General features: G+C 43.4%; 3 protein-coding genes across 3 annotated transcripts; all 3 read left to right on the top strand.

Annotated features, from left to right (window-relative positions):
* The first annotated feature begins 13,741 nt into the window (after positions 1-13,741).
* On the top strand, positions 13,742-65,991 carry FGL1 (fibrinogen like 1). The gene is made up of 8 exons (XM_068113387.2): positions 13,742-13,827; positions 14,013-14,094; positions 41,726-41,888; positions 48,396-48,555; positions 53,784-53,881; positions 61,084-61,172; positions 61,292-61,482; positions 64,460-65,991. Coding segments are annotated over exons 1-8 (951 nt in total). The 5' UTR covers positions 13,742-13,825; the 3' UTR covers positions 64,626-65,991.
* On the top strand, positions 64,632-68,099 carry LOC144891646 (uncharacterized). Its single transcript, XM_078775304.1, has 3 exons — positions 64,632-64,709; positions 64,832-64,909; positions 67,878-68,099. Exons 1-3 carry the CDS (start codon positions 64,632-64,634, stop codon positions 68,097-68,099), a joined length of 378 nt encoding a protein of 125 aa, XP_078631430.1.
* An 82-nt stretch (positions 68,100-68,181) lies between these two features.
* Positions 68,182-69,854, top strand: LOC144891805 (uncharacterized). Its single transcript, XM_078776403.1, has 2 exons — positions 68,182-68,492; positions 68,703-69,854. The coding sequence occupies exons 1-2, from the start codon at positions 68,485-68,487 to the stop codon at positions 69,340-69,342; spliced, it is 648 nt and encodes a 215-aa protein (XP_078632529.1). The 5' UTR covers positions 68,182-68,484; the 3' UTR covers positions 69,343-69,854.
* The last annotated feature ends 2,235 nt before the right edge of the window (positions 69,855-72,089 follow it).

Below are 72,089 nucleotides of genomic sequence, written 5' to 3'. Positions count from 1 at the left end.
CCAGCATAGTTACGTGTCATGCGTGTCACTCGGGTGCTCGTATGCACATGTTTCAGCTCATCCAATGCCCTACGGTCTTTACTTCTCAAATTCTCCTTTGGCTTAACAAGTTTTTTTTTTAAACGAACCTCGGTTTACTCCTGTAATGATCTGAGTCCCACTTCAGTCCTGTTGTTTTATACATAACTAGCAGGAGGACCCAGCGTTGCCCGGTGATGTTCTAATCCTGTTGGCATTTTGAAGAAATCAATATTTTTTCCTGTTTTTTTTTTTGGTGCCTAAAACACTTCCCTACACCCACTCAGGAATATATATTGTTGGGGTTTTGAGAAACCTGCACTTGTAAGTTGTTGTAAATATACCCTTTGTAAATAATTATCTTTGGAAATACCTCCATTTCTTGTTAAGGTCAAAGGTCGTCCCCTAGTTAGTCCATGAACAACACGTAGCGAACCATAGGCCCTCTTCATAGTTATTTCATTATTATGTGTTTCAGGTAAGGCTGTGTTTCCAATAGTTGAATCTGCGTTGCATTAATCAAATAAGATAGGCCCCATTCCGTCCATTTACTCTCCCTCTCCAAATTGTGGTACGTCGTTGCCAGCAGCAACAGGATTGCAAAGCAGTATTCAGGATTGCAAAGCAGATAGCGAAAGAGAGGTGTGATGTGATGGGGGTGAGTTGCTTGAAGGATGAAGTGGGACAAATCGTTGTCGACCCAGATGGAATTAAAGGAAGATGGAAAAGATATATGGAAATGCTGTTGAATACAGAGAATGAATGGGATGGCAACATAGAGAGTAACCCAGTTTTTGGACCGGCAGAGAAGATAACTGAGAAGGAAGTTGAGGAAGCGATAAAAGCAATGAAGGGTAGAAAAGCGGGAGGGCCGACGGGAGTTGTGGGAGATATGTTGAAGGCAGCAGGAAGTTGGGGTGTGAAGAGAATGACAGAGATCTGTAACCTGGTGGTGAAAGAAGGCCGCATTCCAGTGGATTGGAAACTGAGTACCCTTGTCCCTCTATACAAGGGGAAAGGTGACCCTCTGGACTGTGGCTCGTATAGAGCGATACAGTTATTGGAGCATGGAATGAAGGTATTGGAAAGGGTGTTGGAGAGGAGGATAAGGAAGAAAGTGAAGATTGACGAAATGCAGTTTGGATTTATGCCAGGAAGAGGAACGACAGATGCGCTTTTTATTGTGAGGCAGTTGCAGGAGAAGTACATGGAGAAGAGGAAGAAGTTGTTTCTTGGGTTTGTTGATCTGGAGAAAGCATTCGATAGGGTTCCACGTGAAGTAGTGACATGGGCATTGAGGAAGTTAGGAGTGGAGGAATGGTTGATCAGAGCAGTGATGGCAATGTACAAAAGTGCGCGCACAGCTGTAAGGACGAAGGACGGGAACAGTGGTGAGTTTGAGATGAAGGTGGGAGTGCATCAGGGGTCGGTACTAAGTCCACTTCTATTTGTAGCTGTGATGGAGGTGCTGGCTCAGAACGTAAAGGAGGGTTTACCATGGGAGTTGTTGTATGCAGATGATCTGGTGTTGATTGCGGAAAGTATGGATGGACTGAAGGAAAAGATGAACAAGTGGAAGGAATGTATGGAGACAAAAGGTCTGAACGTGAATATCGGAAAGAGGAAGGTGATGGCAAGTGGTAAAGCATGTGCTGAGGTGGAAAGAACTGGGAAGCCCCTGTGCTGTGTGTAGGAAGGGTGTCGGAGTGAACTCCATTCAATGTACAATGTGCGCTAAGTGGGTTCATCAAAAATGTAGTGGTCTGAGAGGGTCATTAACCAGTGTGGCAGCTACATTCAAATGTAAGGTGTGCACAGAGGGAGCTGCAGATGGGAGGAAATGTTGAGTTGGATCTTGGAGAGAGGCACGAAGCTGGAAGGTGTGAAAACATTTTGCTACCTCGGAGACATGCTGAATGGAGAAGGTGGATCAGACTCGGCAACGGTTGCTAGAGTGAGATGTGCATGGAAGAAGTTTCGGGAACTGAGTGGCGTACTGATGATGAGGGGAGTGTCATTGAAGCTGAAGGGAAAGGTGTATGCTGCATGTGTGAGAAGTGTTGTGATTTATGGGAGCGAGACATGGGTAATGAACGTAGAGCAGCAACGAAGGTTGGAAAGGGTGGAAATGCGAATGGTTCGACGGATGTGCGGAGTATCGTTGAGAGAGAGGAAGACAAATGATGAATTGCGAAAGATGATGGGAATAGAGCCTGTGATTGATGCTGTGAAGAGGAACAGGTTGAGATGGTTTGGTCATGTGTTGAGGAAGGATGAAAGTGACTGGTTGAGAAGAGTGATGGAAATGAATGTAGAAGGAAGTAGAGGACGGGGAAGACCGAGAAAGACTTGGCTAAAGATGGTGGAAGAAGAAATGCGGGCAAGGGGGTTAACAAGGAGAGATGCAGAAAATAGGGCAAAATGGAGAAGATTGTCATGGGGACCGCAAGGCCAACCCCCGCTCTAGTAGGGGAAATGGCCTTTAAAATGCATGTTGTTGTTGTGTTGTTGTTGCCAGTAGCCGGAACTCCATTACGCACGAGGCCAAGGACGGGAAAAGGGGGCGGAACGCAAGGAAGAGGCGTGGTCCTGTCATCAACCCACCAGGGGCGTGGTCGGTAAGCCCTAACCACCAACCAGGACCGCGGTGAGCGACCCGGTAGGCATGCCATCGGAGCCCGTGGCTTGATACGGCCTCGAGTAATAAAAGCAACTGCGAGGGACTGTTTACGCAGATGAGTGAGGGAGCACGAAGAGCAGATGAGAGAGAAGAGATTCGGCGGGAACAGATACGAGAGAGCAGATACGGCAGAGCAAAACGAGGACAAAGAGAGGAGTGATCCAGCCGAACCGAGAGTGAGAGACGTGAGGGGGTGCTCGCATTGCGGCAATAGGCCGAGACCCTCTAGGCCCTATTGCCGGTCGGTGAGACGCGAAGCTGTTTGCCGGGTTTCGCCTCGAGCCCGGAGCGTGAACCGTGAGCGTGGACCTCAACACCTGAACCATCTGCCCCGGACCTTCCTCCCGAACCATCTGCCTGGACTCTTCTCCTCCTGCCATCTTTATCATTGCCATTTCTCCCATTCGTGTGAGTGTGTTCATTCTGTCTGTATTGTCCTGGGGATAAGTTAAGCCTGTATAGTTAAGAATTGCCCTGTGTATCTGCTTCTTCCGCTTCACTGTAAATTGCTTTCGTTTCTTCTTCGGTTTCTTTGGTTGTGTAAATAATTAATAAATACCTGTTATTTCTTACCCCTTTTGGTTTCATTCTTCCCCGATCGCTTTAGTCTTTTCTTTCAATTGAGTACCTGTGGCGCGATTTTGGCCAAACGCTTTATAATCGGGTTAGTCTTTTGTTAACGGCCTGAGTCGTGGCTCGCTTCGCTCGGCGTGTCCAATACAGTCGCGGCTCGGGCGGGGCTCATTTCCTCGCTTACCGGAAGGCGCTGGTACTTAGGTCATAGGAATAATTGGCCTACTACCCTATTCAGCGCTGACCGGAAGTGGCGAGATAGTTCCAGGACTCGGACGGCCAGCTTAAAAGACGAGGGGATTAAACCCCCCTCGGTAAGGGGAGTGCCGAAACCAAGATCCACAACAATATATTTAACATTATAATATTACACACACACACACACACACACACACACACACACACACACACACACACACACACACACACACACACAAATCGGGAACATTTTAAAATTCCATTTCACATAGCTACAAAGGATCAGACACTATAAAGCAAAAAAAATAAAAATAAAAATAATCCTAAAAAATAGAACTTTTTTTTTTCAAAAATTTAAAAAATATATTTTGCCTGAAACACCCTCAGGCACTTACCGATAAACCTCTGAAAGTTTGACGAAGATCCATTCAGCCATCTCTGAGAAAGATGGTGACACACACACACACACACAGATGGCTCTCTGATACTATAGATAAATGTCTTAGCGGTTAGGGTGCCGGCTTGGGATCCCAGGATCCTGGGTTTGAATCCCGGTCGATCGCTGAATTAACACCAGGGGGGTTGACTCAGCCTGTCATCCTTCCGAGGTCAGCAAATTGAGTACCAGTTCACTGGTAATTCCCTGTGCATCGCAAGAGGTGACTAACAGGGTTGGTGGCAGGAAGGGCACCCGGCCATAAAACATTGCTCCAAAAAGGGGACCATGGTGCCCGAAAAAGGCCAACCTCTGCTCTGCGGGGAAAAATGGCCTCTAAAGGTGGTTCTTTCTATACTATAGATAAATGCCCTTTGCTTACCCTTAATAACACTCCTTACCTCCCTGCTCAAAGCACCCTGGCCTTTAGGTTTACACTTCACTGGACTGTATGTATCCTGCACACTGCACATTTACTCCATGAAGGTTGCTCATTTCCCTGATGCTGATTGCTCTACTGTTCAGTTTGTCCCAATCTAGAGCTCCTAACTCTCATCATATCCTCAAAGTTTCACCTTTCTAAAATCTAAGAACCTTACTCTACTATCCTGAACTCTAACTCCTAACATAATCCTTGCACACACTACCTTATGTCCAATTGATCCTAAATGCTCTCCTGTTTCCAGATCCTCCACCATATTGGGATCATTATTTTAAAATAAAACGAACACTGCACTCCCCCTCGTGGGCCTATCTACAAACTGGGTTAACAAAGAAATCTTGGACTAGATCGAGGAAATCATCATGTGCTCTACCCTTTCCCTGTTCCTGGACCCAATCCATCCCTGGCAAATTAAAATCCCTCATTATCAATACTCTTCCCATACCACATGCTGAATGATTCTTGAACCATTATTTTATGCTTTTCCCCCCTACAGGTGTAATCTCTATCCACGCAGAATCATCTACAATCTACATTAATTCCCTCTTGAATCTCATCTCTTTCTCTTGATACAATACTGTTATACGCAGATGCCATCCCTCGCGTGGATGTTAAACTGGTTGTCCCATCTGCTGGCATTAGTTGGTGGACGTCACAGATCCCATGGTGTCCATCGCATAGAGTAGGCTGGCTATTACCGGCACCCTGGGCAAATTCCGAATCCTGCCCTAACCGACAAGCAGCCATGCATCAGCTGATCCCCGGCACACCTGGCCATGCACCTACGACTTACCTTGGATCATAAAACGACTATATTTTGGATTGAGAGCTCAGCTGTGTTTGTGAAGCCTCTGCATTTAGCTGGGGCACAATAATCCCCATGTCCTGGAGAGCAATCTACGCGAAGGAATGACAGGTCATCTTGGAGTTCTCTGTGGTTCTCCTTATCTCATATTTTCTTGCTACTTTATCGAAATCTGAAACCTGAACCTTGCTGAAACTTGGGAAAAGTGTCAGGGGCATAGTAAAGGGCCCTTTATATAAGAGTATGTGCCATGTGGCAAAGTATAGAAAAGGAGGGACATTCAAAAAATCTCGTGTTCATGCTGGACTACCCTTGTGTTCTTAGGAGGAACCAGGTAATGGTCTAGAAATGTTCATATAAAGGGGCGCCCTACGTCTGGCAAATAAAATACACTTACGTCTTCATGCAGATGTATGAATCAAATTGGCGCCCCTTTATAGGAACTTTTCTGTGCTGCCCTGGCCTCTTCTGTTTCAACTGCTTGTACCATTCTATTGCCATATACCTTCCATCGTATTTGGAGCCCCTTGTTCAATACCTCTATGTTTTTCTCCCTCACTTCAATCCTCAGTTGTTGTTGTTGCTCGTCCCTTTTTAAAGGGATAATATCCCTCTTGACAATGAATTTTTTTGCCACTGGGTCTTCTGATGCCTTGAATTTGAAAAAGCAGTGCGTTATTGCTGACTGCTAGATTGAGCTCATCAGCCTAAGAAGAATATGTATTGATCTAGCTGCGGGGTTAGTGTCTGGTGAACTTGACTTCTTCCCAAGTCTCGCACTGATCTGCTCACCTGGTAAGTGCAGGCCCTGGCACAATTACAAGTTGTATTTCACGAATTTTCTTAAATCTCCCAGAATCCTCCTTCTCGCTTTCTTTGCAGTAGGTGATTGTATTCTCGGGGAAGTTCAATACAACAAGATTGGAAACCCTGGACTGTTGGTAATTAATCTTTCGTCTAAGTTTCTTTGAAAATGTCTGAGTCATTTCAATCTTTGTGATCTCCGGTTTATGCTGAAATTCTGTCGTTGTTTTATCAAAATCTTAGGTTCTTTCTGTTCCAAATAACTAAGATTATTGGTCTCACTCTCCAATATCTTAATGTCTGTCAGATTTGCTCTGAGGGCCTTGGACAGTTTTGTCGTCTCTGTTTTAGGCTCAGTACTTCCTGCTTGTCCACCTTCTTCTCTCTCACCATTCTTATGTTGTTTAATTTATATCCCAAATGTACCAAAATAAAACTTACATTGCTCTTTGATAGTTGTCTCAGTTATGATGGTCTCAGTAACCTGTTGCAGTACCAGTGGATGTCAGGACTGCCACGTAAAAAGTCAGACTTCTCATCAGAAAAGTCAAGGCATGTAGTGCGCCACCTGTCATCACAACGATCACGCTGTATGAGCTTGTCATCAGGATCTTCAAACATCGTCTGACATGTCATACAGAGTATTTGGCTGGTTCACGATGAGCCTTTGTTGGTCACTTTGTTGGGGGGAACAGCCATTGATTGCTTCACTTTGGCCTTGTTTGGTACCTCCATAAAGTATGTACAAAGAGAATGTGAGTACGTCTATAGAATACGTACTATAACACCAGACAAAACAAGTCCGGGGGAGGGTATCGAATCTTTGATTTCTCCTTCTAGTTTTTTGCTTTGGGTATCACCTTAAAAGTCTTTGTATTTGAGGTATTGGTTTTAGCACTTGATATAGTCGGTCAAGGACAGTCACAGGCAACAGCAAATAGACGTAGAGGCAGAAGTAGTCTCTCAGGAAGTAAGTGATGATGCGAATAGTCACTTCCTTCCTCAACTCAGAGGCAGACCAGTGCACCTGAGGTAAATCCAATAGCGTGGGAACAACTGCCGACATTTGTGGAGAAAGCTCTTCACACAGGTTGTATGGCCACAACTTAACCCATCAGAACACGTCTGAGCTCTGAACATGTCCGAGGCCTATTATCTGCAGGCTTCCGTATTCCGAAGCTTGCTCCATCTATGGGTCTGTCTGTCTATCGGCTGTTCAGTTGGAAAGCTATGGTCAATTAAAATTGGTTCCTATCTCACAAAAACGATGCTCCATGTTGTGGTTACCTTGCGCTCGCGAAGCGTGTGCATGTGCCGTGCGTGTCTGCATTTAAAAAATTCATTTTCTCGGCAACCGTTGGTCCGATTGACTTGAAATTTTCACCATCGGAGGGCCTCCTCCTATATAATATTTTAATGATTATTATGACGTCATAGGTCACGTGGTACAGGCGCCATCTTAGAAAAACTTCGCACCTCTATCTCTGAAAGCACTCCATGGAAAAAATTGAGACCTGCCTCATTGTCAACTACTCCCTATAGGGAATAAGATATGTTAATGATGATGTCATCGGTGCCTTCATCATGACATCATAATTCTACAAGTACAACACGTATATCCATCCGATCATTATTTTAAAAATTTCAGCAACTGTTGGTCTGATGGGCTCGAAATTTTCACCATAGGAGCCCCTCCTCCTTTCGAATATTTTAATGATAATCATGACGTCATAGGTCATGTTTTACAAGCGCCATCTTGGAAAACCGAAAAATGTTGCACCTCTATGTCTCCAAAACCGCTGCATGGAAAAAATTGAAACATGGCTCATTGTAAAGAACTCCATATGCGGAATAGGTGTTGTTAACGATGACGTCATTGGTGCCATAATTATGATGTCATAATTCGACAGAGACAACACTTAGTCTGATCAGTTTGAAATGTATTGAGCGTGATCTATGCAACAATTATATTGGAGAATATGAATTTATGATGTCATCGCTCACGTGGTATGGCAGCCATATTGGATCAAAGAAAAAAAATGTTCAAAAACAGAAGAGTTGGCTCACAACAAGTTGACTGCGCAGGGTAAGGATTCTATGAATACCATCTAATTTGACACTGTAGTGGCACACCAAAAACCTCTTAAACTGGTGCAGTGAGCTTGTAGAAATTAGGTTTTAAAATGGCGTGTGGTTATAACTATAAGGTGGCAAGACCAATGCAGGCAGTCCCATGGTCCCAGATATGCTCATTGAACATAACGTTACACTCCACGAATGTAGCAAAACAGAAGAACAATTCCCCGAGATTCAGCAGCAGCAAATTGTAGCTGAAGAACCCTCGCGAGAGCCCTCTTGCTTCTTCTTCTTTAAACTTCTGTGAGGTACATGGAAAAGTACTGGGAGTCGATTGGTTGTTCCTGGTTTTAAACCACGCCCAGTTATCTGAATGAATGTAGAAATGGTGCACGTAAAAATAACAGCCAGCCACAACAAGCTTCACCTTTCGTTGTCACCTGAGGTGTGACATGACCTGAAGACTCAGTTGACTTTGGCTCCAAGGGTTTTGGTTCTAATTCAGACATTCACACAAAACGAATTTTGATTTCTGACCAATCTTACTATAATTCACCAAATGTCTGTCCGTCTGTTCCCAGGTACCGCAAAAACGGCTGAACCGATCGCAACGATATTTTGGGTGGGTAATCCTGGGACCCCTTGGAGTAAAATAGGCCATATTGTTTTTCCTATTTCAGCTTTGGTCTTCAGCATTTTCAGGTTTGGTTTGGATTTAAATATTTGTTTATGTCACGAATGTTGTTAGAAGTTTATTTTTTATATTAATGTTATTTAATTTGTGATTGGAGTTATGCTGTTTGGAATGAAAAAAAAGATATCGAGTTCAAGTGAATGACGAAATACCGTGACGGTTTCTACTTTCTAAACGTGAATTCGCGGATCGCCATATGCAGATTCGCCATTGACTGGGTATGGAACAAACGTACTCGTTTGTTTGCGAACGGGTACGTTTTTCATGGAAGTCCTTCACGAACTTGCTGTCCATGTCTGACGTGCGACTGAAGGTGCTACAGGAATGTGGAATTTATTGGTTTCATGCCTCCGCATTCGCCGTTTCTGCATTGCCTGTTTGCTTCTGGCCTCCCACCCGTGCATAGCACGGGTACCTCACTAGTTAATTAAAATTGCTAATTCACTCGTATTTAGGAGGCTGTATATAAAAAGGTCGAATTCAACGTGTTCTTTAGTCTGCCTGACATTTCAAAACCCTGAAATAGTTATGGCATTCGGTGTGATTGTGAGTGCAGGTAAAAATGCTCAATTTGGCAGAAGCATTACAGTGCAAAGTGGTCCATTGCTACCCAATGGTTGTGCTGGGCCGGCAGACGCAAGCTTTAAATTGCTAGAGCATTAGCTCTGCCAGAAGCTATAAAAGCGAAGGCTTGGGCTTGACAGGCGGTCGAGCCCAGGCAGAGCCTGCAGCGGCTTTAAGAAGCCAGAAAAATTCCATACATACATCTGTCTGCCTATACACCGCCCACTGATGGCACTGCTTAATGACTTGGCCATTATTATCCTTGGAGGTCCGGGTAACTGCTTGTCTCCATCGCATTCTTCCATTATGTTTGGAATGACTAACGACTTACCTAGCTCTCTGTGTTCTAATTTTAATTCTTCCTTGATTATACAGTACTACTAACAGAGGGCATGGAACGGGCTTTGAAGGCTTTGGTGTATCTGAGATTGACTTAGAAGTCAGAAAGTTGGCACAAAAGTTAGTACTACATGTTTACATCCGCCATATTGACACGGTGGAAACGACTGGTGTGTTCCTCCTCTCTCTCATATGTTACTGCATATTTCTCTGCATATTCCTCTGCCTATTCTCTGCCTATGTTCCTCCTCCTATTCTCTGCATATTCCTCTGCATGTTCCTCTGCATATTTACTGCATATTCTCTGCGCAAGGATGACACGCAAATTCTCATATGTTACTTCTCTTCGGTGTGTTCCTTCTCCCTGGTGTTCCTTCTGCCTGGTTTGTTATTTCTCCCCAGTGTGTTCCCCTCTACCTGGTGTGTTCCTTCTCCCTGGTGTTCCTTCTGCCTGGTTTGTTATTTCTCCCCAGTGTGTTCCCCTCTACCTGGTGTGTTCCTTCTCCCTGGTGTTCCTTCTGCCTGGTTTGTTATTTCTCCCCAGTGTGTTCCCCTCTACCTGGTGTGTTCCGCCACCTACTGGTATCTTTGTAAGAAACTCCACCACTGTGATTCGACGTAAAGTTTCTTTCAGTTGAATGTAACGACGTAATTTAAGTCCAGGCTCAGGATGAGTGCAGGAAGGTTGCTTCAAGAAGAGGTTCATCAGACTGACAGAAGAGCATCGTCAGGTTACAGAATGACAGAAGGATCTTTCTGATCCTTTGGAAAACCCTCATCTTTTCGCTGATGACAATATCTTCTGCTGTGGCATCCTTCATTCTTCAGTTAGGCAGGTAGCAGCCTCTTCCCTCTCTGTAGACAATCATATAATGAGGAGCTGGACTAACACTTGAATACATATTTCAACCCTGACAAATCTCATCCTCTCACTCTGTCTCTGTGAAAGGACCATCTGGTAAACCATCCCATCTACATCCTTAACAAATCTCTTGAAGTTTAGTCACTCAAACTTTTGGGCCTCACCTTCAGCTATGATCTCTCTTGGGCAAACCACGATGTATCCAAAGCCAGCCTCTGTCATGCAAAGTCTTTCCTTAGCAAATCCAAACTATATAAATTTCCAGGACCGTCATCCACAGCTCAATGGAGTATTTCTTGGCCCTATGGACTGGCATCTCTGCCTCACACCTTGCACTGCTTGATGATGTGGAAACCAACGTCTTCAAAATCATTGCTCTCTATCATGATGAAGTCGAGTCTCTAGGGCTGTTACACTGTTACAGTGTTACTCTCACATCACAGACAGGTCGGTGGCCTCTCTGCCTTCTACCGTTACCTCTGCTTTTTCATTACTCTGCCTCCTTCCTTGTACCCCCTCCAGTTTCTGCAGGACACACATGGTCTGCTAGTCTGCACAAGTAACCAACTTCTCATGAAATTACCAAAATCCAGGCTCGCTGCTCACCTCCACTAATTATTCCTCTTTTCTCTCACCTGTTGAACCAACTTCCCCAGTCTGTTCAGTCCCATTCTTCCCTTCAGGGCTTCATGACAGCTGCTCACGTTACTACCTCAGGTCATCCCCCATCCATACTCATGATGTCTTCTACCCCAAAATGCCCCAATTCCTAATCACTCCCCTTTTCCATCTTATTGATTTTTCCCCTCCATCCTTCCTTTTCGTTTTTTGTTCCATTTTTGTAACATCTCAAGTTTTTCCATTCCTCCTCTTCCTTTGTTTGAGGTTGTATCCAGCTTGTTCACCACATGTGTCCAACTCCCGCCCCCATCTTCTCCTTGCTCTCGTTCTCCATGCCCATTCTTTCTCCAAGGACCCCTTTGTTGTGTCCCTCTACCCTGCTGTTGGTGTTTCCTCATTTTTCACTGTTCTTTATGCTCTGGTCCGTTTCTGTGTTCTAGCTCGTCCACGAGTCTTGACTTTGTAGATGTAAAATAGTACATTATATCTGTAGATTACGAAAACAAGACCGATAGTCTTCTATAACAACGGCGTAGCCGGACTTGTTGAAATACTTTAGATGAAGAGGACAGTATGAACTGTGTGGGGATACCAGTTAGCAGTTAGCGAATAATGTAAGTATTAAAGTTTTTTCAATAAATTCCACATTCCTGTGTCACCTTCAATCAAACGTCAGGCATTGACAGCAGATTCGTGAAGGACTTGTCCAAAATAACGCAAAAAAATCGTACCCAGTGTTTTCTATGATCGGTATGATCCATCCAGTATGTGGGTTCTGTATTTGGCTCCCTCTATGACTCCGGCGAAGGGGTAACATCCAAAACGTCAGTGTCTTGCTTCCCATGGTGGCTAGCGTACTTCATTCAACCTCCTGTTTATTTTTAACCATTTGTCTGCTGTCTAACAACGCAGATTGACACTAGCTTAAAACTTTTTACTTGTTTTTTGTATACATAGGCGAGGCTCGTGGAAGAGCTAGCGCAGAATGGAATGGAGCAAAATGGAAGGGGGAAACACCAACATCAGAGTAGAAGTAAGAGTGAGATCAAGGGGACAGAGAAGACACATGGGGGGTGAACAAGCTCCACACAAGCTGAAACGCATCAATAAGGGGAAGGGGAAGCTGGGGATGAAACAGAAAAGGAACAAAGCGACCAACAACAAAAAAAACAAGAAGACATCATGCAGAGCACGATATTTGGAAAATCCACCCCTCCCCAAAATAAAAAGTTGCCATGGATACATGGATACATCAAATTGTCCATTTCATTAAGATTAAAATTGATGATCTTCATCAAAGCTCGGGTCAATCGGATTAAAATTGATGATTTTAAAGATGAACATTAATGATTTTGGATGTTTGACCTCGAGTTGACCTTTAACCTTTTGCCCTTAAAATAGTTGCTTTCCCAATTTAGTGATACACTATGCAATTGCTGTTTAATTTTCTTTCAAGTTGATAGGATGAAAAGGGACAATTTTTCAGATGAAAATAGATTTTAGAAGTTTGACCTTGAGTTGACCTTTGACCTTCAAATAGTTGGTTTCCCAATGCAGTGAGGTACTATGCAATTGCCGTTTAATTTTCAAGTAATTCGGATGAAAATTTATGATTTTGGAAGTTTGACCTTGAGTTGACCGTTGACCTTTTAACCTCAAAAATAGTTGGTTTCCCAATTTAGTGACTGAATATGCAAATGCAGTTCAATTTTCAAGTCAATCGGATGGAAAATGACAATTTCAGAAATTTGACCTTAAGATGACCTTTGACCTATGACCTCAAATCAATTGGCTTCTTCCTTATGACCAACTCTACCATCTGGTGAAGTTTCGTGAAGATCTGTTTAAAATTGTGACCTGGAGGTGATTGACAGGCAAACAGACCGAATGATTTTGCAAGAAACAAAAGAAAAGAGGTGATGGAGTTGAGGAAATCACAATAACCTGGAAAAGGGGAAACTGCTTGGGAATGGGGTCATTTTGAGTTACACGAGAATACTAGATGATGAGTAAGGATGGGGGACATCGCCCCCTCTCGGCCACAAACCATCGGTACGTGGGTATTTGTCTTAATCCGTACGTATTTATATCTTATCTGTGATATTAAAATCAAGCTCATCCAATATGGACTTGGATTTGGTTGTGAGATGTCGTTTAAACGCAACGCCGGAGTTGGGGGGGTTGGGGGGGGGGGGCAATGCCCCACCTTAATTTTTTTTTGGGGGGGGGGGGGGGCAACCTTAATTTTTTTCAGTCGTTTACAATTAAGATAAAAACATCCCATATTTAAACGTGAGTAACAATAATGAACGTAAACTGAAGCCTATTTGTGATTTCACGAACACGGTAACCACTAACAAACGGTAATTTTGGAAGTCAGATCTAGCAACCCATTATTAATATTAACCCCTTGCCCCCCAAATAGACAATTCAAACTACGCCTATGCTTAAACGTCTCTAAATCGTGATATTCTTGAGATTTTCAGCCGTTTTGCTTCATTGAGGCTTCACCGAAGGGTTAAAATGAGATGGAAATGACACAATCAGCGTTGGTTAGTGACAGCCAATCGGCGAGCACCGTAATAATGATATGCGCGAACCAACCAATGAGTGACCGCTATGGTAATGACGTCACTACACGTGGGGTTAAAATATGCAGGCATCGTGAAGCGGAGTTTATTTGTTCATTTTTTGCGCAGTTTTTCGGTTTGATATGTAATTACGATATTATATTTGTATTACATCGAGTTGTAATCTATTTTTATTGAGTATTTCGTATCGTGAAATTGGAATCGTATTTTTCATTTCGTCACACTAAATTGCCTGGTATTCATTAAATTAATCCTTTTAAAAACTTCAACCGATCGATCGTTCAATGTTGGCGGCGCTGTCTCCCACAGGTCACGTGTGGTCATGTGGAGTCTGGTGCTGCATCTACTGCTCGGGTCTTCGGTCATCGCTGGGATCGCAGTCCGAGGAGATGTGAGATGTTCGACCGATTTGTTTTTTCTCCTTTACCGGATTTTTAAAACCCATTGAGTTGTCGTAAAATTATATCGTTCACTTATTTATTCCACTGCAGGAATAAGACATTTAACCCGAGACAATTTATTCTAAAGTTTGGAACAAAATATCTTGCGCAAGCTGAAAAAGTTTACATCTGACCCCCAAAAATCAGGTTTCCCGAGTCGATGATGAAAATGTGAGAGGAGGGTGAAACGAGGATAAGGGTGGGGGCATTAAATACATAAAATACAACACCAAAGTAAAACAGCACTCAGTAGGGAGCACACCTTCACCAGGCTGAAGAGTTTACGTTTTGTATCCCACTGATAGGCCGGATCTGGATTCAGACGTGAACAAAAATCGAATCTGCTTGCTCTTGTCGCCTGGCCATCTCATCCACCAAGTTTTGTCTGAATCCGTCCACAACCTATTCAGATATACTGTTCACAGACAGACAAACAGACAGACAGGTGTGAAAACACAACCTCCACCCACGTTTGGTGGTGGGGGTGACAAGACAGAGCATTTAACAATGCAAAGCCTCACTGAGGTATATAGGTTACAGTAGATCTGAGACAATGAGCTATATTGAAGTAGATCACTTCCTTTCAATCACTCACCGCAGGCAGGTTGATGGTCTTTCCGTCTTCTACCGACTCCTCTCTGGCCTTGCCCCCCCAGCTCTCTCTGGGCTCTGTCCCCCAAATATTCCTACAGGTCGCACAAGCTCTGCCTGCAACCCTCTTATGGTTAAACTGCCAAAATCAAGACTCTCTGCTCACCTTCACTCCTTCATTCCTCTTTTCTCCCGCCTCTGGAACAAACTCCCTCACTCTCTTCAATCCCACTCCACCCTCCAGGTCTTTAAAACAGCTGTTCACCACCATCTCTTATCCTCCCCCATCCAAAACCTTGATCTTTTCTACCCCCACTAATTTCGGTCCCCTTGTGTTTTATACCTCTCCCCCCCCCCCCCCCCCCCCTTCCCATGCCTACTCCCCCCAAGCCCTCTCCCTCCCACACTTCTCCTTGCTCTCAAATGTTGTGGTTGTGTGCTTCCCCTTCTCTCCCCATCTTGTCTTCCGCTCCCTCTTTTTGTATATTTTGTTTGTCTGGTTGATTTGTTTGTGAAATAAATGTTAGCTCTTTCACGAGCCTCGATTCAGTGTACAAAACAAAAAAAAAAAATCTGCTTGGAGGCATTCAAAGAACACCCATATAGAGTACAATTTGAGTCCTGATATACTAGGAGTAGCGACAACTTGTAATCAATAGTAATTTGAAGCCATTTTGTATCCATCAAACACGGTGCACCGAACCTGCGCCCATTGTGCATGAAGCGTAATGTGTCCATTTTCTCATCAAGCTGTCGTTCTCTGAGCCCCAAAGGAAGATTGTCACTCCAACGCGTCACAATAAGCATACAATCAGACAAGATTTATTTAAACTTAAAACGTATCACAGAAACAGCGGCAAAATGAAGCGTAATGAGCAAGTGAAGGTTCACGCTGATTGCCTGATTCGAGGTGTCCGGAGCGAGTGAGTAGAAGAAACACATTCGTAGTGACAGAATGGAGAAATGTGAAAGGAGTGGAAGAAGGAGAGTGAAAAAGAGAAATGAAGGCAAACCATCCATAGCAGATGCGCGCACCATCAAGAGAGTAGAGAATTGGAAAAGATAACAATTGTGAATGAAAAAAAAGAAAAAGAGAAAGAGCTTAAGAAGGTTAATTGAATGAGTGATTGTATTTTGGGGTGTGTTTCATTACCATTCGGTTTTTGTAGAGTGCTCGCCAAGTAACTTAAGCACTCAAGCAAGCACTCTATTGAAACGGTTGATAAGGAACGGTTGGCTTGGCAAACGATAGCAATTTCATTGGTGATGGAACACACCACTAGTTTGCTCCAAATTTATTTCAGGAGCAAGTGTTTAAAAATGTTATCGTACATTAGAAATAATTGACAGAATAGTTTGTGGTTATAATAATTTTTATTTCCTTACGAAACGCCACCGACAGTGCCTTCAAACAGTGATCTACAGTCACCTACAGTGACTTTTTCACATTTTTTTTTGTGTTATAGGCTGAATTTAAAATTGATTAAATTCACATTTTTGTTACTGATCTACACATAATACCCCATAATGTCGAAGTTGAATTATTTTAAAGAAACTTTAACAAAATAATAAAAAAATTAAAAGCTAAAATGTCTCGAGTCAATAAGTATTCGACCCCTTTGCTATGACACTCCAAATTGAGCTCAGATGCATCCAATTTACTTTGATCATCCCCAATATGTCTCTACAGAATGATTGGAGTCCATCTGTGGCCAATTCAATTGATTGGACATGATGTAGAAAGAAGCACACCTTTCTGTATAAGGTCCCACAGTTGACAGTGCATGTCAGAGCAGAAACTCTACCATGAAGTCCAAGGAAATATCCGTAGAACTCCGCGATAGAATTGTGAGGCGGCATACATCTGGGGAAGGGTATAAAACAATTTCTCGATTGTTGAAAATTCCCAAGAGCACAGTGAGCTCCATCATTCGGAAATGGAAAGAATATGGAACAACAAGACTTTTCTAGAGCTGGCCGTCTGATCAAACTGAGCAACTGAGCAAGAAGGACCTTGATCAGGGAGGTGATGAAGAACCCAATGACCACTCTGACAGAACTACAGAGTTCCTGAGCTGAAATGGGAGAACCTGCCGGAAGGAAAACAGTCTCTGCGGCACTTTAAAAATCTACGCTTTATGGGAGAGTGGCCAGATGGAAGCCACTCCTGAGAAAAAGGCACATGAGAGCTTGCTGGAGTTTGCAAAAGGGCACGTGAAAGGTTCAGAGAATGAGGCAAAATATTATGTGGTCTGATGAGACGAAAATTTAACTCTTTGGCCTGAAAGAAAAGCGCTACGCCTGCCGGAAACTGAACACAGCTCATCACCCATCTAACCATCCCTACCGTGAAGCATGGGAATGCTTTTGGGAAACTTTGCAAGGAAATGAGCATGAAACTTTGAAGACAAACGAGGAGCATTCCAGATGACATCAAGTGCAAGGCAGTAACCTCGGAAAGACCTCCTAGAATACCAAAGTCACAGGCAAAATGAGGACATGAGGAGACATCCGAGTACTTCTGTGTATTCCAGAAATGCATCTCAGACGTGAGGTAAATTCCTCTTTGACAATGGATAAGTTGAATCAACATGGAGAATGCAATATCACAAGCCATTGGTTCAAATGATAATCTAATCTACAATGGGCCAACCCAAACTCTTCTTCTTTCTGCCCTTAATCGCAACGGTTAGGGGTCAGCTACTCGGATCAGCCTTCTCCATTCTCCCATGTCTCCTGTATTTTCTCTCAATTCCTTGTTCTTCAAATACCTTTGCACTCCACCCCTCCACCGTAATATCTGTCTTAATTTTGATTTAATCCCTCTAATCGGCTCACTCCATACTTTATTGATTGGTTCCTCATCCTTTCTTCACACCACATGCCCAAACCAGCACATCCTTGCCTCCCTAATCGTTTTTTGTAATGCATGCAACTCCAGCTCTCTTGCACATCTCCTCATTCCTCAATTGCAGTCTTTGTGATACCCAGATAATCCATCTCATTCTTCTCATTCCTGCCCCCTCAGAAACTCCTCAAATTTTGCTTAAAGTCCATGTTTCTGCACCATGCAGTATGATTGGCCTGATCACTGTCTTGTACATTCTTACCTTCAACTTTCTTGGTATCTTTCTATCACAGATGACACCATTGACCTCCTTCCACCTTATCCATGTTGCCTTCACACTGTTCCGGACGTCTGCTTCACAACTGCCCTCTTCTCTTGGTGCTGAGCCAAGCCATTTGAATTTGTATACTTGTTTCGGCTCTTCACCTCTTTCACCTACAATCTTGACCTTCTCTGCTCTTGTCTTATGACATACCATACTAACATCTGTCAGTGTGTTTCTAGCATTAATCCTCAATCCCTGCCTCTTTCTAAGCTCTCTTTCCATTTCCACACTCTTCTCTAACAACTATCGGGGACGGATCTTGGTGGTGGTCGTAACCCCCAATGCAATTCGGGGTTCAAATCTTCCCCATTCTTCCCTGCTGCCCAGATTCGTCAGGGCAACGCAGTCATGATCAGAGTGCCGATCGGTCCCCATGGACCGGCCCTTTCCCTCTTGTCTCTCTCTCGCTCTAACTCTGTCGTGTCCCAGATTTTGTGAAGCTGTGTTAAGAAGATACGGGTTTAATATTAGTCCCCCAGTATGTGATTGCCCCCCTGTGGCTTTTTACATCCGCCACCAAAGGTGAATGGACGTTATGTTTTCACCCCTGTCTGTCAGTCTGTCTGTCTGTCTGTTTGCTTGTTTGTGAACAAGATATCTCAAAAAGTTGTGGACGGATTCGGACGAAATTTGGCAAAGAGGTAGCATATGTGACAAGGACGAAATGATTCGATTTTGGTGAAGATCTGGATTCGGATCCGGCTACGAGAATTTTTTAAGTGATTCTTCACCATTGAGAGATAGGGCCAAACACGATACATAGCAGGATATCTCAAAAGGTTGTGGACGGATTTGGACGAATCTTGGTGGAGAGGTTGTGTGTGTGACAAGGACTAATCGATTCGATTTTGGTGAAGTTCTGAATATGGATTCGGATATGAGAATTATTAAAATTTTAAAGTGATTCTTCACCATTGGGAGATAAGGCTAAAACCAACATATAGCAGGATATCTCAAACAGTTATGGATGGATTTGGACGGAACTTGGTGGACAGGTTGTGTGTGTGTGTGACAAGGACGAATCGATTCAATTTTGGTGAAGATCCAGATCCCGATCCGGCTAGTATAATTTTTTGTGATTCTTCACCATTGGGCGATAGGGCCAAAAACGATACAACAACAAACAACAACAACAGGCATTTTAAGGCTATTTTCCCTGCAAGAGCGGGGGTTAGCCTTGCGGTCCCCATGACAATCTTCTCCATTTTGCCCTATTTTCTGCATCTCCCCTTGTTAACCCCCTTGCCCGCATTTCTTCTTCGACCATCTTTAGCCAAGTCTTTCTCGGTCTTCCCCGTCCTCTACTTCCTTCTACATTCATTTCCATCACTCTTCTCAACCAGTCACTTTCATCCTTCCTCAACACATGACCAAACCATCTCAACCTGTTTCTCTTCACAGCATCCATCACAGGCTCTATTCCCATCATCTTTCGTAATTCATCATTTGTCTTCCTCTCTCTCAACGATACTCCACCCATCCACCGAACCATTCGCAATTCCACCCTTTGCAGCCTTCGTTGCTGCTCTATGTTCATTACCCATGTCTCGCCCCCATAAATCATAACACTTCTCACACATGCAGCATACACCTTTCCCTTCAGCTTCAACGACGCTCCCCTCCTCGTCAGCACGCCACTCAGTTCCCAAAACTTCTTCCATGCACATCTCACTCCAGCAACCGTTTCCGAGTCTGATCCACCTTCACCATTCAGCATGTCTCCTAGGTAACACAATGTTTTCACACCTTCCAGCTTCACACCGTCTCCAAGATCCAACTCAACATTTCCTCCATCTGCAGCTCCCTCTGTGCACACCTTACATTTGAATGTAGCTGCCACACTGGTTAATGACCCTCTCAAACCACTACATTTTTGATGAACCCACTCAGCGCACATTGTACATTGAATGGAATTCACTCCAACACCCTTCCTGCACACAGCACACGGCCACTTCCCAGTTCTTTCCACCTCACTACATGCTTTACCACTTGCCATCACCTTCGTTTTTCCGATATTCACCTTCAGACCTTTTGTCTCCATACATTCCTTCCACTTGTTCATCTTCTCCTTCAGTCCATCCATACTTTCTGCAATCAACACCAGATCATCTGCATACAACAACTCCCACGGTAAACCCTCCTTTACGTTCTGAGCCAGCACCTCCATCACAGCTACAAATAGTAGTGGACTTATGTTACGGATTCATCACTTCCGTTGTTGTGGTTTTCATCCACTTGAAACATTTCTGGTTCCATGTATTATTATGATGGTGGTTTGAGGGAAATGACGGTTATTGTTGTCAAAAGGTAAAAAGGTTAAAGTTTTAAATGAAACCGGAACCGGACGACGAGGAAGCGGAAGGGGAAGAAAAGAGGGCGGAGTGAAGGAGTCAGAAAAGAAGCTGGTTGCTTTGCGGTCTGGATGGAACGTTGTCGAGCAAGAGTCACGTACTTTGGATTTCCTGGGGAAAAAGGATTCCTGCGATACAGTGGTTACCGCTGTGACTGATCATCCGTTTGGCGTTAGATTCCGAAGAATCATCGCCGGGTCGTTGCGACTCGAGAACGAGCCGTCGGCCATTTTGACTCGCGAGCTCCGCGCGTCGAGCAAACTTTCCTTGCTTCGTCAACCGTTTCCACCGCTTTCAGACGTATCTGTGGTGTGTGTGTGCACCGAGGCTTTTGACGATTACTTTGCGGCTCGCCGACTGTGAACAGTGAAAGTTCATACCTGGAGGGCGCCTTTGGATTTCCCAGTCACCGTGAGTGCGCCTTTGTGCCGCTGTAACCACGTGACCCTTTTCTCCGCTTTGGCCGCGTGCGCCTTTGTGCCGTTTTGGGCGGCGTGACTGTGCCTGTCATCTGAACGAGATTCTGGTTTCGATTCAACATCGTTCCGTTGATCACTGGAGGGGATCAACTCTGAGCTCGAAGACGGGAATATAGAGACATTGGGGAATGTTCTTTTCCACTCACTTGGAGCACAGTGAGTTACCTTATGCATGCTAGCTGATGGTACAATCATAGGAGATATATTGATTGTACTCTTGATTCCTCTTATTGTTGTACTGTTATTCTTGTGTGATTTCTAATACAATATTTGTTTTTATTATTGGTGTTTGTATTATTTGCAATTGGTGTGGTTTCACCATTGTTTTTGACACAGGATGACATATTTTTCTGCCGTGGCTCCTTTCGGGGCTCGGAGGTACACCGTGACCAGGGGGTCGGGGAGGAGCACAGAACACTTAGTACCGACCCCTCATGCACTCCCACCTTCATCTCAAACTCACCACTGTTCCCGTCCTTCGTCCTTACAGCTGTGCGCGCACTTTTGTACATTGCCATCACTGCTCTGATCAACCATTCCTCCACTCCTAACTTCCTCAATGCCCATGTCACTACTTCACGTGGAACCCTATCGAATGCTTTCTCCAGATCAACAAACCCAAGAAACAACTTCTTCCTCTTCTCCATGTACTTCTCCTGCAACTGCCTCACAATAAAAAGCGCATCTGTCATTCCTCTTCCTGGCATAAATCCAAACTGCATTTCGTCAATCTTCACTTTCTTCCTTATCCTCCTATCCTTCCTTCCTTTAGCCTTCCTTCCTTTTCCTTATCCTTTTCCTTATCCTTTCCTTACCCTTTTCCTTATCCTTTTCCTTATCCTTCCTTTTCCTTATCCTCCTCACCCTTTCCAATACCTTCATTCCTTGCTCCAATAACTTTATCGCTCGATACGAGCCACAGTCCAGAGGGTCACCTTTCCCCTTGTATAGAGGGACGAGGGTACTCAGTTCCCAATCCACTGGAATGCGGCCTTCTTTCACCACCAGATTACAGATCTCTGTCATTCTCTTCACACCCCAATTTCCCGCTGCCTTCAACATATCTCCCACAACTCCCGTCGGCCCTCCCGCTTTTCTACTCTTCATTGCTTCTGTAGGGGAAGTAGTGGGGGAGACTCAAGACTCCAATGACCGGACACAGGTTTTACAAAAGGTCTGGTTTATTAACTGGTTATTCACTTCATTCCAATTACCAAATAATACCGCTTAATTCAATGGACCAGGTTAACTCTTTTCGCATGGTCCTTCTCGTTCGGCCGATGTTCCTCCGCCACTCCCGTCGGGCAGAGGGTCTGATGATGAGTCCTCGTCCGTTCCGTCGGTCAGAGCTTCTTCTCACAAGTTCCCTTGACTCAACGTTTGCTCTCGTTTATATGGACAAACTGGACTTAATCCCCTGTCCGCTGAACGTTAATCCTTTCTCCGCTAATGCCCCGAGGTCATGCATGCACCAAGTCCTGGCATCAGCTCGCTCCCCTCCTGCTGTGAGTTCCATTTACCAAACGATAGGGGGGTGCTCCAGCCAGGGGCTGTGACCAGGTGGACAAGAGATTATCATGTTCGGGCACATTCCTGACACTCATTTACGAACTCGGCTTTCACAGAGTTTGCAGGTAAAATGTATCTGCTTCGTTACCAGTGTTAATTAATAAGTTACCAGTGCCAATTAATAAGTTACACTGAGTTACACTTCCACAATTCCCTCATCTTTTTGTTTTTGTTTATATTAACCATTAATCTAAACATCAATATAAGTAAACAATCAATCACTACAAGTAAACATCATTACAAGTATAAGTAAATAATCAATCACTTTGGTAATCAAATTCCCTTGGGCATACACCGTCATCCTGCAAGAATCACAAAACATTTCGTTGGTCATTGACTCCTTCCATATCGTTCAATCTATTGCATTTGCATCACAAATATATTTTCAAAACAACACTTCACCATCACCAAGATACAACAATTTCACTTCATTTTCAAGTTTTGTAAAGCATCTGCACCATCTGGCAAAAACGTTTGCCTCCACACAAATGTTGACTTTGTTTGAAAGGAAGGGCTGATCACTTGTGTTTGAATCCTGGTATGAAACATTTTCTCCTAATGTCTTCATAGCTCCTGCACTACTTCGTGTAGGATTTCGCTGTTGTGGTAACATTGCGGAGTCATAGACTGACCCTGCTCTCCTTGTAGCATTCTTGCCACTTTTTGCTGTAAACCATAGTAATTCCTGAACAAGGCCTTCACCCAGTTGTAGTCGACTTGCCTCCTCCCTCATTGTGAGTGGGCAGCAAGTATTGGTGTGACGTTGATTGGCCAGCAAGATGTGGAACAGGGATGCCGGATGCATCCACAATGATGTTGGGACCATGGTGTTCAGGTCATTCATGGTCCTTACCAGGAGCAACCAGCAGAATCGTGCACAGCTGTTGTGACAAGGGCACAGCCGTTTTTTGCAGCTCCATGCTGGTTCCCCGGACGTTGGTGAAGTAATAACATATGTCCCCGCATTTCACAGAGGTTGCAGGTAAAATGTTGTTGTCCTGCAACTTCTGATGTGGTGAATGTTCGAAGCCTTCGAACAAGAGTAAGTGATCGCCTTTCTTTCATATGTTGCAGTGTGATCCAGGCAAATGGTCACATAAATTTCCTTGGTGAAGGTAAGCATTCATCTCCAAATTACACGGGAGAATGTCTTCATCATTCTTTGAGAAAGAGGGTGTATGCCACGATTAACTTCATTTTTTAGCCACAAATTTTCTTTCTCGAACTTCTTCCCAATTCCGTTAGCAATCCCTCCAAAATGTGATCTCGTCTTATCCTTATGCTCAGTCACATCTGAATCTGCTTTCCGCACACACTGAATCAGATAGGGTACATCTTACCATGAAATCAGCATAATCATGTATATCTTCCGACAGTTTCACATTCAACAATTTGTTGTTTTTCCTTAACACAAAAGTTATATTCATTTATATGCGTCACACAAATAATATTCAATCAGGTATGTATTTTATTACTAAACTAAGAATAGCATCCACAATTGCTTTCAGGTTAATATAGTTCAAAAATTAACTCATGCAGGTATTTTAGCACTACTCTAAGAAAATAAATTGTATATGATTACAATCACAAACGGGAATACCTAATTCCCAACAACAATTTTCCCAAACCAACAAATTAAACATAATGTATTATTACCATAATTCCTCTCCACTTTTTCTTTTCCCTCTTTTTTTTTTCCTAACAGTGTGTCACTCGTGGTGATATGAGTTCACTGATATTGTAATTGACACAACTCATAACATTGTCGTTATGCCATTATCTTAATTCTACTGTATTCACTATTCATTTGCAACATCACTTGATTCATTCTTTTAATCTCGGTATTATTTATATCATCATAACAATCTTTCTATTTTAGGTCCATATTTGTTTCTATTCTTATCAACCTCCTACGGTTTATCAATTTGTTCCAAAACACTGCAACCAAAGGTTTTAACCAAAGCTCTACCAAACTATTTCCAATTTGAACTCAAAATGCTAATTAAACAACAATTCAAAGAATTAACTTCAATGGGTCAACAAACTCATTTTATAAACAGATCTAATTTTCCCATCCAATAATTTTCCTTGCCAAATGTCATATTGCAACACTTTAATAAACCTTCGAAAAATGTCTCCCAAATCAATAAATTCCCTTTTTACTTCCCAAATACTCATCTGTAAATTACATATTCAATTACAGTTTTTCCCTATTTGTTCGGCCTAAATGGCCACCGAAGTGGCTGCCAACATGCAGTACCGTTTTTATCTACCAAGCAAGTATTCGTCCACATAAGATCTCTACCAAAATGTTGTTTGTAAAAAACAAATCTGGGATTTCTGATTACATGGATGCACACTCTCAGGACATTTCAGGCTGCTTGTTAACAATCCACTACGATAAATTAATTCCTTTACCCACAATCAAATAATTAGTACAAATTGAGGATATTATCCCTATCACATTCATTTATAGATTCATTATGTTGGATCTAAATTTTCTCCCACTGCTGCAAGGAAGAACAATAGCTCTAATAAGTCTTTGTAATATCTCACTTCATTTACCCAGCATCGAAGAATTTATTTACTATCCATTCCCATCTGTTAACCAGTGACTTTGTTTGAACTCCAAAACTTAATTTGATGAATCCCATGTGTACAGCTACCACTTATTGAAACCCATACTTTTGTAGAAAATATCCAAGTAAGTGTTTTTATTTTAAACCCCCTTAACTGTTGCTCATCCATTTCTATGCACCCAGTGAGTACTACTGACACCAGTATGCCAATATAGGTGTGCGAGTTTAACAAATATGTTGCAGGTACACGTGACATCGCGTTCTGAGTATAAATAACATAACAGCGCGTTCATGGCTGCCCCTTGGTTTAAGATTCACAATGCATTCCGTTTTAAAACTCACAATAGTTCAAATCAGCAATATTTTCTTTACTATTTTCCCATATCATCTATGCCTAATACACATCCATACATGCAGCACAATTTATATGCTGATAAAATTCAAGTTTATATATATATATATAAATCCATGAGCAGAGTATTCTGGGAAGTCAGTGTAAGACCTCTCCCAAATTTGGATAATTTTGTACTCCCTCATTTCCTTTTATGAAGCTCATATCCATAAATAGATGTTATTCTCATATAAATTCTATCAAAAATGGAATCCCAAAATTACTCACAATTTTACTATTAATTAATGGCTGCTCATAACCCAGCACATCAAATCTTTATATTCCATTTCCCTTGACAAAAGAGATAATGTTCATAATCAAATTATATTTCTATTTTATTTTACGGATTCTCTGGATATTCAATCCCATCCACATAAAACTATCCATTTCCAGACAGGCACACTGTCAGTGTCAACAATCTTGTAAGATTGATATACAAAACAACAAAAACAAAAACACTAACATTGACACACATAAACACACACACACATGCATTATGCGTATTTGTTTGCGTTGGAACCATTATTTACAGATCAAGATGGGTGTCAATTTTATTTCAATTTCATAAAATTTGTCCTTCAATTTTATAAATGCTAATACACAAATAGACCAAAAAGTTTATTCTTAGAAAACCCCTATAATGTCACATTGAAATTACCCTTTCAGTTCCCACCATAATTTATCCAAATTTGACTACACACCCATTTGCATGTCAGTCGACCACTGACCTATCAATCATGCGGAACACTAGTCCGAAATTCCCACCTGATCATCATGTGACTCTTGTCACTTAGTTTCAAAAATTTGCAAAGCAATTGTTCCAACTTTGTAAATTTAAAATTGTGTGCCCAACATAAAAGATCCAATTTCGGCATTTGATCAATTAATTACTAATTTGCTTACAAGCAAAAGAAAGAATGAATAATTCTTGCTCCGAAAACTTTTCAGACCCAAGAATCATCGACAGTTATTCATGTTTGTCCAGTAATCTAATTTGTTGAGGCCAATCGTCATTTGGGATTTGTCGCAATGAAGGCCTAATCATTGTCTGAGGTATCGGTCAGCACTGGTACCCTTGATCTTGGTTTACCCTATTAACTTGTCTTCCTTTTGGTATACGGACATCCTCTTTTCCAATGTCCCATCCGTCCACACTTGAAACACCGGTTTCTGTCGTTGCCTGGGCTGTGCACCTGTGCACTTGTATTGCTGGGCTGCATCTCTTCATCCCTGAGTTGCCACTGCAATCTCTCGTTATCTCCTGAAACACGAAAAAATTATCTGTACCGTCCTTTTTGGGGAGACAACTGGAAATCAGATGGGACAATTGTCACTTTCATTCCTAATTTCGAGGGCAGTTGTGCATTTGTCTCCTCCACTGTATCCTGTATCCTTTTTATTTTAAATTCTAGATCCGTTATCCGTTCTTGCTGTTCCCGTTGTCTGGATTCACCATCCCAAAGATGGAATGCAAGCCAGTCTACCGTTAGATTCTGTCTCTTTCTGGCTTTCAATCTTTGTTCTAATCTTTCCAATCGACTTCGCTCAAATGTACCATCTCTTGGAAACTCCTCATCATGTCCCTTTGTCCACAAATACCAATTCTCGACCTGCCTTATAGCTTCGGCACCATAACGGTCGTACATATGATGTGTACAAGTACCTTTTTGTGGAATCTCTGGTTGTCCTTGTGTATTCTTGCAGGCTCCATTTCCCATTCTGCCTTTTATCAAAGTAGCGTTGGATGTGTTGTAGTTTGTTCCTCTAAAGCTTCACTCGTACCTCCAGGAAGGGTCTCTCCACCTGTTCACACGGTGATTTCCAGAGAATCTCCCTCAGCTGTGGCTTTTGCACAATCCAATCTCACAGATCAGTATTTGCAGATGAGCCGGAGGGTCAGTATGAAATGGGTGAATCCTCAGGTGTCCACTCTGTTGACGGGGAAATCACACAATGGTAACCGCACATATATATCTGTATATAAACTCACCACCTTGCTCAATTTTCCCAGGTTGTCTCCACATTGATAATATCTCGCAAAGATATCAAAGCTTCTTTCTTGAGACCGCATTTTCATCAATCAAACAATCAATATATTCAATTCAATTTATTCAGTTCAATTTATTCAGTTAAATTTATTCAATTAAATTCAATCAATTAGATTCAATCAATTAACAATTCAATCAATTATTCAATTTCAATTAATTCATCAATATTCATCAATAAATCAAATTAATCATTTTGGATGACTCCTTGCATAAGCCCTTTCCCCAATGATGTCAGGACAGGTCCATCCATTGACTGAGATCGAATCTCATCGGTCGTCACCTCTGGTTCGTACCTCATGTTAATTGATGAATCACCGTCCTGTCCTAGGGTCATATCTGACATATTTCCCCATTTTGCCTGGTCTCCACAAATTTTCTTTGCAACCACTAAAGGCAACTCATCCTTCATTCGTGAGACAGCCAAAATGGATGGCAGATATTAAAGTTCTTTGGGAAAAATATCTCATCATTTTTCTTTTAATAGTACCCAAATCTCTTGGCAATATAAATTTCGTAAAACTCCTGAAATAAGACTGTAAAATTCCTTCAATCATGCTAAATTTTGAAAGTCCATCGCTTGTAATACCCAATTTATCCCATAGGGCTTGAAAGTTCTTTTCCAAGTTCGTGCAATCATTCTACATTTGAACCCTATGATATCATTCATAATAATCATCATGATTTTATAGTCATGGTCCTATCATAATCATCTATTTAAAACGAACATTTCCTTTATCACCACAGCTATGTGGTATAATCAACAATAGAATAAAACTGTACATAGCAACAGGCTACCTCATGGCCACTTAGTATACCTATTGACAATAAGTCATAACAATATCGAATAATCATTGAACAATTCAAAAATCGCTTCCACTGCTCCAGCCGCAGCATTCGTCATTTTGTCTGCTCGTCCGCATGACCAAAACGAAATAAAGGGAGCTCAACCATTACACAGCGCTTTTAATGGCGCATGCCATAGGACCTCAACGCAATTTCGACTCGGCCAGCAAACGAGCAAATTTTGCAGGATGTTAACTGGAATTAGTCGTGAAAATATATCCAAAATACACAAAAAATACACACCCACAAAAATAAACAACAAACCCAAACAAACCCAAGGTCGACCCTCTTACACAGTAAATTACATCATTTCAGCATCGTATTGATTGCTGAAATATTCCAGGGTTTATACACACCTTAAAAGAGGTATGCGTGGTGTTGCCCCCTCCCACGTTTATTCCAGGGTTTATACACACCTTAAAAGAGGTATGCGTGGTGTTGCCCCCTCCCACTTTTAATTCCTCATTAAATTCGTCATTAAATTACTCATTAAATTACTTATTAAATTACTTATTAAATTACTTATTAAATTACTCATTAAATTACTCATTAAATTACTTATTAAATGACTCATTAAATTACTCATTAAATTACTCATTAAATTACTTATTAAATTACTTATTAAATTACTCATTAAATTACTTATTAAATTACTCATTAAATTACTCATTAAATTACTCATTAAATTACTCATTAAATAACTCATCAAATTACTTATTAAATTACTCATTAAATTACTCATTAACTTAACTTACATAGTTTCAGCATTGTATTGATTGCTGAAATATTCCAGGGTTTATACACACCTTAAAAGAGGTATGCGTGGTGTTGCCCCCTCCCACTTTTAATTACTCATTACATCGTTTCCATTAAAAAAACATCGCTTCTACTGCTCCAGCCGCAGCATTTGTCACTTTGTTTGCTCATCCGCATGACCAAAACGAAATAAAGGGAGCTCAACCATTACACAGCGCTTTTAATGGCGCATGCCATAGAAACTCAACGCAATTTCGACTCGGCCAGCAAACGAGCAAATTTTGCAGGATGTTAACTGGAATTAGTCGTGAAAAATATATCCAAAATACACAAAAAATACACACCCACACAAATAAACAACATTTATTCCGTTCAACAGAACAAACATTTCCTCTATCATGACATGCATGTCTTCAAAATTATATGACCAAGAGAGAAAAAAGTAAAACTAATTAACACTGCGGGCAGTGATGATCCGGGGACCATACCGCTCCATCCTGATTGGACGAGTGCATGCTAGAGTCGTTAACAACGACAGTCCAGATCCGATTGTTCAAAATTTCAACTCAATCGATCGAAAAATGAACGCAGGGATGCATTTTAAAGGTGCAGTGGCACTAACTGAGTTGCCACGAATATGGCCACGAAATTGCCAATATGGCCATCACAAAATATTTTCCTTAATCAATTGGCTCATAGCATAACCAATCTGCAAGTATTTCCTCCGAAGATGTATCTCTGAGGACTTTTAATTAAATAAGTCATTTATAAATCAACGAGTTAATTTATTGAATGATTAATCAATAAATCAAAATTTCCTTGACAGCCACATCACTTGGTCAGTGTCATGTCCAAATATCAGCTTCCTTACTCAAAAGGTGCCTGAGTTAATGTAATGTAATTACTGTAATAAGATTACTGCAATTACTGTAATGATTACTGTAATTACTGTAATTACCGGAACTGTAATTACTGTAATTACCTCGTGAATAACTCGTGAAATAACTCGTGAATTCTTATCCGATTTACTTAACATTTGAGTGTCCCCAAAACGTTGGAGCAAAACGTTGCAACAACGAAAGTGAAACGTTGTAGCGACGTTGTGGAAACGTCAGCAAAACATAACATTTGAATGTTCCCAAAACGTTGGAGCAAAACGTTGCAACAACGAAAGTGAAACGTTGTAGCGACGTTGTGGAAACGTCAGCAAAACACAACATTTGAATGTTCCCAAAACGTTGGAGCAAAACGTTGCAACAACGAAAGTGAAACGTTGTAGCGACGTTGTGGAAACGTCAGCAAAACATAACATTTGAATGTTCCCAAAATGTTGGAGCAAAACGTTGCAACAACGAAAGTGAAACGTTGTAGCGACGTTGTGGAAACGTCAGCAAAACACAACATTTGAATGTTCCCAAAACGTTGGAGCAAAACGTTGCAACAACGAAAGTGAAACGTTGTAGCGACGTTGTGGAAACGTCAGCAAAACATAACATTTGAATGTTCCCAAAACGTTGGAGCAAAACGTTGCAACAACGAAAGTGAAACGTTGTAGCGACGTTGTGGAAACGTTACCACAACCCAACATTTGAATGTTCCCAATTTATCCCATTAAAATCCCATTAAATCCCATTTAAAATCCCATTAAAATCCTATTAAAATCCCATTAAAATCTTATTAAAATCCCATTAAAATCTTATTAAAATCCCATTAAAATCCTATTAAAATCCCATTAAAATCTTCAGACAAAACACTAGCAATATTATTCCTAGGACTAAAATTACCAGGACCATTATCAAACATTTATCAAAATATTAGGACCATCATCAAACCAATGAATGACTCAATCCTTTAATGACTACATCCAAACCCAGACATTTTGAGTTCCGTAACTTTAATACTTCAAATTTTCCATTCCTTCCCTTCCTGATCCTTAGATGTAGGGATGGGTTCTTTTTAGGATCATGTTGCATCGAGCATTATTTCCAAAACAGTGTGAACATTAAACCACACCATTACCTCTGTCATCCCACCATTTACACCAGCTTTTCCATGATGTCGCGATATGACCCCATAATCCCACAAAACTCTTCGTTGCTTTGACATCCAATATGAAAATTCTCATTTAACCTGTTCAAAGAACGTCCATTTCGCTAAATCGAACCAACCACAACCTTCGCCATTAATATCTATTGTAAGCGTGCCGAATCAGTAAGCATCACCCCTCCTATGAGCCTCGACCAGAGGGTGGTTGTTACTCACAAACACTCGTCGCTAGCTGTTCCATTGTCTGCCGATTCCCACTCTGCTGCCGATTTCCACTGAGCCATCAGAGTGGAATTTGGAATTTTTTTATTTCTCTGAGCTCATGAAAGTGGTGACAATGGGTGGTCTGCCATTGCTTTCCACAAAAGTATCTTTCACCTTTCAATAAAATATTTGTACCAACCAAATCTGCGAGTATGGGGCGCAGAGAAAATACACAAAAAGCAACAGCCCTGGCTTTGCTTCCTGGAAGCTTCCTGGAAGCTTCCTGCAAAACGCTTTGCTTCGCGCAAAACGTCCGCCTATGGGAACTAGAGGGAGGGGAGGGAGAAGGAGCGGGAGCAAGAGACAGGGTGCCGGAATGGACATGAGGGACAATGAGGGACAGTGAGGGAGTGTTGGTATGCAATTTTCATCCCACGGATCCTATGGACCCACGGCTTTCGTCCTACACAATTCCGTTTAATTTGTCTAAATCCGACCAGTCGTTCCAAAGATATAAGCCGTTTTGTCGCAATACCATAAATTGGAATGAGGTAAAATATATATATATATAAATATAATTCCATTTCCCGGCTCCCTGTCGCACGCCGAGCAAGTCGAGTGCTTTGAACAAGTGCAAAAAAAAAAACTACTTTACACGTGTACGGGTGTGTAAACGAGTGTACCGGCCTTACACGTCTTGGAAGCAAATGGTCGCATGGTGCACGCATGCTCCGTTTGCTCCCAGGTCACAGTAAGGCCTTTAATGACCAGCGCCGACCTGGTGCATTTTATTTAGAAAGCGCAAAAAATACGTATTTACAGAAATCATTTAGAAAAACACGAATAATAGGTACAATCGTTTATCGAAGTACCATTCGTGACTTCATATCATCTATATCGCGGCATCGGTGCGCAAGGAACCCCCAGGACCACCTCCTCCCCCATGTATGTACAAAACTATTTCCAAGTTCGTAAATCATATTGGACAAAAACAAGCCACACTCACCTTTTAAAGACTTGTTTGTACAATTGATGCCAGCGGTGCCTCCAAATTGTAGGGGAAGTAGTGGGAGATACTCAAGACTCCAATGACCGGACACAGGTTTTACAAAAGGTCTGGTTTATTAACTGGTTATTCACTTCATTCCAATTACCAAATAATACCGCTTAATTCAATGGACCAGGTTAACTCTTTTCGCATGGTCCTTCTCGTTCGGCCGATGTTCCTCCGCCACTCCCGTCGGGCAGAGGGTCTGATGATGAGTCCTCGTCCGTTCCGTCGGTCAGAGCTTCTGCTCACAAGTTCCCTTGACTCAACGTTTGCTCTCGTTTATATGGACAAACTGGACTTAATCCCCTGTCCGCTGAACGTTAATCCTTTCTCCGCTAATGCCCCGAGGTCATGCATGCACCAAGTCCTGGCATCAGCTCGCTCCCCTCCTGCTGTGAGTTCCATTTACCAAACGATAGGGGGGTGCTCCAGCCAGGGGCTGTGACCAGGTGGACAAGAGATTATCATGTTCGGGCACATTCCTGACACTCATTTACGAACTCGTCTTTCACAGAGTTTGCAGGTAAAATGTATCTGCTTCGTTACCAGTGTTAATTAATAAGTTACCAGTGCCAATTAATAAGTTACACTGAGTTACACTTCCATACTTCTATCGCTTCCTCAACTTCCTTCTCGGTTATCTTCTCTGCCGGTCCTAAACTGGGTTACTCTCTATGTTGCCTCATCCTACTCTCATCCCCTTCATTCTTTCCATTCAAGAGTATTTCCATACATCTCTCCCATCTTCCTTTAATTCCATCTGGGTCCACAACGCTTTGTCCCACTTCATCCTTCAAGCAACTCACCACCATCACATCACACCTCTTTCGCTATCTGCTTTGCAATCCTGAAGACCGCTCTCTGACCCTCTTACAAATCCAAGCGTTCTCCGTACATTTTCCTACATGCCTCCTGCGCCTTTGCTACCGCTTTCTTTGCAGCCTTCTTGGCTGCCTTATAATTTCATGCTCTGCCTTTTCTGCTCCCATACCCTTCGCCTTCTGCCACTCCTTGAACTTCTTCCTCTTCTCGTCAATCCTCTTTCCAACTTCATCATCCCACCACCATGTTTCCGAGTGCCTCGGTGGTCCTTTTGTCCATCCACATACCTCACCAACGGCTCCCAACAGACTATCTTTCATTGACATCCAACCACTTTCAAGCTCAACCACATCATCCTCTACCATACTCAGCCTCTCTTTTAATGCCACCCTCACTGTCACCTCTTTCAACCTCCACACCTTCATTCTCGGTTGGTACTTCACCCGCCGAGCTCTCCTCGCACCTTTCACCCTTATGTCGCAGACAACCAAGTGGTGCTGTGAAACAGCCTCCTCCCCCAGGATCACCTTTGTGTCCCGGAGGTGCTCCCTATCTTGCCTATGCACCAGCAGGTAGTCAACGGTTGTCGTCGACCCACCTGACGTGTATGTAACAAGTTTATTATCTTCTTTCTGGAACTGAGTATTACAAATCAACAAATCAGCTCCATCAGCATACTCCAAAATCCTTTCACCTTCTCCATTTCTCACACCATATCCGTAAGCCCCACGAACTACCTCAAAACCGTCCATACTCCTTCCCACATGTCCATTTAGGTCTCCTCCTACCACAACTTCCTCATCTTTCACGTTTTCCATCAGCTTCTCTATCGCACACCAGAACTTGTCCTTCTCTTCATCGCTCCGACCAACCTGCGGAGCATATCCCGAGATGACATTCACCAAGAGCTTTCCAATCATCATTTTCATCATCATCAACCTATCACTCACTCTAGTCACACTCACCACACTGTCTACAAACTCCTCAGAAAACAGGACACCAACACCATTCATGACTTCTGGGCACCCTTGCCACACAAACTTGTATTTCTGTCCCTGCCTACCCTTCACCATTCTCACACCACTTCCCTTCCATCTCGTCTCCTGCACACAACACATGTCCACTCTTCTTCTGACCAATACTTCCACCACTTCTCCTGATCTCCCTGTCATTGTCCCTACATTCCATGTCCCAAACCTCAGAAACCGATCTCCACGTCGGGCATCAGATGTTTCGTCGTTATAAATGGAGTGATTTCCACCCTTGCTTCGATCGGGTTCCCCACCTTGTGTTTTGACGAGAGGGAGTGGGGTCCCCCACGGGGTACTTCGGGCTGTACCCTGCCCATATGTAGTTGTAATTGTCATGGTTCTCTTTTTGAGGCAATGTTTTTATGGCCGGATGCCCTTCCTGACGCCAACCCTTTTAGTCGCCTCTTACGACATGCAGGGATATGGTGTACGTATTCTAAACCGGGGTACACACCGGGGTAAATATCCTTTGTGATAAGGGCCAAAAACGATACATAACAGGCTTTCTCAAAAAGTTGTGGGCGGATGATTTTGATTAAATGTGATTCTGTATTGTGATTTTCTGCTCTACTCTGGGATACAAAACGTAAACTGTTCATCTGGTGGAGGTATGCTCTCTACTGAGTGCCCTTCTAGTTGGGTTGTCCTTCCGTCCGTCCGTCCATCTGTATGGGCTAAACCTCGTTTTTCTTAGCAACCATATGTCCGATTGAGACAAAACTTTCAGGGTAGGAGTGACACCCATGCAGAATGTTTTTATGATAATTGTGACGTCATATGTCACGTGGTATGGCAGCCATCTTGGATTAAAAGCAAATAATTAAATAATTATTTCTCGGAAACCGCTGAATGGAAAAATTTGAAACTTGTTCCCTATGTTTTACAATTACAAGTCCGGCCATGAAAAACTTCCATTAACTAACAATAACCAGCATAACTGCCGACAGAACCCTGAACGTTCTCGATCGGCAACTAAACCCTGCCTCCGGAGGATCGTAACCGGGAGGTTACATTTGATCTTCACTTCTCCCTGAGCTTCATCATTGGTCATGGAGACACGGGGTGATTTGATGGGGCTTGGGATTGGACAGAGTGACGTAATCGAGAAGGTTCAAGAGGAAGGAAGAAGAAGAATCTGACTCTCTCTCTCTCTCTCTCTCTCTCTCTCTCGCTCTCTCTCTCTCTCGCTCTCTCTCTCTCTCTCGCTCTCTCCCTCTCTCTCTCTCTCTCTTGGCTGGTTCTTGCATGAGCAGGGCACGATATTGCTCTTGTGTTGTGTGGACTTTTGGTGCTTTGGAGGAGGAAGGAGGTTGTTGCGGCCGTCAAAGAGGAGCAATAGGGCGGTGGTTTGCGGGGCTCATGGCGCATAGGATGGAGAGAGAGAGGAAAAAGAGGGCCGTCTTCACAGCTCGCTCGATGGCTCTGTGCGCGTCGCCGTCGTCGGCTCGGTGCCATATTGGGTGCTCAGGCGCAGGAAGCGTTGGACTTGGCCACCACTGTGGACTGCACCAAACAATCTCGTTGGGACGCCAAAGCTGAGTGCCGGCCGGCTGAAGACATTTGGTTTTATTAGTCCCCTACCGGTGTACACCGGAGGGGACTATAGGTTTGCACGCCGTCCCTCCGTCCGTCAGTCTGTCAGTCCGTCAGTCCGTCACGCAGAGAACAGTTTTCCGGACTTTTTTTTCTAAACGCTTAACGCTAATGATTTCAAACTTGGCACATGGTTTCCTCATGATAAGTTACAGATCAAGTTCGAACGTCACGACGTTTCGATCATTTTTGACAAAGTTATGGCACTTTGAACTTTGGGAATTCTGATAATTCTGATGATCCTTAACTCAGTGCCATTTTAAGTTTTAATTTCCTTTAAAAAAGATTTTCTCTGTAATAATAGGACCGATTGAGATCAAATTTTCACCATAGGAGGGACTCGGTCTGTAGAATATTTTAATGGTAATTATGACGTCACAGGTCACGTGGTTCGGGCGCCATATTGTTTTTCGTGAAAACACGAAAACCCTCTGCAACGGCTGAACAGATCGAGGCCAAACTTTGCAGGCAGAATCGCATACCCATGACGAACAAAAAAGTCAGCGAGCATGACGTCATGCATCACATGGTTTCAGAGTTATGACGTTTTTAAGCATGAACCTTTAAAACCGAGCCCCTCCCTCATTTTTGATCCAATCGAGGGGAAACTTCACAGATCTGTTCCGCATGTCAGTCTACTAAAATGTCCTTTTGGAATTTGCGATAGCTCACGTGGTTTGGCAGATATCGTTAATTAAACGAAAATATTTTTAAAATGTATATCTCTTGAATCGCTTTATTGATCGACGTGAAACGTCACACTATAGTAGAAGTCATGAAGAGTAACAAGTGTGCAAAATTTCAAGATGATTGGATGTACGGTCTGGAAGGTAGAAGTTGTTATTGCTTGAAGAAGAAGAGGCATCAGGTGTGCGGATTTAATTATTTATCACATGTACAGACTCAAAGCATCGTTGGACACGACCTGTCGCGGTCATTTTAACCTCAAATAAAATTCTAATTTAAGATTTGTCAATAGCTGAGGTATATTAACAAACGAATAAAACAGATTTGTTCAAATTCTGACTTTTTTTAACTCGATCGCATTTGACAGAGTTGTGACAAGCTGAGGAAGAAGAAACCTCGCATTGTCTTCTCCAATGTGCCATAAAAAAAATGGATATCTCTTGAATCGCCAGTACCTCAGACCGTGAGTTGGTAATAATTTATATAATTCACACAGTGCAATACGTGCAGGCCGCTCAACGGAGCGACCTTGCGGCTTATCAACGAGGCGAGGCGTGACACACGTGTCTCAGCATACCTCAGATCAAGTTTGAAAACCAGCATCAACCGTGCATAAATTTGCATATTCGATCATTTTTGACAAAGTTATGGCACTTTGAAGTTTGGTAGGGAACATGTATTGCAGCGCAATACTCAGAATGCTTGTTTTATTTGTTCCCTTTGTGTATGTATTTGAGTCTGCTGGAGGATCATCACAGTAGGGAATTAGATTTACCCCAACATTCATTTTTTTATTCATTGCTTTACTTTCATTAAATCATTATTGTGGCATCTTTTATTTGTTGTGTCGTCTTTCTTTGTTCGTGTGTTTTAGGAATCAAACCGTGTGCTTTGTTCAGGTAAGCACCTCGCCGCCTTCCATCCCGCACACGCCATAAAAATAACCGCCAATAATTCAGCCGTTTGCCTCGGAAATTAAAGGCCGTCCAGCTATCCGTCCAAGGCTGGTGTTCATCGGCTACGGACTTGACAGTATTATTATGCCCTTCATCGAATCATTTGGTATCTTCTCTTCACTCCACATCTTCCTAATCAACTCTACCATCCACTTTGCTCCCCTGAGCCTCAATGGCTTCATTAATCTGATCCATCTTAAGATGGCCCACAGGCTTTTCCTGTTTTCGTTTTGTCAAGTGCTTTTTTTTAACCTCCTCTCCTTCAACCTCCCTCATGAGGCCCGGCCGGCCATGCTGTCTCTCTCTCATTTTCCATACTTGGTAATCTTTCAAAGTACTCTTTCCAGTTTCTCTTGATTTCCTGCTCTCCATATGGGATCTAGCGAGCAACATCCTTCACTACATGCACTGCCCCAAGTCCTGTTTTCGCTTCTGCCTCGCTCTTGATATTCCGTCAATAGTTTTCTCACCCTTTGGTGTTTCTAATGTGTCATGCCGTTCTCGTGTGACTTCCTATCTTGCCTTATCCACTGCTCTTTGCCTCACCATCTATAACCCTTTACCATTCTCCTGCTTGATCTCTCGTTTTCCATTCTTAGTATCTATAATCACATCTTGCACTTCCTCATTCCATCGCCATGTCTCCTTTTCCTTTGTTTTATTTTCTCCATCGCTTCTCCCTGCCATATTTTCAGCGACTGTAGTAAGGGTTTATTTTATATTCTTCATATTCCTTCTACTTCTCGGGCCAACCCAAACTGCCAACATTTAAAAATGTTGAACGTGGCATTCCTCCTGTTGGTGGTTGTTGTCTTTGGCAAGATACTTTTTGCCTTTCTCCAGGCTGAATCCTCACTGTAGGTCTTTAGTATATGGCATTCTGCTTTTTTGAACTCGCGACAGTTCTGGTGACTTTAGAACGTCCCACCAGAAAGCGCTACTCCATTCTGGAGCCATATTATCACCCATGAGGACTGTTGCTTAGACCCCATTCGAACTCCTTTCGAGACTGTCCCTTAAACGGTATCATTATCGTGCTACCCCCATGGCACAATCCACATGGATTGCAGTACACCCAGAACCTTCATGTTGGTATTGCAGTGGTGTATTCGACTTCACTTCAAATGATGTGATGTGGCCAGGCATTGCCGCTCGGACAGCCTGCCAAGCCTTCATACAATACATATGGGTTTTCATCCCAAAGGATAACAACACAATGTGCCAACTGGAAGGAAAACGCAGTCAACAAGCACACTATTGATTGCACATGTTGCTTTGGATGGATACTTTTGTGACAAGGAGCAAGCAGGCTTAGGTTGTACTAATGCTATTGTAGATACACTGTGGGAAGTAAGCCTCCTGAAGGGTCATCACAATGAAACGTGACATGAAGGACATGTTTGAACACCCAAGTTGATGGCTATTGGACAATAAGCAATAGAAGCAGGACGTGAAGATCAAAGAGACTCAAGGCTGGACACCCAGCTGCCTTTGAATCATGCTGCACCCGAAAACATTGATGTTTGTAATTGCAATTAGATGAATGCACCCCACCATCTGTGTGTGTGTGTGTGTGTGTGTGTGTGTGTGTGTGTGTGTGTGTGTGTGTGTGTGTGTGTGTGTGTTTTTTTGCATGTGTGTCTCCTTTTTATTTATTTATTATTCAGTTAGTGGGAATTTTGGGCAGCACTGCATTTTCATAGGTAGCGTTTTAGGGCCCATCCAAAGATGCCATTCAAAGGGAGAGGTGAAGTTGGAGGGAGGTGGGTGTTGTCAGGTGACCACAATGGGAAGAGGACTGCACACCTTGGTCCACAGTGCCTGGTTGCAGTCTCAAATGAAGATGGTACTTGGTGGTCAAAATGTTGGATTATGAGGCTTTCCTGCTGGGTATAACAAGGAATTTTGATGGGGAAGGAGGCCATTTGGTCCATCATGTCTGTGCTACACCAACAACAAATGAAACCTAGAACGGGTACTCGGTAGAGCGCATACCTTCGCCGCAGCTACTGTTCTGTACTTGGCATGGGAGTGTAGGGAACAGAACAACAAAAATACGATTTTGACCTTTTCGTGACCTTGACCTTGACCTTTGACCCGATTGCTCCCAAAATCTAATCAAATGTGTCCCGTATAATAACCAATCATCCCACCAAATTTCATGCAATTCGGTTGAATACTTTTTGAGTTATGCGAATAACATACACACACACACACACACACACACAGACATACAAATAAATACACAGCGATCAAAACATAACCTTCCGCTTTTGCGAAGGTAAAAATCCATCAAGCTAATTACCTCCGCCACGAAGGTGGACGGAGGTTATGTTTTCATCTGTTTGTCTGTCTGTGAGCAGGATATCTCAAAACGTTGTTGACGGATTCGGCCGAAATTTGTTGGACGGATTTTGTTTGCGACACGGACAAATTGATTCGATTTTGGTGAAGATTCGGATCTGTATATTTTATATACACTTTATCACCGCTACCTACATGCTGTACCACCCTGAATTATTTAGTTATTGATATACACTTTCCCATATTCATTACCAACACACAACTTTGAATTAGTTATTTATTTGTAGACACTTCACCATCACCGCTACTGACATACCACCTTAAATTATTTATTCATATACCTTTTACCTTTCTCCAAGATTTATTTATTGATTGCAGCTCAGTTTATGATACGAGATATTTTTTGTCACTGATCTACACATAATACTATGTGTCTACGAGATCTTTGATCATGTCAAAGTGGAAATATTTTATTTTAGAAATGTTTACAACATAATTAAAAATGAAAAGCTGAACTGTCTTGAGTCATTAAGTATTCAACCCGATGTCCCTGTTCTCTACTGTTGTTGTGCTTCCCTCTCTCTCCCCCTCTTGTCTCCCACTCCCTTTATTATATGTTCCATATGTTAGCTCTTACGTGAGCCTCAACTTGGTATACAAAAAACCTCCTTTGGTATGACACTTCAAATTGAGCTCAGGTGCATCCAATGTCCTTTGATCATACTCAAGATGTCTGTACAACTTGATTCGAGTCCACCTGTGGCCAATTAAATTGATTGGACATGATTTAGAAACAAACACACGTTTCTATATAATGTACCACAGTTGACAGTGCATGTCAGAGCAGAAACTCCAAGGTACTGAAGTTCAAGGAACTGTCCGTATAACTCTGAAATATAATTTTGAGGAGGCATAGATCTAGGGAAGGGATAAAACAATTTCTAGAGTATTGAAAGTTCCCAAGAGCGCAGTGAGCTCCTTCATTAGGAAATTGAAAGAATATGGAAGCACTTCACAAATCTCTGCAGAACTTCACAAATCTCGGCTTTGTGGAGTGGGAAAAAGTGGCCAGACAGAAGCCACTGCTGAGGAAAAAGGCACATGACAGCATGCCTGGAGTTTGCAAAAAGGCACGTGAAAGATTGAGAGCATGAGGCAAAAGATTATGTCATCTGATGAGACGAAAATTGCACTTTGGACTGAATGCAAAGAGTTACATCTGGCGAAAACCGAGCATAGCTCATCACCCATATGACACCATCCCTACCGTGAAGCATGGTGGTGGCAGCATTATCCTATGGGGATGCTTTTCAGCGGCAGGGACTGGGAGACTTGTAAGGATTGAGGGAACAAGGAATGGAGCCAAATACAGGCAAATCCTTGAGGAGAACCGACTTCAGAGTGAAAAAGACCTTAGACTGCGGCAAAGATTTACATTCCAACAGGACAATGACCCAAAGCATACAGCCAAAGCAACACTGGAAATAGCTTCAGAACAAGAACGTGGAAGTCCTTGAGTGGCCCAGCCAAAGCCCAGACTTGACTCCCATTGAGAATCTGTGGAAAGACCTGAAGATTGCTGTTCACTGATGCTTCCCATCCAACTTAACAGAGCTTGAGCAAATCTTCAAGGAAGAATGGGACAAATCTCTAAATCCGGAGGTGCAAAGCTGATACAGACATACCCAAGAAGACTCGAAGATGTAAACACTGCCAAAGATGCTTCTACAAAGTAGTGACGAATGGAGTTGAATACCGATGTAAATTTGATATTTCTGGATTTGATTTTTATTTATTTTGTAAAAATTTCTAAAGAAAAAAAAAATCCGAGTTGACATTATGGGGTATTATGTGTAGATCAGCGACAAAAAATCTCAATATAGTCCATTTTAAATTCAGGCTGCAACACAACAAAATGAGAAAAAGGCAAGGGGTCTGCATACTTTCTGAAGGCACGGTATGTGTATTAAATTGTGAGTTTTACTTAAGGTTGAGGAAACTTTACTCATTTGGTATATAATGTGTCATGCCCAAATTGGTAAGCCAAAGTAGCCACTTTGTTTTGTAATACCAGCACATTGTGAATGCACTGATCATTCCCCCATTAGATCACATCTGGCTGCGAACAGGAGATGGTGAGGCTGCGAAAGCAGGTTGGGCGCTTCGAGCGAATGGTCAAGGAGCAGCAACTGCAAATCGTGGCGTTACAGTCACAGACAAGCAAGCCCAGAAGCCTGCCTGTCAAGCCCTTTGAGACTCCTGAATACACAGGTGATGCTTCATACTTACTGAATGTCTACTTATCTTGCATGAAGTTAATGATAATGAACATTATTTGTGGAGAACAATTTAAAAACCAGTGAACTGCATATTTTTTACAAGCCTGTAAAGGCCCACAGATGAGCAGAATAGAGGGTGAAGGGTCAAAAGTTAGACAGATATTTTTGCAAGGTAATGGGGATTTGGGACATCTGACAAACGAATTTGACTTTAAGCCAGACTCTGGAGCATTGTGTTCTGCTCGGAGTCTGGTAGGTCGGCGGTTCAATTCTGATCCTGGCCCAGTTATTAGAAAGACTTCTGCAATGGTACATGCTGCTTCCTTGTTTGACATTCAGCATTTGGAGGATAGAGCACAGATCAACCCTGTGGTTTGGCATCCCATCGGGGGTGGAGAGAGTGGAGTAAGATTTCTCAATTTCTCTGAGTACGGAGAGTGAAGCTGCGTCCCAAGATGACGTCACCAGTACCCAGAGTTCATCGGGAAGTTACGTTATTTCCCCCATGGTCAACAGATGTGTTTATCAGGGGAACCCAAACCCCAAAATTTTTTTTTCTGAAAACAATTGAATATCATTAATCATGGTCTAATTTGAAGGGAATATTTTTTGAAAAATTTGGCCAATCACAAAGTGTCAAAAAGTCCTAGAGTGTCCATTTTCCATTTCACCCGTGACGTCACACAATGAAATTGCCTTGATCCAAATGGCGGATGTACAGTCACGTGAAAAAGTAAGTACACGCCATGTAAAGTTTTGACTTTTTCAACATATTTCAACATACAGCTATTTGATCTTCATTTCAACAATATGGACAGATAAAGGTGATATAATAGAACAAATATCATGAAACATTTACATTTTGTAGTCCATTGTATAATTTAAATAAACATAAATGCAAATTTTGCATGTGGAAAAAGTAAGTACACCATTGGCTCTAATAGGTGGTATTGCCCCCTATGGCAGAAACAACCTCAAGTAGGCGTTTCTTATAACTGTCTACCAGTCTCTGACATCGACTGGGAGAAATTTTTGCCCATTCCTCCTTGCAGAATTCTTTCAGCTGTGTGATGTTTGAGGGGTTTCTTGCATGCACAGCTCGTTTCAAATCCCCCCACAACATCTCGATGGGATTTAGATCTGGGCTTTGACTTGGCCATTCCAGAACCCTCCATTTCTTTCTATTCAGCCATTCCTTGGTGGATTCACTCGTATGTTTCGGGTCATTGTCATGTTGCAAGGTTCACCTTCGGTTGAGCTTCAACTTTCTGACAGATGGCCTCACATTATCCTCAAGCACCCTCTGGTACAATGAAGAATTCATAGTGGATTATATGATGGTGAGCTGCCCAGGCCCTGATGCAGCAAAGCTGCCCCAAACCATAATATTTCCACCACCATGCTTTACAGTTGGCATCAGGTTCTTGTGGTCAAATGCTGTCTTTGGTTTTCGCCAAACATGTCTTCTGGTACTGTGGCCAAATAGCTCTACCTTTGACTCATCTGTCCAGAGCACATTGTTCCAGAAGTGCTGGTCATTGCCAAGGTGTTCATTGGCAAACTTTAGTCTTGCCCTGATGTTCTTTCTGGACAGCAAAGGTTTCCTCCTGGCACACCTCCTATGTAGATCAAATTTGTGCAGCATCTTTCTAATGGTAGACTCGTGCACTTTGACATCAACAGTGGCAAGAGCTACCTGTAGGTCCCGTGATGACATTCTGGGGTTCTTATAGACTTCTTTCGGCATCTTGCGGTCTGCTCTCGGGCTGAACTTGCTGGGGTGGCCTGGCCTGAACAAGTTGGCGGTTGTTTGGAATCTTCTCCACTTGTAGATGATCTTCTGGACAGTCGAATGATTGATTTCAAATTGTTTGGAGATCTTTTTAAATCCCTTCCCAGACTCGTAGGCATCTATAACCTTCTTTCTGAAGGCCTCAGAGAGCTCTTTTGAACTAAGCATGGTGACGCCGCACACTTCAACAACAAAGAGCAAACCAAACTAAATGTCTGAGGTTTAAATAAGACAGGTTCCTCCAAGATCCTCTCTAACGATGTTCTAATCATTTGCACCTGAGCTGGTGTACCTGATTCTAATTTTAGGTATTTGAAGTAGTGATAAATGTCGGGGTGTACTTACTTTTTCCACATGCGAAATTTGCATTTATGTTTATTTAAATTATACAATGGACTATAAATGTAAATGTTTCATGATATTTGTTATATTATATCACCTTTATCTATCAATATTGTTGAAATGAGGATCAAATAGCTGTATGTTGGAATGTGTTGAAAAAGACAAAACTTTACATGGGGTGTACTTACTTTTTCACGTGCCTGTACGTTGCAAACAGTGTATTTCGAGCTTTGATTCAAATACTGATTCCACCGGCCTTAGCAACTCTGAAGTTGTTGAAATTGTATGTTGAAATTGATCAGTGGGATTTTGGAGAACCTATTGGAGACAAAATTAGTGATGGAAATGCTTTTGGATAAATTGTGTAGCAGTATCGTGCCTTGTGCGATTCAGACGAAGACTATTGTCCTGTCAGCCCGAACGGTTAACACAGCAGGGTGACGAATGGCCGTAACCTTTAAATTTTGAGGCGCGTAGCCGAAACTGGCAGGTGGTCCATCACACGCGAGTGAGGAGACCAAAGTGCTTACCTACACGGAGCTCACGGGGTTTTATCCGAAACCCACAAACAAAGAAACACGACAAAGCAAATAAAATGCACAATGATTAATTTAATGAAATTAATGCGTGGAATGAAACTGAATGGTGAGGTAAATCTATAATCCTAATCGAGGTACCTCCACACGCAGACTCAAAAACAGACAGGGGAATGATAAAATAAAATGAATTGTTTTAAAGCCGGCCAGCAACCCCGCTTTACTACAACGAGACCGCCAAATGAAGGCGCAGCACAAAGTGGCCCGAATCAGCTCGCGCGGGAAACGCACAAGATGAAGCGAAGTTCCACTCTGCGTCGCCACGAACGTGAGGGGCTCATGCGGCCGGTCCTCTTTCGCTGTTCTCTTCCCCCCCTCCCCCTTGAAACGTGACGCGGCTCCAGCTACCCTAGAAAACACCACCGGCAAACAACACCCCTGGCTCCAACATTGCAATGGTTCTATGAGCTCCGAACAATTCTCTGCATGAGCGCACATGACACAAGCCCCAGCCGAAAGCCAGCACGAGAGAGAGAATCAGTCGGAGTGATTCTTCTTCCTCTGCAATACTGCCCATGTAGCCAAGAGCTCCTCACTCTTCAAAAGCGCACACCAAAACTCACACGAGCAACATCGCACCAACACGAACATATAAAAATATGGCGCAGCTTCTTGTTCAAGCCAGAACCAGCAGAGAGAGAGAGAGAGAGTCTTCTTCCTTTTCGAACCTTCTTGCTCTGACGTCCCCCTGACGTCACCCCGACAAATCGCCGAGTTCCACTGAATCGCCCCATGGTCGGGCTCGACCAATGACGAACTTCGGGGCATGGCCTTTTTCCTTGCTCGATTGGTGGGCAGGGTTAATTGTCTATTGAGAACGTTTGGCTCTGCTCGGGAATGTTCGGGTTTCTGTCGGCAGTTATGTCGATTGTTGTTGTTTGTTAAAGACGTGGTTTTTTATGGCCGGCTTGTTATAATTGTAAAAACATAGAGGAAATCACAGGAGGCAATCACATACTGGGGAGATTAGCCTTAGATCCTACCTAATTACATACTACCACCCCCGTGTTGTGACACGTAAATGATCTTAAGCTCACAGTTTTTTTCTACCTAAATACACCGAGATTGACTTCCTACTCGCACGCGGTCCATGCTACCCAACACCATTCTATCTCCACTTTGGTATTTCATCCCCTACCCCCGCAAACGTGTAACAGTATGTTCGTGAAGATGGCGGTTTTAATAGTGCAGATGAAAAGGCCGGTCGCATGTTCACAACAAATTAGTAGGTTTGGTTTTTCCGTTCCATCGACGGTTTATCAGGGATTTTGTATTGAAAAATCAGTTATATTACTCAAGAAGAAATACGGCATGGACACAGACACTAAACGGCAACACCCAGGCACACACGGACACCACCCAGGCACACTCGGACACCGCCAACCAAATGGGTGATGAATGCTTTGTCCCACTGTCCTGTATGTTACAGGATCATCCTGTTCCAAACATTCCCGGGACGTCATTTGTGTCTGTGGTTGCGTCGTGTCCCACCATCGTGCCCGTGGCGTGTCCCACCATCATGTCCGTGCTGTGTTGTGCCGTGTCCATGCCATGTTGATATCTCACCCCAGTGGAGGTCGGAGGAAATGGCTGATTATAACGGAGGCAAATGGGGCATTTGCTCCCAGCCCCAGATTTTGACCAGCCCGAACAAAATTGAGTGAATAAATTGTTTTTATACAGCTTCTCTTTTTACAAACAAAAATGGTTGTCTGGACACAGGAAATGGTCCAAATTTGGTAATCTGTTCTGTTCTTACTATAATAGTGTGGTATGAGGGATGATGCAAGCAAGGAAGACTGTGGAGTGAATCGTGCGAGTGAGTGGTGTGTGAGCAGTGAGTGAACAGTGTAAAGAAGACCGTGAGATGTTTCATGTGAGTGAACAGTGTAAAGAAGGCCATGAGATGTTTCATGTGAGTGAACAGTGTAAAGAAGGCCGTGAGATGTTTCGTGTGAGTGAACAGTGTAAAGAAGGCCGTGAGATGTTTAGTGTGAGTGAACGGTGTATAGAAGGCCTTGAGATGTTTCGTGTGAGTGAACAGTGTAAAGAAGTCCGTGAGATGTTTCGTGTGAGTGAACGGTGTAAAGAAGGCTGCAAGATGTTTTGTGTGAGTGAATGGTGTAAAGAAGGCCGTGAGTCATTTCATCCGAGTAAACGGTGTAAAGAAGGCAGTGAGTTGTTGCATGCAAGTGAACATTATAAGGAGGTCCGTGAGGTCTTCCGAGTGAGTAAACGGTGTAACGAGGGCCGTGAGGTGTTCTGAGTGAGTGAATGGCGCAAGGTGGGCTGTGAGTTTTTCCGTGTGAGTGAACGGAATAAGTGGGGCTGTGAGTTTCATGTTTATGTGTGTGGGTAATGAATTAAATGAGGAAAATAAAAAAAATGTATTAACTCCTTCAATTCTAAATCTAAATAAGCTCGAAAGACGCGAGATTCTTTATTCAACCTCAGACAACCTATGCTCGGGAGGTAGCACTCATGTTGAGACTGGCCCGAAATATTATTTGCCCCCAGCCCTGGCAATGCTTAATCCAGCACCGCGGGAGTGGGGGGGGGGGGGGGGGGGGGCGTGTCGTGGTGAGGTGAGATCGGTCGCCAGCAGGCCAACACAGGTGTTTGATTCACCACTCAAATCACCTGTGCACATGTGCTGATAGCTCAGTAGATATGGTGTTACAGTTTATTGGTCAGGGAGATGTAAGCCATAGACAGTACAAATTTGGTGGTCGACTTCCTGGTGCGACGTCACGGATAATCGTGAAGAAGAGGATTTCAATTTCTAATCGCAAAATTACCCTCATTATAAATCGGAAATCGGAAAAGACGCATCATATCTATTTTGAGAGGTATCAAGGGATAGATTAGCGTCGAGGTGGTCTGAGAATTTGGTTTCCCCTTTAAGTCAAGGTATATACAAGGAACTTTTGTTCAGGTGGCCATTCGACCCATCATGCATGTGCTATACCAACACCAGAACCCATCACTTATCCAAACTCAAGCTACCTACAAGTCCTGTCAATATCCCTGAACTCCTCTATCTCCAATGCTTCCAGGTGCCTATCTAATTCCAATTTAAACCTAGCTAATCTTTCTGGTGCCACTACCTTTCTAGGGAGACCAACCATGCATTAACTACTCTCTGAGTGAAAGACCCTTGCCTTACTTTAATGTCCTAACTCTCCTCTTTACTTCAGGCTATGGACTCTGGTCCAATCACTGTCTATGCTGCTAAAAAACTCTTCTGCACTTAATATGTCTTTGCCCTTCATTATCTTAAACATCTCAAAATCCTCTGGTAATCGCCTCCTTTCTAATGTATAAATTCCTCTCTCCTTCAGCCATTCCTCATAGCTTTGTCTAGTTTCTCTACGCTGAACCAATGTCTGGTTTTGTGTAATGTGTGTGCGTCATTTGTGTAACAGGATCTCCATGAGCACTGGATGCTGTAGATGAATTCCATGAAAATCGTCACCCACGTGTGATTCCGTCACATTACCTGGTCTGCCTCATTGAGAGTAGTACTCGTCTGTAGCCATGTGACAGTTCTGGTTCAATACATATAATTGAATTCTCTCTGCTCTTCTTAGCATTCAAGATAATTGCCTTATATGTTCAAAATTAGAGTGCACATGGTGATTCCGTCACGATGGAATTCATGTGTAGCGTTAGACGGGATCAACAAAGTGTGAAACTGGTTAAATAATAGAAAAGATAGAATAATATAATGTGAAAACTAATAAGAAAATTTGTCTTCCAAACCCCACAGATTGCTCTGAAGTATTTAATGTAGGGTATCAACAGAGTGGCTTTTATCGCCTCCGGCCTCTTCTTGCTTCCAACGTTGTGCTGCGGTACTGTGACATGTCCGACGGTGGTGGCTGGACTGTCTTTCAACAGCGAACAGATGGCAGTATTGAATTTAACAGGCAAGCAAAGATTACTTTAAAATTGTATCATTTCAAGGAATTTCTTGCTCTTCCATGAGCCACACTCCTGTATAGAAAAAAAGAAGTAAATAAACAATGAAAGAATTTCAATTTTATTTTTAACAACGGGATTTTGGATTGCGGGTGGTCCATCACGCGCGGGAAACGGGAAAGGGTTAATAAACCTTTTCACATCACCATTTTGCATTTACATTCATAAATTACTCCTTTCTTAACACTGGCAGGCACTTCTCAGCCCACTATCGGTGGGCAATGGGCGGCACAGTCTTGGAAACGCACTTTATAATTCTTGTCATTTTTGAAAGACATTTTATTGATCACATGTACTCTTAAGATAAAGGAAGAGGATTTGCAATACCAGCTACCACTAAAGGTGGCGCTATTCCTGCCATATCAATTTTGGAGGTTTTTTTTGTTTACATAGACGAGGCCTGTGGAAGAGCTAGGACATTTAACGGATCAGGGCGTAACAGACAAAAACTGGATGCAAAGCACTCATGCATGGGGTGGACAAGATGGACAGAGAAGGAAACTCCAAGGAGGGAAAACTGGAAAATTGGAAGGAGGAGGGATGTGGAGGAGGGATTAAGGAGGGTAGAAAAGTTCATGGTTTTGGATTGACGATGATCTTTGATGGTGATGAACAGCTGTCTTGAAGGCCTAGAGGGAAGAATTTAAATTGAAAAGATGTGGAAGTTGATTCTACAGGCAGGGAAAAAGGAACAAATGAGTGGAGGTGAGCAGTGATCCTGGATTTAGATGGTTTCACCAGATGGGGGTTCATGGTAGACCATGTGAACCCTGCAGATAACGGGTTAGCGGGTGGGGGGATGAGGCAAAGTGAAATGTGATGTGAAAAACATGTCTGCGACGGCGAAGTGAAAAGCCCATCGGCTCAGCTTCATCGCTGAAGATTCCAATAATCTTAAAGGCCTTGTTTTACACATCGTCAAGCTGAGAAGGATTTGAAGTAGGGGAGCCAGCCCAGAGGGGAGAGCAGTACTCCATCAAGCTACGATGAAGGCCTTGCAGGTAGATAGGAGTTCAATGTGCCAAGGAAGGACATTGTATGACAGAGGATGTCCATATGGGGACTGGCTTTGGAGGCCAACTTTGAAATGTGGTTTGCCCAAGAAAGCTCATGGCTGAGAGTAAGACCCAGTAGTTTGAATGATTGAACTTCCTCAAAAGGATTGTTAAAAAGTAGTTGGACGGTTTACCAGACAGTTTGCCAGACTTCACAGAGAGATAGTGAGAGTGTGAGATCTCTCAAGATTGAAAGACATATTCCAAGTGTTTGGCCAGCTTGTGATTTTTTTTTTCAAGGTCGGTCTGAAGACAGGAATGAGGGATGTCCTGCCTGTCTGAAGGATTATGGATGTCATGGCAGAGGGTAGAGTCCTCAGCAAATAGATAAAGAGGATTTTCAAGAGAGTCAGAGAGATCATTGATGAAGATCAGGAATAGGACTAGGCCCAGAACCCTGCCTTGGAGCACTCCAGCCTTGACAGGGAGAGGAGATTCAAGGATTCCATTGAGTACGAGAGTAGAGGAAGTCAGTAAGCTATGTGTGGAGTTGGCCTTGGTTGCCATAGACAGAGAGTTTGGAGAATAAGGCAGAATGCCAGACTGTATCAAAAGATCGGAAGTTTAAACATTTGAATGATCGGGGGTTTAAACAGGATTACCTTTTACTTCCATATAATAATGATAATGATGAAAAGCACGAGACTTGTCCAGAGAGATGGCCCTGCTCACATGAGTGACATTGAGGGCCTCCATCCATTGTTGGGGCGAATAGAAGCAGCATGTACAAAGTAGAGTGACCTGGTCTGAATCTAAATTGGTGATCAGAGATGAGGTTGTTGGAGGAAAGGAAGGATTTAATATCAACTGCGATGATGGATTCCATGACCTTGTTGATGATTGGAAGTAAGCTGATAGGTCTGCAGTTGAGGGAATCAGTTTTTCACCTTTTTATTTAGTGCTGTGATGTTGATGGATTTCCAAGCAGATGGAAGGTGACGTAGTGCAAATGACAGGGTGAAAAGCCGGAGCGAGAGAATGTGCAAGAGCAGCAGAGCAGGTTTTTAGGACTTGTGAGCTGATGCTGTGCAGTCCAGTTGCAGAGTCGGAGTCGAGGGTTGAAAGAATCTTCTCCAGCTTCTCTGGTGCAAAAAACAGAGTCCCCCTCACCCCATAGTTGGGTACGACAGGGAATGATGGGTAACGAACAAGAGCAAGAGGTTGGGACACAAGATTTGGAATCGAACACAGAATTGAGGCATTCAGCCTTCTCACAATCGGAGTCGGCTGGAGTGGCATGTTAAGAGAGGGAAGGGATGGAAGGGGAGCAGACACCAGAAACAAACTTAACAAGGTGCCACATGGTTTTTGAGGAGGGAGACAACACACTGAGACTGAGACTATTTCCGCCATGTGTCACTTTTTGAATTTCAATGACATCCACGTTTGCTCCATTATAGTAAGACTTAACAATGATCGAAGGCTCAAGGAGGAGCTTCTACATACTCGTCTATCACATGCAGGACAAAGACGTTAGTGTGGTATATGGGATTTGATCCTGGGTTCCCTGCTTCATGAGCCATCGGTTCGGATAGGAAATGCTGAACAGTCCAACTGAGTTGTTGAGCGGAACACCTGACAAGTTAGTACATTTTTTTTTTTTTTTTTTTTTTTTGTATACTGAATCGAGGCTCGTGAAAGAGCTAACATTTATTTCACAAACAAATCAACCAGACAAACAAAATATACAAAAAGAGGGAGCGGAAGACAAGATGGGGAGAGAAGGGGAAGCACACAACCACAACATTTGAGAGCAGGGAGAAGTGTGGGAGGGAGAGGGCTTTGGGGCAGGAGGCGTGGGAAGGGGGGGGGGGGGGGGGGGGAGAGGTATAAAACACAAAGGGACCGAAATTAGTGGGGGTAGAAAAGATCAAGGTTTTGGATGGGGGAGGATAAGAGATGGTGGTGAACAGCTGTTTTAAAGACCTGGAGGGTGGAGTGGGATTGAAGAGAGTGAGGGAGTTTGTTCCAGAGGCAGGAGAAAAGAGGAATGAAGGAGTGAAGGTGAGCAGAAAGTCTTGATTTTGGCAGTTTAAACATAAGAGGGTTGCAGGCAGATCTTGTGCGACCTATAGGAATATTTGGGGGACAGAGCCCAGAGAGAGCTGGGGGGGCAAGGCCAGAGAGGAGTCGGTAGAAGACGGAAAGACCACCAACCTGCCTGCGGTGAGTGAGTGAAAGGCCCTTGGAGTTAGCTTCATCGCGGGAGATTCCAATGATTCTGAACGCTTTGGTTTCAACAGCGTGAAGACGAGCTAGGTATGAGGCAGGAGCACCAGACCAGAGGGGAGAGCAGTATTCCATAGAGCTGCGGATGAAAGCCTTGTATGTGGTGAGGAGCTCAGGTGTGCCAAGGAAGGACTTCGCACGACAGAGGATGCCCAGTCGGCGACTGGCTTTGGAGGCCAGATTTGAAATGTGGTTTTCCCAGGAAAGATCATGGCAAATAGTGAGACCCAAAAGCTTGAGTGACAGAACTTCTTGGAGAGGATTATTCAGAAAGTGGATGGGAGGGTTTTCCAGTCGGTCTTTTCGGAGAGACATCGTAAGAGTGTGAGATTTATCAGGATTGAAAGACATGTTCCATTCGTTTGCCCAGTCTGTGATTTTGTCCAGGTCTGCAGAGAGTGAGGAGGCTGCAGACTGCCGATCTGAGGGATGAGGAATGGAGCGACAGAGAGTAGAGTTGTCAGCAAAGAGATAGAGAGGATTTTCAAGAGAGTCAGAGAGATCATTGATGAAGACCAGAAAAAGCACAGGGCCCAGAACACTACCTTGGGGAACTCCAGCCTGAACAGGAAGAGGAGATGAGAGAAACCCATTCAGGGCCACACGTTGACTACGACCAGAGAGGAAGTCCGCCAGCCATGCGTGGAGATTTCCATGGATACCAAAGGAGGAGAGTTTGGTGAGCAGAGCAGGGTGCCAGACCGTATCGAAGGCACGTGAAATGTCAAGGGAGACAGCTCTAATTTCCTGTTTGGCGTTGAGGACCTCCATCCATTGTTGAGAAAGCAGAAGCAGCATGTCCAGAGTAGAGTGACCAGGTCTGAAACCAAATTGATGATCAGAGATCAAGCCATTGGAGAAGAGGAAAGATTTCATATCTGAAGCAATGATGGATTCCATGACTTTGCTGATAATTGGGAGAAGGCTGATTGGTCTGTAGTTGCTAGGATCTGTTTTTGCACCTTTTTTGTGCAAAGCGGTGATGTTGGCTGATTTCCAAGCAGATGGCAGATGACCTTGAGCAAAAGAGAGGGTGAAGAGAACAGAAAGAGGGAGTGAAAGAGCGGAAGAACATGATTTTAGGACCCGTGGGCTGATGCCGTCAGGACCAGTTGCAGAATCAGACCTGCCTGCGGTGAGTGAGTGAAAGGCCCTTGGAGTTAGCTTCATCGCGGGAGATTCCAATGAATCTTAACACTGACCCAAATTCAACACTGACCCAAATGTACATTGTACATTTTGAGCTGTTACATTGTGGCCAAACTGCTTCACAGCATCTTGTCCAATCATTCTCTGCAGGATAACGTGATAGAGTCCACTACAACCTCAACTAAGGCCCAGCCCCCATTCCACCCAGGCAGAATGATCCAGGAAGCCAACTGGCTGGCCGACGGATCTTTATGGGATTTAGGGAGATGCTGAAGGACAGTCCCCATCAATGTCAAAATATGATGTGGAACAGCAACAGAACCTTCAAGAACCACCATTGATGTTTTGTGAGACGTGGATCGGGCACACCTCTGTGCTCCGAGTCGAGTCCATTTTCAGGACTGGTTGAAAAGCCGGTACAAGGTACAGATGGCCTTGGATAACAAGGTATTATGGCTGTCAGTGCCAATGGTAGGTCATGTATCACTCGATAAAGAGCCAATCAGGAAAAAAATCCTCACAATTGATGAATAGAGGCAATAGAAAGGAGAGAGTAGAAACACATGTAGGAAGGACATAACTTGTAAGACAGTGAGACCATTCTTTTACGTGGGGAATCATTTTATAAAACGTAACAGTGCATTCCTGTGATGAGCATAATCATTTTGAATTGCATTTAAAAACAATAACGAATCAGTAGATGTGAATCAAATTCAACACTGACCCATGTGTGAATCTTTAAGGAGCTGGGAGGAGTACAAGATGGGTTTTGGAAACTTTGAAGCGCACGATGGTGAATTCTGGCTGGGAAATGACATCATACACCAGATAACCTCACAAGGTTTGCTGCACACTCCGGACTACATCGCACAAACACAGAAGGCACAATTACAGGACACGCATATCCAAATTAACATCAGAAGTGTTACTATGAATTCTTGATAATCGGTAGTGTGGTTACAGGCCAGGAGAAAACATTTCTCTAACTCGGGTCTAATCCTGCAGAATTGGCTTCCACTTCACTTTCACTTTGATTTCAACTTTCTCCGGCATCATCTAGTGCAAACATATTTTGTGAAAATTGGATTTTAAAACTGAAGAGGCTTCTTGTTTACATCTCAGTTACAATTGTGTGCCAATAATTTCTGAGAATTGTCCCGTTGAACATGGATGTGGGAAAACACGTGGTACAAAAGGACTTTTTTTTTTGGACTTACCCAGGTTTGATAGGTTCCTGAGAAAAACAGATGATGTAAAGGTGTTTGCCACGCTCATAACATGAGCCCCCTTTCCCAGTTAATTTGTTTGGCTCGGAGAACCCAAGCTCGGAGTGATTTACAGTACATAACACACTGGTGATTGCTTTGGTTTTGATATGGCATGATGGAAGCATGAACAGGCCAGCTCACTATCATCCAGGCTTGTATATCAGCCACGAGAAAAGCAGATTGGCTTGAGCAATTGGTGCAAATCTGGCAGGTGATTAGAGGCTGCAGCACAAATGTACAGAAGATGGTGAGAGATGTAATTTGGGTAGGCTTTATCAGAATAGTACCGAATAATAGGGAATTTAGGTGGGTGGTAGGTTGTCCGCATCTGCCCAGAGGTGGTGCCGCCACCTCTCCCTTAGGAGCCTTTCGCAGAACATTGGTTGAGTTGTGAGCTCTTTGAGGATGTTGAGGATGCTGGATGGGGGAATTTGTGGGTTTTTGTGAATTATTTCTGCCTTACTGGTTGCATTCCTGATTCTGCATTGCCAGCTAAAGTGTACCATTGGAGTTAGTGTTCCCACAGGCTTGCCGCCAAAATTCTAGAGGCCTAAACCCGGGTGCAGCACCTTGTGAGGTTGCCTCATCATCTGTCACATAGTCTCAGGTCCTTTCTCTGCCTGTTCATTACTGGAACCTCATTGAGCACTGGATTCTGGGAGGCCCTCGCAAGGCCATAAGTTTACACTGATTGTGCCACCTGGACCACTCCTTGTTTGTCTGTAAAATTCTCTGTAGCCCCTTGCCCCTCTTTATTTTACCGTGTCAATCATCTGCAGCACCCCTATTTTTCTTTATAATACAAGTGGATGGTCTGCCATCTTTCTTTGCTTTTCCACCGGGGGCGGGGAACTCTTTGGTTCTTGGACTTGACCACTCCCATGTGGGGTTAATAAAAAAAAAAGGGAAACAGCAAAAAAAGTTGAGGCCAAACCTCAAAATAGTTGCATGTGCTGTGAGGCTATGGTCCTATACTGTAAGCGCCCAATATGTGCTTTTTCTTAAAATATGTGCTTTGTGTTGAACACACTCGCTTTGTTTTATAGTCCCATGCGGTGCATCTTCTCAGGGTGAAGGGCAGTGAGGTGTGAGAGAGGGACAAGCAAGGTTACCTGCACCCGATCACAAGTGACCACATTGGTATACTGTACTTTATTGTACTGCTCTATATCGGTGCTTGGAGGAAGCCATTTTGCGCCAAGCATGCATTAGCTTTCATGGAAACTTGCACACAAACAAACCAATAGTCATTCGGTCATACACATAATCATGCACACGCATATTTATGGGAGAAGAGGGACAGGGGAGAAAGGGCATGTTACTCGTTGTCACTATCTTTGGACCAATGGGGTTAGTTTTTGCTGACATTTGAAACAGGTCCCTAAGACTCCGACTATCCCTGATACAGACAAAAGAGTCAGACCAGCTCCAACAATGAGAATTTCAGATGAGAAAACCCACAAGTGTCCCACTCCTGCCCACTCTTTCTTATTAACAATGCATAATTAATATTGACCATAATAGAGAAGCTTATTGTGATTGACATCATAACTGACTTCCTCATAAAAGTGACCAAGTTGTGTCGCCTGATCAAAATCGGGTTATTCCGCCACCGAAAGTGGATGGAGGTTATGTTTTCACCCCTGTCTGTCTGTTTGTGAACAATATATCTCAATAAGTTGTAGACGGATTCGGACGAAATTTGGCAGAGAGGTAGTGTATGTGACAAGGACGAAACGATTAGATTTTGGTGAAGATCCTAGTAGAATTTTAAAAGTGATTCTTCAACATTGGGAGATGGGGCCAAAAATGATATATAGCAGGATATCTCAAAATGTCGTGGACCGATTTTGACGAAACCTGGTGGACAGATTGGGTTTGTGAGAAGGACTAATCGATTCGATTTTGGTGAAGATATGAATATGGATTCGGATACGAGAATTATTTAATATTGAAGTGATTCTTCACCATTGAGTGATGGGGCTAAAACCGATATATAACATGATATTTAAAAAAGGTTATGGACGAGTTATGACTAAACTTGGTGGACGAGTTGGTTAGGTGACAAGAACAAGGCGATTAGATTTTGGTTTAGGTCCGAACCCAGATTTGGCCTATCAGTGGGATACAAAACATAAACTGTTCAGCCTGGCGGAGGTATGCGCTCTACCGATTGCCGTTCTAGTTTAGACTTCAGTAAAGCATCAAATTCAACATAGATCTGGCCATGTGTGAAGCAGGCCGTGTTTGAGGTCGTGACTGGTTGAATGTGCAGACGCAGCCCAAGCTCCATTCTCCCAGCCGAAGGACCTCCTCTTGAGTCAATGTGAGATGAGAGGCAGACATATGAACATATTGTTGTGGAAATGACTTCTTCTTGGGTGTAACATTGCTTAGGATAGTTTAGTTATCTTTGTAGTAAATGTCTTTGAGTCAGCATGAGGTCAGCATGAGGAGTCAGCATGAGGTGATTTAATGGTGATATTAGATATGCGTCACTTTATGTATAGATAGACAACATCCACTTTCTCTAATGTGTGTGTCTAAAAACCGCGATCCATTTGAACCCTTATTTAATGTTCTACCCTCTGGAATCTGACTTGTATGCTATTTTTAGTGTCTGGGTAGACCATCAGCCTGCAGTTTAATCGGGAAAAGCCATGCCCTCCATCTCAACCAGTCCCGCAGCACCAGGACCATCTGGGTGAAGGTCGGGGAAGGGTTCCCCCACTCGCAGACAGCTTTGAGTCAATGGTGAGTGAGAGGGAAGTGGCACAGTACATCATGGCGGAATGTGGGGGCCAGAGACTTTAAAAGTATGTACACCGGGGAGGAATGAGGAGATGCCCGAGAACCATCCTGTGAAAGGCTGCTTCAAGTCTGCAGATTTGTGTGTGAAGGCCATGCCACCACCCATCCAGCCACGCCCCACCACAGTCAGCCATGCCCCCACCCACTCCCAGCCAGCCACACCTCTCTTCTCCTCTTCCCAAGCCGGACAGCTACTGAAGGGACACACCTAAGCTGCCACCCTGAATCGGTTCCAGCTGTGTCTGAGCATGCTGACACAGCTCTGGTATTTATTGTCTTGTCCCCCTCTCTGGTCTGAATGAATGTCCCCCTCTCTGGCCTCTCTCGTGGAATTAGTCAGGTTCACTATGTTTTTTCGTTCAAAATTTTGGTAGATTAGCAAAACTATACATTTTTGGAATATTCAGAGCATGAGGAATCCAAAAATTAATGTTTACATTTGCGTAGACACCTTTGCGAAAATGACACTCAGCACAGTGATGAAGATCTCTAAAAGCATATTCCTGAACGGTATAGACATCGTAGATCCTGTGTATAGGACTTATAGTTCAATCTGATACTACCTATAACTTCCTATAACAACCTATAACTTCAAAGGACTTGCAATATCATGTATTATGTAATACAGTTATATCACAAATATAAAGACAATGGTTTTCAACTACCTTTGTTTGTTGCTTTTCTATAATCCTGAGCACTATTTTGAGGCCTTTATTGGATTCCTTGACCCAGAAAACATAGGATTAGCATATTTAATTAAGTCTCTAGGTTGACTAGAAGCCGAGATCACGCAAAATATGTATTTTATGGTGGCCATTTTCAAAATCCAAAATGGCGGCCATGCAGGTGTCTGTGCAAATGCCAACATTGATTTTCAGATTCTCCATGCTCTGAAGATTCCAAAAATGTACAGGTTTGCTAATCCCAAAATTTTGAAAGAAATTATATTTGTTAACATAGTGAACCTGACTATCTTCATCACTGTCCTGAGTGTGGATGGTCTGCTCCACCCATGATGTCATCATTATCATGCCTTTGTTCCCCATTGTGAGTACATGACAATGTGCCAAGTTTCAAATGTTTCCATTCAGCGGTTTCCGAAAAATGTTAAAAAATTATTTGCGTTTAATTCAAGATGGCTGCCATACCACGTGTCCTTATGACATCAAAATTATCATAAAAACGTCCTGCATGGGTGTCACTCCTACCCAAAAAAGTTTCCTCTCAATCGGACATATGGTTGCTGGGAAAAACGAGGTTGAGTCTGTACGGACGTTCAACCTGAACAGATAATGCCTCGGTCCATCTTCGGGGGCGGAGGCATAAAAACATGCCATGCGCCTCATCGGCTCCGCTCAGCCATTAATTAGAGATCAGGCGTGCGGCAACAAATCAGCGCAACGCATCGGCTGGCTCCGTGGTCCCAACCACACGGTATTGTGGCAGTAGACATGTGATTCAGCTCGTGGACATTGACTCAACTGGCCGTTGCAGCCGATATTGACGCAGCCCACCGGGATTCGTACCAGAACACTGGGATACACAGCTGTAACAATTTGCTACATGTCTACGATGAGAGGTCACTGACAGAATAAGTTGAAAAGTGTTGGGTGTACTCTGGGTGTACATGGGAAGTTCTACTAAGTTTGGATGGCTACTTCAAACTTAAGGTTTTAACTTTTATATTAAAGTGGGGAATTATCATCGGAAGTGGGTGAATTATTAAGCCTCCCCTATAGCATCGGGGAAATCTCATTGCTGTTGTAGGGTTTTTTCTATATTTGGTGCCCAAAAACTGCCCACAAATTTGAATGGTACCATCGTTTCTTAGAAACCCCCCCAGGAGCACGAAACCCCCCCAGGCGCACGAAACCACCATTAAGAAAGTCTTTTTTTTTTTTTTTTTTCTTCCTGCACCCAACACTCCAAATTTATAAACTATCATTTTCCAAGCTGTATAATGGGAGCTGGCTGGGACTTTTGGAATGAAATTTTGCATCAATAATGTGAATGAACATGAAGTATGCTAGTGTGACCTGATTTTTAAACTTGGCCTAATTTTAAGCTCACGACCTAATAATAGTCATTTAAACATTTTACCATAACTAAAGTTTGTCCGATCGGAACGAAATTTCGCCCTCTAGATAGCTTAATGCAAGGCCCATTTGATTGTAATTTACATCATACCCCTCCAGGGTAAAGATCAAACTCTTACACCCCGAGGAGTACGAACCACCATTGTAGGATTTTCTCCTTTTTTTTTTTTACGGCGTAGCCCATAGGGGAATGCAGTCTAGAACGGTGTTTGTCCGTCCATATATATGTGTTTATGTATGTCCCTCAAAGGTTCCAGTATGTATGTCCCCTCAAATGTATACCAATCAGAGCTGAGGATCTGGTCACATGACAGGGTGATGTGATTACGTCTGATGTCATTACGGCATACAACAGCTGACTCCACACACGGACATTTTTATTCCAATGTCGTTCAGGCCGAATATATCGTCGAACCTGTCATATATCACAATCGCCATGCTCGACCTTTATGTTTTTCATTCAGTGTGAAACACAAACAAACCGATTGTTAAAATGATCATCAAATATCAAAAGCATCGGCGTTACGGATCTTCCAACGACACAGTATGTATAGGCCTTAGGCTTCATGCCTTTATGCCTCACCTTCAGGCTGCTTCGGACAAATTAGCCCAGGTTTCTTAATACAGCAGTGTTGCTTTCGTAATAATAATAATAATAGCATTAATACCAATTATATAGTAAATATAATCGTAACACTGTAATCCCTTTGTCGTTATTGCAAAGTTTGTAGATTGAAGCGGTGTATGGTTCATGAATCAATGATAAAGTGGTGTACGGTACTAATGTGGAAGTAAGGAATTAGCCTCGCTTTTTTAAAAGTAATATTTTCATAATAATAACGTAACGTTAATATTATAGTAAATCTAATCGTAACACGAATCCCTTCGTAGTGACTGCAAAGTTATTGGAGGTTAAAATATATCATCTTTTATTATATTTAAAAAGCGGCAGTTTTTTGTCCGGCCGTCACGCTACGTCATTACGTCGGCTGACTCCACTGACCAACATTTTAATTTACTAGTACACATCTGCTCACTACGGGAGGGGCAGAAAGGGTCATTCCTCTTTGGGGAATATAGATTACAGTCGATCTATGGTCGGGTCTCAAGAACATTGGGTGTGTGTTCATTTACCACGTTTCTTGTGGAGAGATCGCCAAGTGGTTTAAGCATTCGAGCAAGCACTCCATTCAAAACCATTAGGAACGGCTGGCTTGGCAAGCGCTAGCTAGCTGCTTGGTAAATGAGCACACCCTGGTCTTTCTCCCTTTCAGTTTCGTGTTAAACAGCAGGAAAAGTGGGTTTCATTGGTGGTTTTCAAAACAAAACATTAATTGGTGGGTTTCAAAAGGCAGCAACGACAAACGCCACTTTAGCGGCAGGAAGGGTCATGTTATTTCCCCAACCCTTGTGGGGTACATAGATTACCGTAGATCTTCGCTCAGTTCTGTAAGTAAAACTTACCTCACGGATGTCGGGATTCCTCCAAATTTCTTTGTTTAATGTTATAAACAGCATTAGCGACTGTTAAAAAAGCTAATCATATGTGTTTGTGGTTTATAATATTTTACAAGCCCAGCTACGCCGCTGGTAGACTTCCGGTCTTGTTTTTACTGCCAATGCACTAGTGCTGGACAGAATAACTTGAAAATTGGATGTTATCGCTATAAAGAAATCAAACTCCCGGAAGTTGTAAAACCAAATAAAACCCTCTTCATGTTTTGTACTTGCGTGATAACGTCATCCGGCTTTTATTTGTCATTGAGTGCCCTAATAACACTGGATGATAATTCATTGCTTGCATGGAATGTGTTTGGAGCTGTTATTTGTCTGGTGCGAGGTTGGAACTAAACGTGTGCTCGTCCAAGGGACGTATATCTTGCAGATTGATCTTGCAGACTGGAATGGTGAAAAGAGATTTGCACAATACCAGAACTTCCGAATTGCAGACGAGAAGGTGTGTAAGGATGCAGGTTTTGATTCGCTCATATTTATTTCATTCACTGCTTTGAGGATAAAATAACTCGTTTACAGGATGATAATTCACATTATTGTTGGGTTTAAATTTTCTTTCAGAAAAACTATCAGCTCAGTTTTGGAGAGTACAATGGCACGGCAGGTGACAGTCTGTCTGGGGGGTTCCACCCTGAAGTCAGGTGGTGGTCGGATCACTTGGGCATGGCCTTCAGCACATGGGACCGTGACAATGACCGATATGTCGAAGGACACTGCGCAAATGAGGACAAGGGTGGCTGGTGGTTCAACAGGTATCTTGAACAACTGTGGCCTGTAACGTGGAGCCAAAATGTGTCGAATAATAAATGTATAAAAGGTAATTGTAAAATATAGTTAACAATATTGGTTGTAGGAATTATAGAGCTCCTACTGTGGTTTGTTTGGTGTTAGGATGTGCTGCAGGAATTGGAGTGCGTACCACATAAGCAAACCTGCAGGTTTGGCTGACGTCATTATCTTCATATTTTTGTACTCAGAAGCCGAGCGTCGTGGAACAAATATAACACAGAATGGATCAGGGTGCAACAGCACAAAAGGAACAGCAGAAAGAGTGGGGAAACACCAAAAGTGGGGCCAAGGGATAGAATAGATGCAGATGGACAAACAAGGGACTAGGGGAGAATGCATGGGGTCGACAAGATGGAGACAGAATCGAACTCTCACCAAAGAGAAACTGGAAAGTTGTAAGCGGAGTCGGTGGGGTTAAAGGCTTTTGAAAAGATTAAGGTTTTGGATTGGGGACGATCTGAGATGGTGGTGAACAGCTGTCTTGAAAACCTGGAAGGAAGGATGGGATTGAAGAGAATGTGAAACTTAGTTCCGCAGTCGAGGGAAAAAGAGGAACAAATTAGTGCAAGAAAGAGGAACACATTTTTTGACAAGAACAAATTGGAAAAAAAGAGGAATGAATTGGAAAAAAGAGGAACGCAATTCCACAGGCAAAAAAAAAGAGGAACAAATTTTGGATAGTGAGGACTCATTTCCAGGTCTGGCCTGTTCACCAGCCATGATGAAGAGAAAATGGGGAGGGGTCAGCTTCGACTTTATCCAAAGGCTACGTAATGACGTGGCTATAAACTCATTAACCTAGCGTAGCAAAAGTTACCGACAAAAGTGGGGTAGGGGTAAGTTTCCAACTTTTTTTTTTTGTATAAAAGATCGAGGCTCGTGTAAGAACTAACATTAAGCCCCCCTACCCCACCCCCCCCCCAAAAAAAATAAATAAACCGACACACAAAACATACAATAAAGGGAGCGGGAGACAAGATTGGGAGAGAGAGGGAAGCACACAAGTACAACAGTAGAGAACAGGGACATCGGGAGATCTGTGGGAGGGAGAGAGCTTGGGGGGAGGGGCATGGGAAGGAGAGGGGGGGGGGGGGGTGGGAGAGGTATAAAACACATGGACACTGCTAGAACTTCCAGGAAGGAAGTTGGTATTTCAAAAAAGTGGATCTGGGGTGAATTAACGATGGTAGAAAAGATCAAGGTTTTGGATGGGGGAAGATAAGAGATGGTGGTGAACATCTGTTTTAAAGACCTGGAGGGAGGAGTGGGATTGAAGAGAGTGAGGGAGTTTGTTCCAGAGGTGGGAGAAAAGAGGAATGAGAGAGTGAAGGTGAGCAGAGAGTCTTGAATTGACATTTGTTTGGGATTTTTAAAAGACAATTTGAATTAGATTTTGCGCTACAAACAGCAGGTTATAAGTGCCCGGTCAGCAGAATGGATTCACTGAAAACGCGCACACAGCGCATGGGCAAAAAGGCCTCGTGATACATTATTTCCAAAAAAAAAGAGTCACACATTGCGTTATGGGCTAAAGCTGCTGGGCCCACCAGTTTATCCTCTGCTGGGCCCACCAGTTTATCCTCTGCTGGGCCCGCCGGTTTATCCATCTGCTGGGCCCGCCGGTTTATCCATCTGCTGGGCTTGCCGGTTTATCCATCTGCTGGGCCTGCCGGTTTATCCATCTGCTGGGCCCGCCGGTTTATCTGCTAGGCCTGCCGGTTTATCCATCTGCTGGGCCTGCCGGTTTATCCATCTGCTGGGCCTGCCGGTTTATCCATCTGCTGGGCCTGCCGGTTTATCCATCTGCTGGGCCTGCCGGTTTATCCATCTGCTGGGCCTGCCGGTTTATCCATCTGCTGGGCCTGCCGGTTTATCCATCTGCTGGGCCTGCCGGTTTATCCATCTGCTGGGCCTGCCGGTTTATCCATCTGCTGGGCCTGCCGGTTTATCCATCTGCTGGGCCTGCCGGTTTATCCATCTGCTGGGCTTGCCGGTTTATCCATCTGCTGGGTCTGCCGGTTTATCCATCTGCTGGGCCTGTCGGTTTATCTGCTTGGCCCATGCTTATCTGTTGTTTATCGATAGTGTAACTGGGATATGTTGCCTATCTTCAGGATGATCCTAAAGGGCTTGCAGATGTTTGGTGACCTTCTCCCACCACTTCACCCTGCGTATGTGACAGGCGACAGTCCATGCCGCATTTCTGTGCTCCAATAGGGTGTCTGCGCATGCATAATATTGTTTCTGGCGATGAGAGAAAAAAGGACAGGATGACTCAGTCCTGTGTCCGAAATGTCCACAAATCGTCCTACTTTTAAAACTCAAAAGTAGAACTAGCTCCATGATGCTTGCATAAGTGATGTTCGAAATAAGACTGATGTCACTCGTGAAAGATTTCTCAGGTTTTTGAGGAAATAGCTGTTCACCACCACCTCAAGTTGGAGCTCACCCCCCATCAAAGGCCATGACCTTTTCTACACCCATTAAAGCACTCACAGCCCTCCCCAATTTTTTTTATTCTGTATCCATTTTTTCTACCCCTTGCGTTCCCTAACCCTCATCGTTACCTGTATCCCTTGTTTGTCGGTCTCCATCTACCTTCTCTGTCTACCTTCTCCCTTTCTCATGCCGTTCTCTTTGTTATGTTGTGTCCTGATCTGTTCTGAGTTCTAGCTCTTCCATGAGCCTAGATCTTGTTTATAAAAATTAATACTTTTGCTCTTTGAAGCCAGCAACACCACTCATGAGTGGTACATAACCTAAACAAAGCCGTAAGCACAACACTTGTGTGGAAATACCATGTCTCTTATTTACAGCCTTCACCATTTCACTGATTTAGCAACCAGTTAACCAGGATTAATTCGATTTAGCAACCAGTTAACCAGTCTGATTTCACCAAAAGTTATCCAGTCATAATTCACTGAATGTCTGTCACTGTAGGTGCCACGCAGCCAATCTCAATGGCCAGTACTACCCAGGTGGCGTATACTCATCACGCACCGACGATGGCATCGTGTGGTACACGTGGCATGGTTATTGGTATTCCCTACGCTTCAGCCGAATGAAGATCCGTCCGGAATCTTTCCTGCAGATAATTTCTCAATGAAACACCATGATGTGTACTTGTTGTGAAGGGCAGCATTACACATATGTTTTGGAAACATGTTACAATTGTACTCTGCATATAACAGTAACATATTACATTAATCATTGAGGGGGTGGGTTACACCGTGAGTCAGTTTTGATATTTTATTGCCTTTATTTACATCAGCACTTGTAAACCCGTTATTTTTTTGCCACTTTACCATACAGGACTCAGACTGGGGACTGAAGCACTCGGAGTCAGACTCAACTACAACACTGAGCCCAACACACCCACAGTGCAAACAGGTTTGATAAATAAATCAAAGGGGAATGGATGATCCTAAAGACAACACACCCACTAAGACATGTGACCTATCTCAAACACCTAAACATCTACAAGGAAAGAGGGAAAGCACATATTACTTATTTTCGATACAATAAAATAATTATAAAACCCAAACACCTACGATATATTGGTGACTTGTGGTGTTACCTTAGCCTTTCACACCAATAATAGTTATGACGGAAGGAGGAAGGGAGGAAAAGACAAAGAGAGAGAACCTTCTCCAAACGCTATGCTTTCATGAGGTCCACAGAAGTCCGTATGGAGCAATGAAGACAAGAGCACACAATGGCCGGCTCCATGGTGCGAAAGAGAGGAAAAGAGGGATGCTTCTTGGGCAACATCCTGGCATGGAAGGTCGTTCTTAGTGTACCCATATCTGGCTCTTCCGGAATCCCATTGTACCAACTCGCACGAGCTATGCAAGCCTCTCCAATCCCTTCCCTCACTCGCGGCCAACCACTCTGTGCTGGTTCTCCCGCTTCAACTGCCCCGCCACGCTTGACCTCCTCGTTGTACTCCTTTTTGCTGTCCTGCTCCTCCGTTATTATTAACGTTGTGACCATGAGCTCATTGGATTTCCCCATGGACCACTCTAACCCAAGACAAAGCCACTGTTGTCGACAGCTTGAGGTGGGTCTTACCACAGTGCACAGCAGCGAGATGTATCCATGTCGTCTTTGGAGGGGTTTCGTTCGGTGCTTTATCATGAAAACACATTGACAGATTACAAATGGATGATTGAAGGGATTAAGGAGGGGGAAGGGGGAAGGGGAAGAGGACACATACGGAGGGAAGTGGTCACGGTTATCATCTCCTACTACAAACTTCTACATGTGACCTATCCTTTTTACACAGAAACCGCACCCTTATGCTGAACATTTATTAATGACATAAGTCCATATTGCACATGTTACCCTCTATCATTTCCCCAGAGCATCTCCTTATTACCCCACTGATGATCCTTTGCTGACCCTTCTATGTGTGGTTTGTTCTCCATGGCGGTTTTTGAAAATTTTCCCACCAATAAATATTTTAAAACTTTTGCACCAAAATGTTTTTTTATTCTATGTTTGAAGGGCAATTGCTCAACAAAAATCGCTGCTTTGGTTCTGAATCTCGCTCCAGAACACCAATGTAACGTTGAGCTGTGGGGTGGACTCTGTTCAAATTCACCACCTGCACGATCACCAATTTAGCGACAGATGTCAAAAAAGCCCATACACCATCCGCCGAGAAAACCGAACAGATATGTTTTTTAGTTTATTGTGAACAGATGCCCTAACTGGATCTGTAACCACAGCAGTTATATAATTGTCAGAATTGGAATCAGGACACTGGTCTGCATCTAGCGACCGTTACATTGGTATCAAGAGGTTCTAACTCCCTCCGCCCCTCTTACACCCTCCCACTGCTCCACTCCCAACTCTATTCACGTAATAATATAAATGGCTGGGAAGACGTGATGCACGTCCCTGTGAGTTTGTGTGTTCAGATGAACATGAGCGATTTGTCTTAAATTCCATGACACTTTCCCATCTACCCTCTTCTCTATAGCTGATCAGCCAAAAACAAAAATTCACTACCTTTAGTCTAGTGGGTAGAAGGGGGTCTGTGCACCCCCCTAAAATCAACTTCTAATCAATGTCTCTATATCAGAAAAAATGTGTAGAAAACGATTAGCTATGTTAAAAAATTCAAAAAGTGTCCCACTTATCATTTTTATGCAAATTTGTGTCTGTGTCAAATTAGCCGCTAAAGCTGACTTCATCAGACAGGCAGGTGCCGGTATTCTCGCCCGGCATTAGCCGGGGAGCGTTTGGGCGCCCCGGTCTGATACTGCCGCCCACGCGTAGAACAACGTGTGAGTGCACGTGGGTCCCGGCGGTCCCACTGGCCTAGCGCTACCATGTTTAGACAGCGAAATCTGTCCCCGGGCACCGGCACCTACTCCCGGAAGTCGAGAGAATAGCGGCGCCAGGCATGGTAGGACACCCGCGGAGCCCCGGCAGACCAGGGACGCGCGAGCCTACGTGTTAGCGTGCTACGGCAGAACCAACGGCTTCGGCCACGGCCAGGTCGATACTCGGCCCGGCCGCACCGGAAATGAACTGGTTCGACACCCGCGCTAGAGAGGTCGCGGGCGACTGAGATGTATTAACAAATTAATTAATTAATTTGAGACGTCCAATTTCTAGTGTTTGGAAATTTGGAAGAGCTTGACCCTAGCCTTTCCCTTGCGAGGGCAAGGAGGAACGTAACACTTGACACTTAAGCTTAGTTTGAAGTACACCCTGACCAGCATAGTTACGAACCCGGAGGATCGGTAACCGACACAATTTCGGTCTTCGAGGCCGGCCGATAGGCACAGTGTGACCAGAAGGGACGAGGTTCTCCTGACCACGTGGCCCTCGACTTGGTGGGGTTTGTCCGCACAATGTGGGCGCATCAGGATGAACTTTAGCCGGGAAGCGTTTGGGCGCCCCGGTCTGATACTGCCGCCCACGCGTAGAACAACGTGTGAGTGCACGTGGGTCCCGGCGGTCCCACTGGCCTAGCGCTACCATGTTTAGACAGCGAAATCCGTCCCCGGGCACCGGCACCTACTCCCGGAAGTCGAGAGAATAGCGGCGCCAGGCACGGTAGGACACCCGCGGAGCCCCGGCGGACCAGGGACGACAGGAGACAGGCATCAGACAGGCTGACAAGGCAGACAGGCAGGAAACTTCTTCGACCCTATCAAGAGGAAGAAACTCAAGACCATGGAGGCTTCCAGCAAGAAGGTTACCCTCACATCATCACAGGGAAAGGTAATTAGGCATTCCAATACTCAAGGGATCGTTTCCTTTTTAAATGGCATCTTGGACTTGTAATTTAATATGAATTTTAATGGTATACTCTAACACTGACAAGTTACCTTTACTATTCCAGGTCATCCAGTATCAAGAGCAAAGCAATCTTGCATTCCTGCTTCTCGTCAAGTCTCAGAATCAAGATGAGCCATTAGACTTGGAAGAACTCATGAAGTACTGCCTGATGCCTGTGCCCCCTAGCCTTGGGACTCCAGATGTTTTTTTTCTCCAAGACAAACCAAGCCGCCATTCTGCACTACCTTCTGGAAGACACCACCCCATAAGTTCTACCATACCCTGAGGATGCCCTATTCATTCAAGACGGCATGGCACTGCTCCATGTTCTTTACAACCTTCCCCTGCGTGGGGTGAGATATGTCTACAAGTGCTCGATCAGATGGTGGCCAAGAAACACTTCTTGTTCTCAACAGGCAGTTACCATCCGGAATCCATCAAAGCCCAGGAGACGTTGAGGCGCGGCAGCTCAGAAAAGATCATTACAGCTGGACCAGCAACCAGGAAGCCATACAATTTCAAGACATTCCTTGCAAATGATGACAACAAAAAGCAGCTCTGCCAGCTTCTGCTGCGAGTATGGAGTAGTCAACAAACCGTTTCGAGGCTGGAGAGAACTGATATGGCAGTGCTGACCGTGGAGGGGAGAGCCCATCTACTCATCTCATCAAATGGCAAGGTGAGTTAAAAGCTTATACTATTTCAAGAAACCTAAAAATAAAAGCATGAACCTCTTTATGTTCTTCATTCATTACCTTAGCTAAAACAATCGAGTACCCATCTCCTTATTGATAATTGTCTGTAATCTCACATCCTTATGTGTGAGGTATCCTGCTTTCTTTCATATCAAACTGCTTTTCACAAAATTCAATGCCTTTTTATGTTTCAGGTTGAAGTGCGTGAGCTCCCCACTATCTACATTCTACAGCAATCAGGAAGAGACAGATACAATGGTGGTACTGTACCTTCATCACGCCGCCGCCCTCGGCTACAAGAATGCTGTGGTCAGAACCCCTGACACGGATATCTTTGTCATTCTACTCTACCACGCCCACACCATCAAGCTCACTATATACCTGGATACAGGATCAGGAAAGCATCGACAGCTACTCAACCTCTCTGAGCTTGCAGAATCCTATGGAGAAGATTACTGTGCCACTCTTCTTGGGTTTTACGTGTTCACTGGAGAGGACTGCACCAGTTCCTTCAAAGGCAAGGGGAAGGTGGGTCCCCTGAAAAAGCTGGAGAAGAACCCCAGGTTTCAGAAGGCCTTCAGGCATCTCGGTGATGACTGGAACATCAAGCCTCAGGTTCTGCAGCAGTTGGAGCAGTTCACTTGCCTGATGTATGGACAGAGTCGCGAGTCTTCTGTGGACGTCATCCGTACGAAGCTGCTACGGAAGATGGAGGGGGAGGACAAGAAACTTACATCAAAATCTAAGGTGGACCTGGCTTGCCTTCCTCCCTGCCATTCTGCACTGAAGCCACACGTCCAACGTGTAAACCACCGTGTTGCACTGTACAAGTGAGCTCATGAACCCTTCATAGAAAAGCCAAAACCCTACAGTGAAGGACAGCGATGGACGCTAACTGATGAAGGACTGTTGGAAACGGTGTGGTCCTGTGGTCCTGTCCTACCAGCTTCTCTGGTTGATCCACTGGACTGTGGAGATCATGAAGAGGTGGAGAGCAAAGATGAGGAAGAAGAAGAGGACGAGTTTGACTTTGATGATTTCATTGAAAGCGAGGATGATGAATGATGGATGTGGTAAAAGTCATTTGGTCACAAATATAGCACCAATATGGTAAAATTGCCATCAAAAGTCCCTCTTAATGTGTAACGTTGACCTAGATATAGTGACAAATCAAATTCTTGGTTACATTTACTTTATCTTTGAGTGCTTTTTGTAATTATCCTTGACCCTCAAAATGGGTCTTGATATCTTATTTGTGCAGTTATCTGCAGTATTGGTTGACATATAGTGAAAATTGTATTTTTCTGTAATGGCGACACTAATTTGCATAAAAATGATACGTGGGACACTTTTTGAATTTTTAAACATAGCTAATCGTTTTCTATGCATTTTTTCTGATATAGAGACATTGATTAGAAGTTGATTTCAGTGGGGTGCACAGACCCCCCTTCTATCCACTAGACCACTGGTTCCCAACCTGTAGTACGCGTACCACTAGTGGTACGCGAGGGCCTTCCAGGTGGTTCGCGACTCAACCTTAAAAAAAAAAGATTTGGCCTGATAATTTTTTTTATTCCTGATTTCTGATATATTTCATGATTTCCGATGTGCTGTGAGCAAAGTTATGCCCCGCATCGACCAGCTGGTGGAGAAGAAACAGATGCAGCCCTCGCATTAAATTGAAATAAGCCTGATATCTTATCGAATTGAGTTTTTCTGGAACCAGGTGGTACACGGATTGAGTTTTTCTGGAACCAGGTGGTACGCGGCGACGGTACGGGACCTCCAAGTGGTACTCGATCAGAAAACGGTTGGGAAACACTGCACTAGACTACTCCTGAAGATTTATTGTCCCCCGTCGCACCGCGGAGCGAAAGGGGGACTATGGTTTTCCCCTCCGTCCGTGTGTCAGTCCGGGCGTGCGTGCGGGCGTGCGTGCGGACGTGCGTGCGTAAGCGAAGGACCGCATTCGAATTTGGTGTGTGGGTGCAACCCACGTCAAAATCCAAGATGGCCGCCGCCATGTATGTCTGATGCCATGTATGTCTGAACATTGTGAGTGGAATATCTTGAAAAATAAGCGAAGTACCAACTTCTAATCTGGTGTGTGGGTGTATCTAGGCATAAGGAAGAACCCCATTGAAAATTGGGTCGCTACGTCAAAATCCAAGATGGCCGCCGCCATGTATGTCTGAACCTTGTGAGCTGAATATCTTGAAAAATAAGCGAAGTACCAACTTATAATCTGGTGGGTGGGTGTATCTAGGCACAAGGAAGAACGCTTTTGAAAATTGGGTCACCACGTAAAAATCCATGATGGCCGCCACCATATATATGCCTGAACCTTGTGAGTGGAATATTTTGAAAAATAAGCGAAGTACCAACTTCTAATCTGGTGTGTGGGTGTATCTAGGTATAAGGAAGAAAGCTATTGAAAATTGGGTCGCCACGTCAAAATCCAAGATGGCCGCCTCCATGTATGTCTGAACCTTGTCAGCGAAATATCATATCATAGTATGTTTTCTGCGTCTTCCACTTTGTCAACTCACATCACTTCCCGACGGGGGACCTAGGCGTAACGCTTGTTTTTTGGAAGATAGTTACCTTCTTTCAAATCGTGTGTTCCCTTCCAAGACATGTTGGGTGATATGTTACAGAGGCTGGATGTGCAGAATCGCCGTTTGTTGCATCTGATCAGACTTAGGACAGAACACAAAATGGTGTTCACCTTTGTGGTGGGTGTATCTAGGCACACAACCGCTTTTACTTTTACCAGAGAGAGACAAAATACAAATGAAAATTAGATTAACGAATAAAATATAAAACAGTGACACATAAGGCATGTCCCTCCATGAATGTTTTATCTCCTGTAGCCTGCTCGTCTTGTTTCTTCATTTCATCTCTTCATTTCAGCCATTCTTGCACACCCTTTATGGGGCCTATTTCATAAAGAGGTGATGCGAAGAAAGTATGCGTCAAAGTAAGATGATGAGTGATGAAACAGCATGAGAAGTGGGTGGGGAGCAAGGATGGGGATGGAGAATAGCAAGAGAGCAAAGGAGAAGCGGATGGGCACTGAAGGCACAGTGCATGTGACCTCCTGTGTCACTAAAACAACAAATACAACAGCAACTATTCCAGGATTACTGGACAAAAATGGGCATAAAACATTTTACAAGGTTGTCACAAACTAACAAATGCATACACAATCCATTTTGGCAGAATTTAACTTTTAGAGGAGTGAACCACATCCATAATTTCAAATCTCAACAAGATGCAGTGTACCAAAGATACTTCAAACATGAACCAGAAATCCATAACATATGATAATTAATAAAATGTTTTAACATTTATATTGTGTAAAATGCATTTACAATGATCCAGAGTCTTTATCAAGCACTCACCTGTAAAAAGAGGTTGCAAAATACTTCACAGCAATTTCTCCACATGTGAGCAGATTGATCGTCTTGCAAGTTCCTCAAGCTGCTGTATTTTGGTCCTCTCCAACACCGCTCAGCATCTGTATGTCCTTTTATTGCTCCCTTTCTGCTTGGTGACTTCATAGAGGACTCAGATATGAC

The sequence above is a fragment of the Myxine glutinosa genome, chromosome 4, assembly GCF_964187855.1.
Source record: "Myxine glutinosa chromosome 4, kmMyxGlut1.1, whole genome shotgun sequence".
NCBI classification, from domain to species: domain Eukaryota; kingdom Metazoa; phylum Chordata; class Myxini; order Myxiniformes; family Myxinidae; genus Myxine; species Myxine glutinosa.
This window is presented reverse-complemented; position numbering and strand designations above follow the sequence as displayed.

Excerpts from the sequence above, each read along its gene's own strand:
- LOC144891646 (XM_078775304.1), top strand. The coding sequence starts at position 64,632 with ATGATGTGTACTTGTTGTGAAGGGCAGCATTACACATATGTTTTGGAA. Across the intron at positions 64,710-64,831 it reads ATTGTACTCTGCATATAACA|GACTCAGACTGGGGACTGAA; the intron begins GTAACATATTAC and ends TTTACCATACAG. Across the intron at positions 64,910-67,877 it reads CACACCCACAGTGCAAACAG|GTCATCCAGTATCAAGAGCA; the intron begins GTTTGATAAATA and ends TTACTATTCCAG.
- FGL1 (XM_068113387.2), top strand. Across the intron at positions 14,095-41,725 it reads GGATCGCAGTCCGAGGAGAT|ATCACATCTGGCTGCGAACA; the intron begins GTGAGATGTTCG and ends TTCCCCCATTAG. Across the intron at positions 41,889-48,395 it reads TGAGACTCCTGAATACACAG|ATTGCTCTGAAGTATTTAAT; the intron begins GTGATGCTTCAT and ends CAAACCCCACAG.